Genomic DNA, 72,089 nt, shown 5'->3' with positions numbered 1-72,089 from the left:
ATTGTCTTAATATTAAAACTTTCAAATCACAGGAAGTTAATTTGAACATAACAAACATAATAAATTTAAACAACAAATTCAAGCAACACAATACTTCTTCAAACTTTCGGACCAAAACGTTAACCATTTACATTGTCTAGATCTTAAAAGTTAAAAGTTAAGATAAGTTAATGTACATCGAACAACCAAAAAACATCAACAAAACACATAAACATGTACTTTCATATTAAACCACCATCAACTTCTTTAAACATCCTACCAAAACAAACTCATTTTGCTTCACCACCTGAAAATATAATAAAACATTAGCATCAATATTAAATATATTTAATAATGAGTAACATTTGAACATTAATAAAGTTGTTTTTATTAAAACAAAATAAAATACAACAACAAACAAAGTAAAACGACAACATAAAACATCTTTCTAACTTAAACCATTAAATCACAAGGATATATAAATAAAAATCTTTGTTGGCTGTAATTTATACATAACAAATTTGATACTCATTTAAAACAACCGTTTTTAAATATTTTCAAAATAGTTACAAAATATAAAAAAATTGGAATTAGTCAACTTCAAAAAATTATGAATTTTTTTTTGAGTTTTGACCAATTTTGCAACAACCTTTTAAATCAATGACATTAATATTTTGTTAAACTTGCAAAACACAAAACAATTTACAAGACATTAATATTTTGTTAAACTTGCAAAACATAAAAACGATTTACAATAAATGAATTTTCAAATAACTTTGGAAAGATTAAAAAAATTTATGTTGACTTTGAAAATATTTAAAGGTGAAAAGATATGATATAAAAATATATATACCATATATACATGTATTTTAATAAAAAATACATTAAAAACGTGGAAATTAATTGTTATATTTAAATGAGAATATTATTAAAGACATTACTAACGAACGTATATGAATATCCCGTAGAAACAGAAAATGTAATAAACACGTATTTAAGATATTGACATTTTATGTTGAGTATATATTAGGAAAATGAATTAAATTAGAATATATTAAATGGTCGGTCAACAATATTAAAGAAAGTTATTAACTTTAAAAATTTCAGAAAACACCGACCCACGTTATAGTCAATTCCAAAAATAAATAAATAAATTATACTCAACTTATTTATTTGAATTTCGAAGTATTAATTTGAATACACATAAAAAGTAATAATTATAAATAATGACTTTAAACTTTATTATATGATTTGATTAAATTAGAATATAATAAATTGTTATTTAAGTTATAAATCTGTTTACCAAAATTGTTAAACGAAATTTGTTATAGTCAAAGATCCTAAATACAAAAAATATTACAAAAATCATGGCATAATGTAATCTTGAAATTATTACTTTTTTAGTCGATCCACAATTAATATTATTTTATTACAGTCAAAGAAATATGCATTCAATTTTGTTAAAAGCCCATTATCATTAATTGTGATATTTATGTCTAACTATAAATTGTTCAAACATATAAGATAGGAAAATTGTGGAGATTGAAAACTAATAAACAATAAATATTGACAATGAAAAAAAAATCCATAACCAACTGTAATATATTTTTTTAGAATTCAAATTCAAATAATATTTCGAATTTTTATAGTGCATTAATTGTTACAGTTTTCATAACCAAATGATGACACCCATTAGCATTAATTGTGACATTTATGCCTCACATACACTGGTCAAACAAAAAAGATGGAAATGTGTAAATATTAGAAAATATAATGTATCTTACAATATAATAAAATAATAATGTTTTAAGTCAAATATGTTAAAATATAAAAATGGTAAGGAGTAAAATGTTATTATTTCTGTCAAAATAAGATTAACAACTAATTAGAAAAGGTAATAAATTAATAATAAAAAAATTACTAAAATTATAATAATTATTATAAATTATAGAGATTATAATTAATAAATAGATAAATATAATATACAAAAATATTTTTTTAATACATCAGTTGTTATTAAAATATATTAAATGGCCAAAACCAACAACTATATATGATTGATTATATAAAAATCAAATAAATTACATGAGTTATGAAAAAAATACATAAATACAAGAATAATAACAAAAATATACATCAATATTAAACAAAAAATAAGATATCTTATCAACAAATCTTCAACCCATGAAATTAACTATGTAAAGTTGGGAACATAACCTGAAATGAGAAAATTAAATATTTATATTCGTTTTACAAATAATAAATTTTAATTGTGGTAATTTTACATGTTATGAAATATTTACCCAGTAATTCTTAAAATTCAACTTTAATTTAAATTTGGAAATTTATAAATTTTAAATTATATCATTTTAGAAATAATAAATTTTATTGATGTTACTTTTAGACATTATGAATGTGTGTTTAATCAGCCATTTAAAAAGTTCAACTTAAAGTTAAATTGAACTTTAATGTTTGACCAGACAATTTAAAAATGTTCGACCAACTTAAACGTTTGACCAACAATTAAATAAAAAATCAACTTTAATTTAAATTTGAAAATTTAAACTTCTTAATCAAATCGTTTAACTTACCAACTTAAACGTTTGACCAACAGTTAAATAAAAAAATCAACTTTAATTTAAATTTGGAAATTTAAACTTTTTAAATCAAATCGTTTGAAAATTTAAACTTTTTAAATCAAATCGTTTAACTTACCAACTTAAACGTTTGACCAGCAATTAAATAAAAAAATCTACTTTAATTTAAATTTGGAAATTTAAACTTTTTAAATCAAATCGTTTTAGAAAATAATAAATTGTAATGATGGTAAGTTTAGACGTTTTGGAATATTGACTTACCATTTACAAATTTCAAATTTAACTTAAATTTGGAATTTAAAATTCGAAATTGTATTCGTTTTAGAAATAAAAAAAAAGTAATCGCGGTAATGCTACATGTTATGGAATGCTAAACCACTGATTTACAATTTATTATTGACCTTACCGGAAAAAGAATAATGATAATGTCCATGGATGAAACATTTTATTTAAAACCTAGAAGAACAACATGTAAAACAAAAATACATGAAAAATATAAAACTTCAAATAAATATAAAACAACCATTGTTATAGGTATAACACATGAACCGAAAAACTTACCGGAAAACGTAAAAACGCAGAAATATTAGGTTAATCGTCATTTTTGATTTAGAACCTAAACTGATTTAAAAAAATCAGTTAACAAAGAAAATAAAGATAAAAAGGTTAGATCTACAATAACCGGAAGTAAATATGATGTTGCCGGAAAAAGATATAACCTTGCCGGAAAATTATATAAAATTGTTGGGAATTAAAGTATAATATATAACCTTACCGGAAAACGATTAATCTCGATCTACATTACCGGAATATAGAAGACGGTGGATGGTGGAGTTAGAGAGAGGGAGGGAGAGAGAGAGAGATTAAAAACAAACAAAAACGGAAAACAAAAATCTTACCGGAAAACCGTAATAACTTAAAAATATCAATTCAATCTTGGATTTTGATATACAACCTAAAGAGATTATTACAAAATCATATAACAATTAAAATAAATATAAAACCATATCGGAAAACCTTACCGGAAAAAGATATTACCTTGCCGGAAAATCAAATAACATTGTTGGTCATTACCGGAAAACGATTAATCTCGATCTACATTACCGGAATAAAGAAGATGGTGGAGTTAGTAATTAAGCTAAGGGAGAGAGAGAGAGAGAGGGGGGGGGGAGAAATTAAAATGATGATGAAAAATTCTAAGGTTTAAATTGTGACATCTGCCCCGATCCGACCCGACCCAGGTACCCGTTTCTCTGACCCGATCTCTTTCTTTTATGATTTAATATCTATTTATACTTATATTTTACCTTTAATAATAATATATATTTTCCTTCCCGCCTCTTTCTCTCTCTTTCTTTCCGCCGTCCCGTCCCTCCCTCTTCTCTCTTTCCGCCTTCTTTTCCCTCTTGTCGCCGTCCCGCCCTTACGCCTTGTTTCCCTCTTTTTCTTCTAACTCTTTGCTTGTCATTTGTTCCTTCCCGCCTAAGGTTGTCTGCGCAGCTCCACGCGCCAGATCCCTTACAAGGAATCCTGCGTGAAGACCACCTGTTTCAGCGATACGCGAGATGAACTCTTCTCGCAGCGCGCTAAGAATTTTAATTCTTCTCGCAGCGCGCGAAGGACGGTAGTTCTTCCCGCGACGCGCTAAGGATTTGTAGTTCTTCTCGCAGCACGCTAAGAATCGTAGTTCATCCCTCGACGCGCGAAGAATTATAGTTCTTCCCGCGGCGCGCTAGGAATTTTAGTTCCTACCGCAGCGCGCTAAGAAATGTAATTCTTCCCGCGGCGCGCTTAGAAATGAAGTTCTTTCCGCGACGCGTTAAGGTTGTTTCTGACTGCCTTCGCGCTCGCGCTCTCTTGACCTTTTGTGTCAGCCTTCTCGCGCTAAACCCTTTGAGTTTTCTTCTGTTGAATCTAGCCATTTGCTTTTGTGTTGTCTTATCTTTTGAGCTGTTGACCTAATCTGCTTTATGTCTGAAAAGTTACTTTCGGCGCAGCATGCGCGCCAACCCCATTGGTTGGCAGATAAAGTGACTGACATTATCTTTGGAGATCTGCTTTTTCCATGCTTGACCAGTACCTTTATCTGACCCGCCCATGCTTTTACTGTTCCCTGACAGCTTTATCTTGCCCCCTGCAGCTGCCATATCTTTCCATATCTTTTGCTTTTGGATTCTTATGCTTTTTGATATCTTTTGCTTGATCCTGTTAAAGATCTTTTCCCCTTTTTCTGGATTTATGTCTCCTAGGGTTTTCTCTATAAATAATAACATTATTTTCCTAACACTACACACACAAAACACTTAATCTCTCCTGTTCTCTTGCTCCTTGCTCTCTCTGCCGCCTTCCTCTCTGCCTCCGTCTTCCTTTCTATTCTGCCCTGCTTTTCCGGTAATATATATAATAATTTAATTATGCTAACTTATAATCAAGACTTAAAACCAATCATTAAAACAATAATCTTGTTTATAGGTTAACTAGTGCTTGTTTAAAGTTGGTTCTTGCTTTATCTTACACCGCATCGTTTATCAAGTGAGTAATCTCGTACCTAATCCCTTTTTGCTTTTAATGTTTTGGGATGTTCATGTGTTCATACAAACTTAGAGTCTTAAACTTGTTTATGAACTTTAGTCGCGCAGTATCCCATGTGTTGAGGACGTAGACTTGGCTGTTTATTTGTATGTGTGGATCATTAACCGTCTTGTCGGTCTATTCCGCAGTTTTCATGGTACCATTAGATGAACACGGGAGAACTATCGTTTATGATTTTCTCTTTTGTTTACACATGCACAGTTTGTTTTGTTTGTGAGCTCAATTGTGAGCACTGGCAGTCTTATGAATCTTAGAGTTGGTCCCGATCAGATTACACCCTTGTTGAAAACCAGACATACACATGTTGCGCGCAGATTTATTGTTATCTATGTATTGTATTAAACTTGATTTCTCACCAACACGCAAGTGTTTGACGTTTTATTTTAACACATGTTCAGGTTTGCAGTAGCTGTTTTGGAGCTTGTGGACACGTAGGAAGTTTTCTTTATTTTTGACCTAGATTAAAATGTATCAAGACAAGTTATTGCTGTTCGAATATTATGATTTATAATATATTGATTTATGATGATTTATGTTATCTTATTTTTGCTTTGCGCGTGCGCGAATGAATGTATTTATTAAATAATGACACCCAATAGTGTCACGAGTAATGAAACAATATGTGGCGCCCCGATGTATAATCCGCCTTTGGTCGGGGTGTTACAGATTGGTATCAGAGCTCGTTGACTTTAGGATAGGTGGTTAGACGTAACGGCCTAGAATACCTAAGAGTCCCTTCTCGCGCATGAGAGAAATCTCATGTTTGCGCGCTTATTGTTAATTACTCGTTATTTATGAATATGCTCGCGCTTGCGCAGTATATGATTTTATGTTTTATTTCACGATATTTCGACTTTTGCTGAATTTCGATTTTTTTTGATTTTTCTTGCATATTCGTTTGTTGGGATTTGAAAATCCGAAAAGTCATGGTGATGCATGAATAGTTGATTTTCAATTTCCATTTACGATTATGTTCTGAGGTTAGAGACTTGAAAAGTCATGGTGATACATGAATTGTCAACTCCCAATACTCATTTTCTTGTGTATTTTATATTGAAGATTGAAAAGTCATGGTGATACATGAATCGTCAATCTCCAATACTCGTTTGCTCGTATATTTTAAATTGGGAATTCGGAAAGTCATGGTGATACATGAATTGTCGATTCTTGATTCGAATTTGTTACCTTTATTAAGTCTGCATTTAGGGTCATTTATTTTACTTTAACTTTTGACAGTAACTGACTCCGCGAAACCAAGCTCTATAAAGTTATACTTTGCGCTAAAACCAAGATATTAACTAAAATTAAAATTTTTATAGAATGCCTCCGCTATCTCGCCGATTTCAGAGAAGAGAAGCCTCGCGCATGCGTAGACAGCAACGTTCCCAGGAAATGGCCGCCGCGATAGCCCAAGCCTTGAGCCAAAACAATACCTCCAGTTACAACATTAAATCCTTTAACGCGGGTAACCCTCCAAAGTTCACAGGTCTTGAAGGAGCCACCGTGATGCTCCAATGGCTCGAAAAGATTGAAAACACTTTCCTCCATACCCAATGCCCCTCAGACAAACGAACCCTGTATGCTTCCAGTGTCCTGGAATCTAGAGCGCTTACATGGTGGAATGGAGTAGCTCATGCGCGTGGCGCAGAGGCTGCTTCTAGCATGACATGGGAGGAATTCAAGGAAATTCTGACGCGAGAATTCTGCCCTCCCAACGAAATTAAGCGCCTAGAGGAGGAATTTTGGAATCTTAAGCAGTACAGTGGCGAAGCGCGCGAGTACGCGACGCGCTTCCACGAGCTAAGCTTACTGGTCCCTCACCTTGTTACCCCTTCCCGCCGAGCCATAGAGAAATTCCTTGGGGGTCTCCCCATGGAAATTCAAGATTCTGTATGGGCCAGAAACCCAGTAACCCTCTCTGACGCCATTGAGTTGGCCGCTGTGCTCAGCGACAACCATGTCAGAGCAGGAACCCTGTTCCTGCGGGGAGCTGAGAAGAACAAACCCACCAAGACTGCCCTTGAACCAACAGAAACCAAACCAGAACCCTCAAACCGTAACAACCTCAAGCGCAGGCGCAAAGCTTACGCGCTTACCAACCCGCCCATTGTCCAGCAACCCGCATACCAACCTCCAGTTTACACGCCTAACCCACTATCAGCCTACCCAACTCCCCCTATAGTCCACAACTATGCCTTAACCAATCCAGCACTCCCTGCCCCGCCAACTAAGAAACCTTACACAGGAAACCATCCCTTTTGCCCAACCTGTAGATTTCACCACCCAACCCAAACCCCGTGTCGACTTTGTACCCGATGTGGCCGCGCTGGTCACCTTGCAGAAAACTGTAGAGTCCTTCCCGCCAATCCAATTGTGCCAACACCACCAGTCTACCCGCAGAACCCACAACCAACCTACCAAAACCCACGACCCAGATCGTGCTTTAACTGCGGTGATCCCAGTCATTTCCGGAACGCGTGCCCGAGACTACAAGTGCAGATCACACAAGCGAATCCGGTGAACCAGATTTCGAACCAAGTGACGCGTGGACGAGCTTTTAACATAACCGCGCACCAAGCGCAAGCGAATAATGACGTAGTTAATGGTACATTTTTGCTTAACGGATTTTATGCTTCTGTACTTTTTGATACTGGCGCCGATCGAAGTTTTATCTCTCGCGCCTTCGAGCAGAAGCTTGCGCGACCGCGCAACGATTTAAAAGAAGATTTTTCAGTTGAATTGGCTAACGGTGAAACTGTTTTAATTAACTCGGTGATTAAGGATTGTACGCTTAACCTTAACGAAAACGATTTTCTAATCGACCTCATCCCCATGCCTCTTGGGAGCTTTGATGTTATTATTGGTATGGACTGGCTTACGCATAATCGCGCCGAAGTTATTTGCGCCAAGAAGATGATTCGCATACCTCGAGAAAATGGTGATCTTCATATTTACGGCGAAAAACCCTCCAGTGGTCTTAAGCTTATGTCTTGCGCCGAAGCCCGAAGGCTCATGCGGAAAAGGTGTATTGCATTCTTAGCTCATGTGGTTAAACCTGCTGAAGAGAAGAAGCTTCGCGATATCCCTGTTGTGCGTGATTTCCCTGAAGTTTTTCCTGATGATCTTCCTGGTATCCCTCCCGCTCGTGAAGTCGAGTTTCGTATTGATCTTGTCCCTGGTGCTTCCCCCGTGGCTAAATCTCCTTATCGTCTTGCACCCGCTGAGATGCAAGAATTGGCAAGCCAACTTCAAGAGTTGACTACTAAAGGATTCATTCGCCCTAGCTCTTCGCCCTGGGGTGCTCCGGTGTTGTTCGTTAAAAAGAAAGATGGATCGTTTCGCATGTGTATTGATTACCGCGAGTTGAACAAACTCACCATTAAGAACCGGTATCCCTTACCGCGTATTGACGACCTCTTTGATCAACTCCAAGGTGCCTCTTGTTTCTAGAAGATCGATCTCCGCTCTGGCTATCACCAGTTGCGCATCCGCGATGAAGATGTTCCGAAGACTGCTTTTCGAACTCGTTATGGCCATTTTGAATTCTTGGTCATGTCCTTCGGTTTAACCAACGCACCCGCCGTTTTCATGGATCTAATGAATCGGGTGTGTAGGCCTTTCTTGGATAAATTCGTGATCGTGTTTATCGATGATGTTCTGGTGTATTCTAAGACCAAGGCCGAGCATTAGCAACATCTCCGATTGGTATTGCAAAAGCTTAAAGCTGAGCAACTCTATGCTAAGCTTTCCAAGTGCGAATTCTGGTCTGATGAAGTACAGTTTCTTGGTCATGTTGTGAACAAGATGGGTATTCATGTCGACCCATCCAAAATTGAAGCAATCAAGAACTGGATTACGCCATCCTCTCCTTCCGAGATCCGTTCCTTTCTGGGCTTAGCTGGTTATTACCGGCGCTTCATTTCGAACTTCTCAAAGATCGCTTTGCCTTTAACAGCTCTAACTCACAAAGGTAAACCGTATATTTGGGGCTCGAAGCAAGAAGAAGCCTTCCTATCGCTCAAGCGATTGTTGTGTGAAGCTCCTGTTCTTGCGCTACCTGAGGGTAATGATGATTTTGTCGTGTACTGCGATGCCTCCAACCAAGGTCTCGGTTGTGTTCTTATGCAACGAGGCAAGGTTATCTCTTACGCATCAAGGCAACTCAAGGTTCATGAAAAGAATTATACAACTCACGACCTCGAATTTGGTGCAGTTGTTTTTGCCTTGAAGATCTGGAGACACTACCTTTATGGTACTAAGTGTATCCTCTACACTGACCATAAAAGCCTTCAGCATATCTTTGATCAAAAGGAACTTAACATGAGGCAACGCCGATGGAACGAACTCATCAGCAATTACGATTGTGAGATCCGGTATCATCCTGGTAAGGCTAATGTGGTAGCCGATGCGCTCAGCCGAAAACCCTGCCAGCTTAACTGTATCTTGCCGCGCACCCAGCTTCACTTTGCGCCGATTCAAAGCAACCTTGAATCGCGTATTCGTGACGCGCAGCGCGCATCCATCAGTAATGGTAACCTTCGCGCCGAGTTAGCGTGTGGCGCGGAAGCGCATTTTGTGCCCAATCTAAGTGGAATTCTCTGTTATCTTAATCGCATCTGGATTCCCTTTGATGAGAATCTTCGCGCTGATATCCTGTGTGAAGCACACAAATCTCGATATTCCGTTCATCCCGGCGCTGATAAGATGTACAAGGATTTGCGCATTACTTATTGGTGGCCCGGTATGAAAAAGGATATTGCTGTGTTCGTAGCTAGATGCCTGACTTGTTCTAAAGTAAAAGCTGAACACCAACGCCCATCTGGTTTGCTCGAACAACCAGAAATTCCTACGTGGAAATGGGAATGTGTAGCAATGGACTTTATTACCAAGTTACCTTTGACAGCAAGCAAACATGATAGCATTTGGGTAATAGTGGATCGTTTGACTAAGTCTGCTCACTTCCTGCCCATTCGTGAAAACTACCGTGTTGAGCAGCTCGCGCAGCTTTATGTCAAGGAAATTGTCTGCCGCCATGGTACTCCTTTGAGCATCATATCCGATCGCGATGGCCGTTTTATATCTCGCTTTTGGAAATCTCTCCAATCTGCGCTAGGAACTCGCTTGGACATGAGTACGGCATATCATCCTCAGACTGACGGTCAGTCTGAGCGAACTATTCAAACTCTTGAGGATATGCTCCGATCTTGTGTTCTTGATTTTGGAGGTAATTGGGATTCACACCTGCCTTTGATTGAGTTCTCTTATAATAACAGCTATCATTCCAGTATCGGTATGGCCCCATTTGAAGCACTTTACGGTCGTAAGTGCCGCTCCCCGATTTGTTGGAGCGAAGTGGGTGAAGCTCAAATCACAGGACCCGAACTTGTTCAAGAGACAACCGATAAAATCGCCAAGATCCGTGATCATCTGCTGACTGCCAGAAGCCGACAGAAGAGTTACGCAGATCGTAGACGGAAGCCTCTCGAATTTCAAGTTGGTGATCTTGTTCTCCTCAAAGTGTCGCCTTGGAAAGGTGTTGTCCGCTTTGGGAAGAAGGGTAAGCTTGCTCCTCGTTATGTTGGTCCATTCAAGATTCTCGCGCGTGTAGGAAAAGTTGCCTATAGACTTGACCTGCCGCCCGCGCTCAGTAATGTGCATCCAACGTTCCATGTATCCAATCTCAAGAAGTGTTTAGCTGACGAGAACCTTCACATTCCACTTGATGAAGTTCAAGTTGATGAAACTATGCATTTCGTTGAGAAGCCTGTTGAGATTATGGATCGCGAGGTAAAGCAAACCAAGCGCAGTCGTATCCCTATCGTGAAAGTTCGCTGGGAGTCCAAGCGCGGAGCCGAGTTTACATGGGAAAGGGAAGATCAAATGAAGATCAAGTACCCGCACCTGTTCTCTGCGCAACCTACTTCGAGATAAATTTCGGGACGAAATTTCTTAAAGTAGGGGAGACTGTGACATCTGCCCCGATCCGACCCGACCCAGGTACCCGTTTCTCTGACCCGATCTCTTTCTTTTATGATTTAATATCTATTTATACTTATATTTTACCTTTAATAATAATATATATTTTCCTTCCCGCCTCTTTCTCTCTCTTTCTTTCCGCCGTCCCGTCCCTCCCTCTTCTCTCTTTCCGCCTTCTTTTCCCTCTTGTCGCCGTCCCGCCCTTACGCCTTGTTTCCCTCTTTTTCTTCTAACTCTTTGCTTGTCCTTTGTTCCTTCCCGCCTAAGGTTGTCTGCGCAGCTCCACGCGCCAGATCCCTTACAAGGAATCCTGCGTGAAGACCACCTGTTTCAGCGATACGCGAGATGAACTCTTCTCGCAGCGCGCTAAGAATTTTAATTCTTCTCGCAGCGCGCGAAGGACGGTAGTTTTTCCCGCGACGCGCTAAGGATTTGTAGTTCTTCTCGCAGCACGCTAAGAATCGTAGTTCATCCCTCGACGCGCGAAGAATTATAGTTCTTCCCGCGGCGCGCTAGGAATTTTAGTTCCTACCGCGGCGCGCTAAGAAATGTAATTCTTCCCGCGGCGCGCTTAGAAATGAAGTTCTTTCCGCGACCCATTAAGGTTGTTTCTGACTGCCTTCGCGCTCTCGCTCTCTTGACCTTTTGTGTCAGCCTTCTCGCGCTAAACCCTTTGAGTTTTCTTCTGTTGAATCTAGCCATTTGCTTTTGTGTTGTCTTATCTTTTGAGCTGTTGACCTAATCTGCTTTATGTCTGAAAAGTTACTTTCGTCGCAGCTTGCGCGCCAACCCCATTGGTTGGCAGATAAAGTGACTGACATTATCTTTGGAGATCTGCTTTTTCCATGCTTGACCAGTACCTTTATCTGACCCGCCCATGCTTTTACTGTTCCCTGACAGCTTTATCTTGCCCCCTGCAGCTGCCATATCTTTCCATATCTTTTGCTTTTGGATTCTTATGCTTTTTGATATCTTTTGCTTGATCCTGTTAAAGATCTTTTCCCCTTTTTCTGGATTTATGTCTCCTAGGGTTTTCTCTATAAATAATAACATTATTTTCCTAACACTACACACACAAAACACTTAATCTCTCCTGTTCTCTTGCTCCTTGCTCTCTCTGCCGCCTTCCTCTCTGCCTCCGTCTTCCTTTCTATTCTGCCCTGCTTTTCCGGTAATATATATAATAATTTAATTATGCTAACTTATAATCAAGACTTAAAACCAATCATTAAAACAATAATCTTGTTTATAGGTTAACTAGTGCTTGTTTAAAGTTGGTTCTTGCTTTATCTTACACCGCATCGTTTATCAAGTGAGTAATCTCGTACCTAATCCCTTTTTGCTTTTAATGTTTTGGGATGTTCATGTGTTCATACAAACTTAGAGTCTTAAACTTGTTTATGAACTTTAGTCGCGCAGTATCCCATGTGTTGAGGACGTAGACTTGGCTGTTTATTTGTATGTGTGGATCATTAACCGTCTTGTCGGTCTATTCCGCAGTTTTCATGGTACCATTAGATGAACACGGGAGAACTATCGTTTATGATTTTCTCTTTTGTTTACACATGCACAGTTTGTTTTGTTTGTGAGCTCAATTGTGAGCACTGGCAGTCTTATGAATCTTAGAGTTGGTCCCGATCAGATTACACCCTTGTTGAAAACCAGACATACACATGTTGCGCGCAGATTTATTGTTATCTATGTATTGTATTAAACTTGATTTCTCACCAACACGCAAGTGTTTGACGTTTTATTTTAACACATGTTCAGGTTTGCAGTAGCTGTTTTGGAGCTTGTGGACACGTAGGAAGTTTTCTTTATTTTTGACCTAGATTAAAATGTATCAAGACAAGTTATTGCTGTTCGAATATTATGATTTATAATATATTGATTTATGATGATTTATGTTATCTTATTTTTGCTTTGCGCGTGCGCGAATGAATGTATTTATTAAATATTGACACCCAATAGTGTCACGAGTAATGAAACAATATGTGGCGCCCCGATGTATAATCCGCCTTTGGTCGGGGTGTTACATAAATAGTGTGTGAGATGACACATGGCAGCATATTAGAGAGTCTTATAATGGAAATGAGATGTAAGGCCCCGTTACCGGTAGCCCTACTTTCGTGTTGGATTTAATCATAAACGCAGTTCTAAATATCAGAGTTAATTAAAAACATTCGCGGAATATAAAAACTTTAATAAAACATTTCATAACAATTCAAAACTTGTCTTAAACAACCAACTTCTCTTTCGAAAACTAAGTAATTAAAACATCACACGCCCTGAGCCTTCCGATGCCAGTCTCTTATTCAACGCCACGTGTCCCCTCAAGCGAGCTGCCTCATCCTACTCACCTGCGTGCATACTAAAAGTCAGCTACGCTGAGTGAGTTCTAGTTAATCATACATTATACAATACACATAAACTTATATTCTTTCAATCATACTTTCATACTTTCTTTTGTACTAACTTGCTTTCATATATTACGTTATAAAGAGCATTACGCCCTACATTCCTCGAGTATTATTATGGCTCGGTACCCTCCTTCCTCGAGTATTATTAGGGCTCGGTACCCTCCTTCCTCGAGTATTATTAGGGCTCGGTACCCTCTTTCCTCGAATATTAGTAGGGTTCGGTTCCCTAGTTCTCGAATATTAGTAGGGTTCGATTCCCTCTTCGTTACCATACAACCATACATCATACCTCGAGTATTATTAGGGGTCGGTACCCTTTTCGTAACCATACAACCATACATCATACATTTCCTTCTTTTATTAACTTTATCACGTTCATACACATAAGCATACATATCATACTTACCTTATACATAGCGTTACAACCTGATGGTACGTGCAATATCCGAAGATCGTTCACGTACCATCAAGCCATCATTCATACATATCATATTATTCACATAAGACATACACTTATCTCTTAGGATAAGCGTATTAATAAACATATTGAGTATGCACACAGCCCCGAAAACATAACACATAAATGGGGCTAGAAACTCACCTGGATCCTGTTACGCTCTCCGTTAATCGTTATTCCCTTCTTGAGCTGTGCACGGCTAACTGTATAATATTTACATGTATCAATTAACTATCACTACTCATATCATCTTTCTAGTCTTAGCTACTACCCACAACGAACGGGGGTCCGGGGGTAGCGCCCCTGGCAGCGGGGTCTAGGGGCGGCAGCCCCTAGCAGGGTCCAAGGGGCAGAGCCCCTGGCAGGGGTCGAGCTGCCAGGTCAGCTTGGAAAAAATTTATTTCCATTAACTGTCTTAACACATTTTCCATTAGCATTTTGGATCATTGAATAATATGTTACTTAAAAGTTCAAGGGCTTATTTGTAATTAAATCATTCTTTTATAAGTCCAGGGACCATTCTGTCATTATGTTAAACTTCTAATTCGTCCCAGTCCTTTAACGAATGGGGTTCATAACGAATGAACCCATTCGTTACCTTATAACGAATCAGGCCTTATTCGTTTGATCTGGTTAGCGAATTGAACCCTATGACGAATTGAACTCTTAGCGAATCAGTCCACATAACGAATTAGTCCATATAACGAATTAGTCCATCTAATTCGTTCTCTCTTCTAACGAACTGGCTATAACGAATCATGTAACACCCCGACCAAAGGCGGATTACACATCGGGGCGCCACATATTGTTTCATTACTCGTGACACTATTGGGTGTCAATATTTAATAAATACATTCATTCGCGCACGCGCAAAGTAGACACAAGATAACATAAATCATCATAAATCAATATATTATAAATCATAATATTCGAACAGCAATAACTTGTCTTGATACATTTTAATCTAGGTCCAAAAGTAAAAACGTCCTACGTGTCCACAAGCTTCAAAACAGCTACAGCAAACCTGAACATGTGTTAAAATAAACGTCAAACACTTGCGTGTCGGTGAGAAATCAAGTTTAATACAATACATAGATAACCATAAATCTGCGCGCAACATGTGTATGTCTGGTTTTCAACATGTGTGTAATCTGATCGGGACCAACTCTAAGATTCATAGACTGCCAGTGCTCACAATTGAGCTCACAAACAAGACAAACTGTGCATGTGTAAACAAAAGAGAAAATCATAAACGATAGTTCTCCCGTGTTCATCTAATGGTACCATGAGAACTGCGGAATAGACCGACAAGACGGTTAATGATCCACACATACAAATAAACAGCCAAGTCTACGTCCTCAACACATGGGATACTGCGCGACTAAAGTTCATAAACAGTTTAAGACTCTAAGTTTGTACGAACACATGAACATCCCAAAACATTAAAATAAAAAGGGATTAGGTACGAGATTACTCACTTGATAAATGATGCGGTGTAAGATAAAGCAAGAACCAACTTTAAACAAGCACAAGTTAACCTATAAATAAGATTATTGTTTTAATGATTTGTTTTAAGTCTTGATATAAGTTAGCATAATTAATAAGTAAGTTATTATATATAATATATATATATTACCGGAAAAGCAGGGCAGAACAGGGAGGAAGACGGAGGCAGAGAGGAAGACGGCAGAGAGAGCAAGGAGCAAGAGAGAACAGGAGAGATTAAGTGTTTTGTGTGTGTAGTGTTAGGAAAATAACATTATTATTTATAGGGAAATCCTAGGAGACATGAATCCAGAAAAAGGGGAAAAGGTTCCAAGACAAATAGAACAAGACAAAACAAAAGATAACAAAAGATATCAAAAGCAAGTTCAGAAAGTAAAAGATATCAAAAGATATGGCAGCAGGGAAAAAGAGAAAAAGGCTGACAGGGAACAGTAAAAAGGCATGGGCGGTTCAGATAAAGGTACTGGTCAAGCATGGAAAAAGCAGATCTCAAAAGATAATGTCAGTTACTTTTTCTGCCAACCAATGGGGTTGGTGCGCATGCTGCGCCGAAAGTAACTTTTCAGACATAAAGCAGATTAGGTCAACGGCTCAAAAGATAAGACATCACAAAAACAAACGGCTAGATTAAACAGAAGAAATGACTCAAGTTCCTCGCGCGCCGCGGGAAGAACTATAATTCTTCGCGCGTCGAGGGATGAACTACGATTCTTAGCGTGCTGCGAGAACTACAAATCCTTAGCGCGTCGCGGGAAGAACTACCGTTCTTCGCGCGCTGCGAGAAGAATTCCAATTCTTAGCGCGCTGCGAGAAGAGTTTGTCTCGCGTATCGCTGGAACAGATGGTCTTCACGTAGGATTCCTTGTAAGGAGTCATGCGCGTGGAGCTGCGCAGACAACCTTAGGCGGGAAGGAACAAAGGACAAGCAAAGAGTTAGAAGAAAGAGGGAAACAAGGCTAAAGGGCGGGACGGCGACAAGAGGGAAAAGAAGGCGGAAAGAGAGAGAAAGACGGGAAGGAAAATATATTATTATTATTAAAAGAAAAATATAAGTATAAATAAATTTTAAATCATAAAAGAAAAGATCGGGTCAGAGAAACGGGTACCTGGGTCGGGTCGGATCAGGGCAGATGTTACAGTCTCCCCTACTTTAAGAAATTTCGTCCCGAAATTTATCTCGAAGTAGGTTGCGCAGAGAACAGGTGCGGGTACTTGATCTTCATTTGATCTTCCCTTTCCCATGTAAACTCGGCTCCGCGCTTGGACTCCCAGCGAACTTTCACGATAGGGATGCGACTGCGCTTGGTTTGCTTAACCTCGCGATCCATAATCTCAACAGGCTTCTCAACGAAATGCATGGATTCATCAACTTGAACTTCATCAAGTGGAATGTGAAGGTTCTCGTCGGCTAAACACTTCTTGAGATTGGATACATGGAACGTTGGATGCACATTACTGAGCGCGGGCGGCAGGTCAAGTCTGTAGGCAACTTTCCCTACACGCGCGAGAATCTTAAATGGTCCAACATATCGAGGAGCAAGCTTACCTTTCTTCCCAAAGCGGACAACACCCTTCCAGGGCGACACTTTGAGGAGAACAAGATCACCAACTTGAAATTCGAGAGGCTTCCGCCTACGATCTGCGTAACTCTTCTGTCGGCTTCTGGCAGTCAGCAGATGATCACGGATCTTGGCGATTTTATCGGTTGTCTCTTGAACAAGTTCGGGTCCTGTGATTTGAGTTTCACCCACTTCGCTCCAACAGATCGGGGAGCGGCACTTACGACCGTAAAGTGCTTCAAATGGGGCCATACCGATACTGGAATGATAGCTGTTATTATAAGAAAACTCAATCAAAGGCAGGTGTGAATCCCAATTACCTCCAAAATCAAGAACACAAGATCGGAGCATATCCTCAAGAGTTTGAATAGTTCGCTCAGACTGACCGTCAGTCTGAGGATGATATGCCGTACTCATGTCCAAGCGAGTTCCTAGCGCAGATTGGAGAGATTTCCAAAAGCGGGATATAAAACGGCCATCGCGATCGGATATGATGCTCAAAGGAGTACCATGGCGGCAGACAATTTCCTTGACATAAAGCTGCGCGAGTTGCTCAACACGGTAGTTTTCACGAATGGGCAGAAAGTGAGCAGACTTAGTCAATCGATCCACTATTACCCAAATGCTATCATGTTTGCTTGTTGTCAAAGGTAACTTGGTAATAAAGTCCATCGCTATACCTTCCCATTTCCATGTAGGAATTTCTGGTTGTTCGAGCAAACCAGATGGGCGTTGATGTTCAGCTTTTACCTTAGAACAAGTCAGGCATTTAGCTACGAACACAGCAATATCCTTCTTCATACCGGGCCACCAATAAGTTATGCGCAAATCCTTGTACATCTTATCAGTGCCAGGATGAATAGAATACCGAGATTTATGCGCTTCACTCAGGATATCAGCGCGAAGATTCTCATCAAAGGGAATCCAGATGCGATTAAGATAACAGAGAATTCCACTTAGATTGGGCACAAAATGTGCTTCCGCGCCACACGCTAACTCGGCGCGAAGGTTACCATTACTGATGAATGCGCGCTGCGCGTCACGAATACGCGATTCAAGGTTGCTTTGGATCGGCGCAAAGTGAAGCTGCATGCGCGGCAAAATACAGTTAAGCTGGCAGGGTTTTCGGCTGAGCACATCGGCTACCACATTAGCCTTACCAGGATGATACCGGATCTCACAATCGTAATCGCTGATGAGTTCGTTCCATCGGCGTTGCCTCATGTTAAGTTCCTTTTGATCAAAGATATGCTGAAGGCTTTTATGGTCAGTGTAGAGGATACACTTAGTACCATAAAGGTAGTGTCTCCAGATCTTCAAGGCAAAAACAACTGCACCAAGTTCGAGATCGTGAGTTGTATAATTCTTTTCATGAACCTTAAGTTGCCTTGATGCGTAAGCGATAACCTTGCCTCGTTGCATAAGAACACAACCGAGACCTTGGTTGGAGGCATCGCAGTACACGACAAAATCATCATTACCCTCAGGTAGCGCAAGGACAGGAGCTTCACACAACAAACGCTTGAGCGTTAGAAAGGCTTCTTCTTGCTTCGAGCCCCAAATATACGGTTTACCTTTGTGCGTTAGAGCTGTTAAAGGCAAAGCGATCTTCGAGAAGTTCGAAATGAAGCGCCGGTAATAACCAGCTAAGCCCAGAAAGGAACGGATCTCAGGAGGAGTGGTCGGCGTAATCCAGTTCTTGATTGCCTCAATTTTGGATGGGTCGACATGAATACCCATCTTGTTCACAACATGGCCAAGAAACTGTACTTCATCCGACCAAAATTCACACTTGGAAAGCTTAGCATAAAGCTGCTCGGTTCGAAGCTTTTGCAACACCAACCGAAGATGTTGCTCATGCTCGGCCTTGGTCTTAGAATAAATCAGAACGTCATCGATAAACACAATCACGAATTTATCCAAGAAAGGCCTACACACCCGATTCATTAGTGTCACACCCGGCCCTGAGCGGCGGAATCAGCCGGGCGCGCGCGAGTGGGGATTGATAATTAAGCACGGGCCATTGCAAACATTCAAAGATTTTCATTGCGCATGAAATGTTTAATACAAATACATTACATTGTTTAAAAAATTACATAAAAACATCCAAGTACAAAAACTGTTGAAGATTTCCACGCCATATCCCCTTGCGCGGTGGGAACAACCACGCGCATCGAAGGGATAGAACTAAAATCTTCCAAAAAGCTAGTTTTAGATGTTCAGCGTGAGGTGCTCTAAGTGTGACTCCATGCGCTATCTAGTTATCTCCTGAAAGACACGTAAAAACATTTAAATCAGTATAAACTGAGTGAGTTCACAAGTTTTAGTAACTTGATAAATCGCATTGCATCATAGTCTTGATAAAATCATATTGAAACACATTTATGATTTCATGTCTAAACATATACTTGATAATCCGTATGAAAACATAGATCTGACACATATTTCTGATAAAAGTCGTTCCGCGGGTTACGCGCGATCATTACTGGAAGTGTGCTCGTCCATGCAAAGTGGCGCTGCCACTACGAGCTAAATAATATAATGCCGTCCCGCGGTTTACGCGTGGACATTTCTGAAAAACCGTGCTCGTCTATGCAAAGAGGCGCTGCCCCTACGAGCTAATCAATAATTCCGTCCCGCGGGTTACGCGCGGACGTTGTGCCGGAAAACAAGGCGCTCGTCCATGCAAAGAGGCGCGACCCCTACGAGCGGGCTCAAACCCATAGTACTGCCCCATGACCATACTAGGCACTCGTCTATGCAAAGAGGCGCGACCCCTACGAGTGGGTGGATCAAACCAGCAGTCCCTACCCTTAGAGTTCCAATGGTAAAGTGATCACTTACTCGAGTTCTAGCGCACATACATCGAAAACCTTAGATAACCGTTCGCATTGCTCATCATGAAATATAATTTAAACACATAATCGCTTGCATAGCTTGTAAGTATACCATGATAAAACATTATTTAAGTACGTGTCCCTCGCCCCGAAAGCAGTTTAAAAATAGTGAAAACAGCGAGAATAGGGGCTGTGAGACTCACCTGTGGTTCTTGTTAAGGGATTAAATCGAGATTCGGGTTTTCTTGGTGTTGGCCTCGGAATTGAAGGTCTAGAATACGATTAAATAACAAGAAGTATATATATTAAGATCAAGAAATAGGAGAATATAAGGGTTGGAAGGTAGATCTCAAGGTTATATTCTCGGCTTACCTAGTAACAGGATCGGAGCTGAAAACAACGGATGCTTGGGAGAGGATTAGTGCAAGTTTGTAGTTCTTTGAAGTGTGTTTTGGGTGATAACTTAGGTTACATATTTATAGGCAAACTCGAGGGAACACAATCCCTTGCTTTAGGGGATTGTAATCTTTTCATATCTAGGGGTAATGATGATAAAGTATGGAAATTATTATTATTTATTTAGAAGTGGAGTAGTGGATAAAAGATTTTGATTTGATTTGGTCAGGGCATGCAGGTCTGGGGTTGGTGAGAATAGGGTGGCTGATAGTTGACTTTTCGTGTTACAGTGCTTTTTCAGGTACTTTTGTTAGTGTACAGTAAAAAGTGGAAAATCTCTGAAACACGCTACTGTTTCCTTTTGGGCGGGAGTAATCTCCTTACGCCTGGAGAATAGACTAAGTGTTCTGTGCGTATTACTTTGTGCGCATAGCTTTCTGCGTGAAGGACATTTCTTTGCTGCGGGTAGGTGCGTAACCTTCTCGCAGTTAGGGACATTGAGTTTCATTTGTAGATTCTCCAGGTGGTCTTGGTATTTCAACATAGTGATCAGTTATGTTGAAGTCAATTCCATCTTAGAGCTTCAGACAAACTAGCTCTCAATGTTCCCGCCATGCGGGGAGGTTAGTTCCCTTCCGCACGCGCATAAACGATTTAGGATGCACCCGCCTTAGCATCATGCGGGATGGTCAACCCATTAGACAACATAACGTTAAGGTACATGAAAACATAAAGCCAAAACATTCGCGCATGGCGCATATAACATATGCCCACGCTGGTTCTTATCATGGCGCGCTCGCGCAGGGCGCACATAACAAATGCACGCGCTGACTATCATGGCGCGCTCGCGCAGGGCGCACATAACAAATGCACGCGCTGACTATCATGGCGCGCTCGCGCAAGGCGCATATAACATAATTACCTAATATTTAGGTTGATTACTTGGTTTAAGGGATTGGGAATTTACCGGGTGTCACAATTAGATCCATGAAAACGGCGGGTGCGTTGGTTAAACCGAAGGACATGACCAAGAATTCAAAATGGCCATAACGAGTTCGAAAAGCAGTCTTCGGAACATCTTCATCGCGGATGCGCAACTGGTGATAGCCAGAGCGGAGATCAATCTTGGAAAAACAAGAGGCACCTTGGAGTTGATCAAAGAGGTCGTCAATACGCGGTAAGGGATACCGGTTCTTAATGGTGAGTTTGTTCAACTCGCGGTAATCAATACACATGCGAAACGAACCATCTTTCTTTTTAACGAACAACACCGGAGCACCCCAGGGCGAAGAGCTAGGGCGAATGAATCCTTTAGCAGTCAACTCTTGAAGTTGGCTTGCCAATTCTTGCATCTCAGCGGGCGCAAGACGGTAAGGAGATTTAGCTACGGGGGAAGCACCAGGGACAAGATCAATACGGAACTCGATTTCACGAGCGGGAGGGATACCGGGAAGATCATCAGGAAAAACTTCAGGGAAATCACGCACAACAGGGATATCGCGAAGCTTCTTCTTTTCTTCAGCAGGTTTAACCACATGGGCTAAGAATGCAATACACCTTTTCCGCATGAGCCTTCGGGCTTCGGCGCAAGACATAAGTTTAAGACCGCGGGAGGGTTTCTCGCCGTAGATATGAAGATCACCATTTTCTCGAGGTATGCGAATCATCTTCTTGGCGCAAATAACTTCGGCGCGATTCTTCGAAAGCCAGTCCATACCAATAATAACATCAAAGCTTCCAAGAGGCATGGGGATGAGGTCAATCAGAAAATCGTTTTCGTTAAGGTTAAGCGTGCAATCTTTAATCACCGAGTTAATTAAAACAGTTTCGCCATTAGCCAATTCAACTGAAAAATCTTCTTTTAAGTTATCGCGCGGTCGCGCAAGCTTCTGCTCGAAGGCGCGAGAGATAAAACTTCGATCGGCGCCAGTATCAAAAAGTATAGAAGCATAAAATCCGTTAAGCAAAAATGTACCATTAACTACGTCATTATTCGCTTGCGCTTGGTGCGCGGTTATGTTAAAAGCTCGTCCGCGTGTCACTTGGTTTGAAATCTGGTTCACCGGATTCGCTTGCGTAATCTGAACTTGTAGCCTTGGGCACGCGTTCCGGAAATGACTGGGATCACCGCAGTTAAAGCACGATCTGGGTCGTGGGTTTTGGTAGGTTGGTTGTGGGTTCTGCGGGTAGACTGGTGGTGTTGGCGCAATTGGGTTGGCGGGAGGGACTCTACAGTTTTCTGTAAGTTGACCAGCGCGGCCACATCGGTTACAAAGTCGACATGGGACTTGAGGTGGGTGGTGAAGTCTACAGGTTGGGCAGAAGGGGTGGTTTCCTGTGTAAGGTTTCTTAGTTGGCGGGGCAGGGAGTGCTGGATTGGTTAAGGCATAGTTGTGGACTATAGGGGGAGTTGGGTAGGCTGACAGTGGGTTAGGCGCGTAAACTGGGTGTTGGTAGGTGGGTTGCTGGACAATGGGCGGGTTGGTAAGCGCGTAGACTTGTCTGCGCCTACGTTTCGGGTTGTTATGGTGTGAGGGTTCAGGTTTGGTTTCTGTTGGTTCAGGGACAGTCTTGGTGAGTTTGGTCTTTTCAGTTCCCCGCAGGAACATGGTTCCTGCTCTGACATGGTTGTCGCTGAGCACAGCGGCCAACTCAATTGTAACATCCGGCCCCTCGCACCACCAATATTGTCCGCTCTGCCCACGAAGAACTCACGGATTTGTTTTTGGTTTCCCAAAACGCGTTGGTGATGTTAAGAGGCAGGACATTACTTATGAACCAGTGATCTCTCTTGTCCACGGTCGATGTGGGATAGCCTAAGAGTGGGACGATGTTGTGTTTGCCAAGGGTGTTACAGACAACCCCCCTTTGGACTCATCGTCCTCGATGAGGCGTGTCCCAACATCCCGAACGGCACAAGAGTGGCTTTGATACCAACTGTAACATCCGGCCCCTCGCACCACCAATATTGTCCGCTCTGCCCACGAAGAACTCACGGATTTGTTTTTGGTTTCCCAAAACGCGTTGGTGATGTTAAGAGGCAGGACATTACTTATGAACCAGTGATCTCTCTTGTCCACGGTCGATGTGGGATAGCCTAAGAGTGGGACGATGTTGTGTTTGCCAAGGGTGTTACAGACAACCTGTAACACCCCGGCCTCTCGTACCACCAATATTGTCCGCTCTGCCCACGAAGAGCTCACGGATTTGTTTTTGGTTGCCCAAAACGCGTTGGTGATGTTAAGAGGCAGGACATTACTTATGAACCAAGGATCTCTCTTGTCCACGTCCGATGTGGGATAGCCTAAGAGTGGGACGATGTTGTGTTTGCTAAGGGTGTTACAAACAACCCCCCTTTGGACTCATCGTCCTCGATGAGGCATGTCCCATCATCCCAAATGGCGCAAGAGTGGCTCTGATACCACCTGTAATGTCCTGCCTCTTAGTTCCCCGCAGGAACAGGGTTCCTGCTCTGACATGGTTGTCGCTGAGCACAGCGGCCAACTCAATTGTAACATCCGGCCCCTCGCACCACCAATATTGTCCGCTCTGCCCACGAAGAACTCACGGATTTGTTTTTGGTTTCCCAAAACGCGTTGGTGATGTTAAGAGGCAGGACATTACTTATGAACCAGTGATCTCTCTTGTCCACGGTCGATGTGGGATAGCCTAAGAGTGGGACGATGTTGTGTTTGCCAAGGGTGTTACAGACAACCCCCCTTTGGACTCATCGTCCTCGATGAGGCGTGTCCCAACATCCCGAACGGCACAAGAGTGGCTTTGATACCAACTGTAACATCCGGCCCCTCGCACCACCAATATTGTCCGCTCTGCCCACGAAGAACTCACGGATTTGTTTTTGGTTTCCCAAAACGCGTTGGTGATGTTAAGAGGCAGGACATTACTTATGAACCAGTGATCTCTCTTGTCCACGGTCGATGTGGGATAGCCTAAGAGTGGGACGATGTTGTGTTTGCCAAGGGTGTTACAGACAACCTGTAACACCCCGGCCTCTCGTACCACCAATATTGTCCGCTCTGCCCACGAAGAGCTCACGGATTTGTTTTTGGTTGCCCAAAACGCGTTGGTGATGTTAAGAGGCAGGACATTACTTATGAACCAATGATCTCTCTTGTCCACGTCCGATGTGGGATAGCCTAAGAGTGGGACGATGTTGTGTTTGCTAAGGGTGTTACAAACAACCCCCCTTTGGACTCATCGTCCTCGATGAGGCATGTCCCATCATCCCAAATGGCGCAAGAGTGGCTCTGATACCACCTGTAATGTCCTGCCTCTTAACATCACCAACGCGTTTTGGGCAACCAAAAACAAATCCGTGAGCTCTTCGTGGGCAGAGCGGACAATATTGTCTGCCGCCATGGCACTCCTTTGAGCATCATATCCGATCGCGATGGCCGTTTTATATCTCGCTTTTGGAAATCTCTCCAATCTGCGCTAAGAACTCGCTTGGACATGAGTACGGCATATCATCCCCAGACTGACGGTCAGTCTGAGCGAACTATTCAAACTCTTGAGGATATGCTCCGATCTTGTGTTCTTGATTTTGGAGGTAATTGGGATTCGCACCTGCCTTTGATCGAGTTCTCTTATAATAACAGCTATCATTCCAGTATCGGTATGGCCCCATTTGAAGCACTTTACGGTCGTAAGTGCCGCTCCCCGATTTGTTGGAGCGAAGTGGGTGAAACTCAAATCACAGGACCCGAACTTGTTCAAGAGACAACCGATAAAATCGCCAAGATCCGTGATCATCTGCTGACTGCCAGAAGCCGACAGAAGAGTTACGCAGATCGTAGGTGGAAGCCTCTCGAATTTCAAGTTGGTGATCTTGTTCTCCTCAAGGTGTCGCCCTGGAAGGGTGTTGTCCGCTTTGGGAAGAAAGGTAAGCTTGCTCCTCGATATGTTGGACCATTTAAGATTCTCGCGCGTGTAGGAAAAGTTGCCTACAGACTTGACCTGCCGCCCGCGCTCAGTAATGTGCATCCAACGTTCCATGTATCCAATCTCAAGAAGTGTTTAGCTGACGAGAACCTTCACATTCCACTTGATGAAGTTCAAGTTGATGAAACTATGCATTTCGTTGAGAAGCCTGTTGAGATTTTGGATCGCGAGGTTAAGCAAACCAAGCGCAGTCGCATCCCTATCGTGAAAGTTCGCTGGGAGTCCAGGCGCGGAGCCGAGTTTACATGGGAAAGGGAAGATCAAATGAAGATCAAGTACCCGCACCTGTTCTCTGCGCCACCTACTTCGAGATAAATTTCGGGACGAAATTTCTTAAAGTAGGGGATACTGTAACATCTGCCCCGATCCGACCCGACCCAGGTACCCGTTTCTCTGACCCGATCTCTTTCTTTTATGATTTAATATTTATACTTATATTTTACTTTTAATAATAATATATATTTTCCTTCCCGCCTCTTTCTCTCTCTTTCTTTCCGCCGTCCCGTCCCTCTCCTTCTCTCTTTCCGCCCTCTTTTCCCTCTTGTCGCCGTCCCGCCCTTACGCCTTGTTTCCCTCTTTTCTTCTAACTCTTTGCTTGTCCTTTGTTCCTTCCAGCCTAAGGTTGTCTGCGCAGCTCCACGCGCCAGACCCCTTACAAGGAATCCTGCGTGAAGACCACCTGTTTCAGCGATACGCGAGACGAACTCTTCTCGCAGCGCGCTAAGAATTGTAATTCTTCTCGCAGCGCGCTAAGAACGGTAGTTCTTCCCGCGACGCGCTAAGGATTTGTAGTTCTTCTCGCAGCACGCTAAGAATCGTAGTTCATCCCTCGACGCGCGAAGAATTATAGTTCTTCCCGCGGCGCGCTAGGAATTTTAGTTCCTCCCGCGGCGCGCTAAGAAATGTGATTCTTCCCGCGGCGCGCTTAGAAATGTATTTCTTTCCGCGACGCGTTAAGGTTGGTTCTGTCTGCCTTCGCGCTCGCGCTCTCTTGACCTCCTGTGTCTGCCTTCGCGCTCGAGCCTTCTCGCGCTAAACCCTTTGAGTTTTCTTCTGTTTAAATCTAGCCGTTTGCTTTCGTGTTGTCTTATCTTTTGTGCTGTTGACCTAATCTGCTTTATGTCTGAAAAGTTACTTTCGGCGCAGCATGCGCACCAACCCCATTGGTTGGCAGAAAAAGTGACTGACATTATCTTTTGAGATCTGCTTTTTCCATGCCTGACCTGTACCTTTATCTGAACCGCCCATGCTTCTTACTGTTCCCTGTCAGCTTTATCTTGCCCCCTGAAGCTGCCATATCTTTTGATATCTTTTGCTTTTGGAATCTTTTGCTTTTTGAGATCTTTTCCCCTTTTTCTAGGGATTGTGTTCCCTAGGGTTTCTCTATAAATAATAATAGTATTATTTTTCCTAACACTACACACACAAAACACTTAATCCCTCCTGTTCTCTCTCTTCCTTTGCTCTCTGCCGATTGTCCTTCTGCCGCCTCCTCTCTTGCCTCCGTTCTCTCCCCTTTTCTGCCCAGATTTTCGGTAATATATATATTATATATAATAATTTACTTATGCAAACTTATAATCAAGACTTAAAACAATAATCTTATTTATAGGTTAACTTGTGCTTGTTTAAAGCTGGTTCTTGCTTTATCTTACACCGCATCGTTTATCAAGTGAGTAATCTCGTACCTAATCCCTTTTTGCTTTTAATGTTTTGGGATGTTCATGTGTTCATACAAACTTAGAGTCTTAAACTGTTTATGAACTTTAGTCGCGCAGTATCCCATGTGTTGAGGACGTAGACTTGGCTGTTTATTTGTATGTGTGGATCATTAACCGTCTTGTCGGTCTATTCCGCAGTTCTCATGGTACCATTAGATGAACACGGGAGAACTATCGTTTATGATTTTCTCTTTTGTTTGCACATGCACAGTTTGTCTTGTTTGTGAGCTCAATTGTGAGCACTGGCAGTCTATGAATCTTAGAGTTGGTCCCGATCAGATTACACCCTTGTTGAAAACCAGACATACACATGTTGCGCGCAGATTTATTGTTATCTATGTATTGTATTAAACTTGATTTCTCACCAACACGCAAGTGTTTGACGTTTATTTTAACACATGTTCAGGTTTGCAGTAGCTGTTTTGGAGCTTGTGGACACGTAGGACGTTTTTACTTTTGGACCTAGATTAAAATGTATCAAGACAAGTTATTGTTGTTCGAATATTATGATTTATAATATATTGATTTTTAATGATCTATGTTATCTTGTGTTTACCCTGCGCGTGCGCGAATGAATGTATTTATTAAATATTGACACCCAATAGTGTCACGAGTAATGAAACAATATGTGGCGCCCCGATGTATAATCCGCCTTTGGTCGGGGTGTTACATCAATGGCGTCAGAGAGGGTTACTGGGTTTCTGGCCCATACAGAATCTTGAATTTCCATGGGGAGACCCCCAAGGAATTTCTCTATGGCTCGGCGGGAAGGGGTAACAAGGTGAGGGACAAGCAGGCTTAGTTTATGGAAGCGCGTCGCGTACTCGCGCGCTTCACCGCTGTATTGCTTCAAGTTCCAAAATTCTTCCTCCAGGCGCTTAACTTCGTTGGGAGGGCAGAATTCTCGCGTCAGAATTTCCTTAAATTCCTCCCATATCATGCTAGAAGCAGCTTCTGCGCCACGCGCATGAGCTACTCCATTCCACCAAGTAAGCGCTCTAGATTCCAGGACGCTGGAAGCATATAGGGTTCGTCGGTCTGGAGGGCATTGGGTATGGAGGAAAGTGTTTTCTATTTTCTCAAGCCACTGGAGCATCACGGTGGCTCCTTCAAGACCTGTGAACTTTGGAGGGTTACCCGCGTTGAAGGATTTAATGTTGTAACCAGAGGTGTTGGTACTGTTTTGGCTCAAAGCTTGGGCTATTGCGGTGGCCATTTCCTGGGAACGTTGCAGCGAACGTCTGCGCGCGGCTTCTTTCTTCTTGAGATGGCGAGCTGATAGCGGAGGCATTCTATAAAAGTTTTAATTTTAATTAATATCTTAGTTTTAGCGCAAAGTATAACTTTGAAAAGCTCGGTTTCGCGGAGTCAGTTACTGTCAAAAGTTAAAGTAAAATAAATGACCCTAAATGCAGACTTAATAAAGGTAACAAATTCGAATCAAGAATCGACAATTCATGTATCACCATGACTTTCCGAATTCCCAATTTAAAATATACGAGCAAACGAGTATTGGAGATTGACGATTCATGTATCACCATGACTTTTCAATCCTCAATATAAAATATACAAGAAAATGAGTATTGGAGGTTGACAATTCATGTATCACCATGACTTTTCAAGTATCCAACCTCAGAACATAATCGTAAATGGAAATTGAAAATCAACTATTCATGTATCACCATGACTTTTCGGACTTTCAAATCCAACAAACGAATATGTAAGAAAAATCAATAAAAATCGAAATTCAATCAAAAAATCGAAATATCGCGGAATAAAACATTAAATCATATACTGCGCAAGCGCGAGCATATTCATAAATAACGAGTAATTAACAATAAGCGTGCGAACATGAGATTTCTCTCATGCGCGAGAAGGGACTCTTAGGTATTCTAGGCCGTTACGTCTAACCACCTATCCTAAAGTCAACGAGCTCTGATACCAATCTGTAACACCCCGACCAAAGGCGGATTACACATCGGGGCGCCACATATTGTTTCATTACTCGTGACACTATTGGGTGTCAATATTTAATAAATACATTCATTCGCGCACGCGCAAAGTAGACACAAGATAACATAAATCATCATAAATCAATATATTATAAATCATAATATTCGAACAGCAATAACTTGTCTTGATACATTTTAATCTAGGTCCAAAAGTAAAAACGTCCTACGTGTCCACAAGCTTCAAAACAGCTACAGCAAACCTGAACATGTGTTAAAATAAACGTCAAACACTTGCGTGTCGGTGAGAAATCAAGTTTAATACAATACATAGATAACCATAAATCTGCGCGCAACATGTGTATGTCTGGTTTTCAACAAGGGTGTAATCTGATCGGGACCAACTCTAAGATTCATAGACTGCCAGTGCTCACAATTGAGCTCACAAACAAGACAAACTGTGCATGTGTAAACAAAAGAGAAAATCATAAACGATAGTTCTCCCGTGTTCATCTAATGGTACCATGAGAACTGCGGAATAGACCGACAAGACGGTTAATGATCCACACATACAAATAAACAGCCAAGTCTACGTCCTCAACACATGGGATACTGCGCGACTAAAGTTCATAAACAGTTTAAGACTCTAAGTTTGTACGAACACATGAACATCCCAAAACATTAAAATAAAAAGGGATTAGGTACGAGATTACTCACTTGATAAATGATGCGGTGTAAGATAAAGCAAGAACCAACTTTAAACAAGCACAAGTTAACCTATAAATAAGATTATTGTTTTAATGATTTGTTTTAAGTCTTGATATAAGTTAGCATAATTAATAAGTAAGTTATTATATATAATATATATATATTACCGGAAAAGCAGGGCAGAACAGGGAGGAAGACGGAGGCAGAGAGGAAGACGGCAGAGAGAGCAAGGAGCAAGAGAGAACAGGAGAGATTAAGTGTTTTGTGTGTGTAGTGTTAGGAAAATAACATTATTATTTATAGGGAAATCCTAGGAGACATGAATCCAGAAAAAGGGGAAAAGGTTCCAAGACAAATAGAACAAGACAAAACAAAAGATAACAAAAGATATCAAAAGCAAGTTCAGAAAGTAAAAGATATCAAAAGATATGGCAGCAGGGAAAAAGAGAAAAAGGCTGACAGGGAACAGTAAAAAGGCATGGGCGGTTCAGATAAAGGTACTGGTCAAGCATGGAAAAAGCAGATCTCAAAAGATAATGTCAGTTACTTTTTCTGCCAACCAATGGGGTTGGTGCGCATGCTGCGCCGAAAGTAACTTTTCAGACATAAAGCAGATTAGGTCAACGGCTCAAAAGATAAGACATCACAAAAACAAACGGCTAGATTAAACAGAAGAAATGACTCAAGACGTAGCGCGAGAAGGCTAAGGCGCGCCGCGGGAAGAATCACATTTCTTAGCGCGCCGCGGGAGGAACTATAATTCCTAGCGCGCCGCGGGAAGAACTATAATTCTTCGCGCGTCGAGGGATGAACTACGATTCTTAGCGTGCTGCGAGAACTACAAATCCTTAGCGCGTCGCGGGAAGAACTACCGTTCTTCGCGCGCTGCGAGAAGAATTCCAATTCTTAGCGCGCTGCGAGAAGAGTTTGTCTCGCGTATCGCTGAAACAGATGGTCTTCACGCAGGATTCCTTGTAAGGAGTCATGCGCGTGGAGCTGCGCAGACAACCTTAGGCGGGAAGGAACAAAGGACAAGCAAAGAGTTAGAAGAAAGAGGGAAACAAGGCTAAAGGGCGGGACGGCGACAAGAGGGAAAAGAAGGCGGAAAGAGAGAGAAAGGCGGGAAGGAAAATATATTATTATTATTAAAAGAAAAATATAAGTATAAATAAATTTTAAATCATAAAAGAAAAGATCGGGTCAGAGAAACGGGTACCTGGGTCGGGTCGGATCAGGGCAGACGTTACAAATCAAGGGTGATTCGTCATCCCTTTCCCTTAACGAATTGAACACGAACTGTAATCGGTTCACTATGTTCCCATGGACGAACTAGCTAGCGAATCACCTTTAATTCGCTATATTCCTGTAGCGAACTAGGGTTAGGTCAGGAATGTCAGAACATTCCCTGACATTCCCCCCTTAACCTCGTACCACTTTCCGGCGCCGCCTTTCCGGCGCCGTCATTGCCTGAAAGCCGCTGGAAAAACGCGACTTCGCCGGAAAAACGGGTTTTAGCTCGTTTTTCACCGTTTTTCGTCCCGTTCGATCCAGATCTGAGCTAGGGTGACCCCTAAGCTCATCATAGGTTCGGTTTATACCCGATTCCATCAGGATCTCGTGACTTAAACGGTTTAACGGTGTCGGCTCATCGTTTCGTGACCATATCTAACGGGTTTTAGCTATTAAAACATCATACTAGTATTATCTCGGGTCGGTGCTTGGTTTCCTTCTTGGTTTCGGTGTAGATAAGGAAGAACCAGAGAGAAATCTTAAGTGTGTGTTTTGGGTGGTGTATGGAATGTGTGAGAATGAATTAAATGAGGGATTAATGGTTTATATAATTATGGATCATGGGCTTAAGCCCATGGTCCTTTCCTCTTTCTTTCATAATCCAAGTCCATAATCCGTATCCATTTAACCCAACACTAGCCCAACTCGTATTCTATTTCTCTAAACCGATAACGACCCACTATAAAACAGACGATATTTATTCTATTAATAAAACCGAAATTAGGATGTTACATGAGATGACATGGAGGCCTAGGTGGACACCCTAGTAAAATGATATGTGGCAAAATTGTATTGATTTAATAGATTATTAATATATGAAACCGAACGAGCTTTGGGTAAAGCATGGATCTTTTTTATCTTCTCATTCTCATGCGTAAGCTTAATCATTGATCATGATCCCTTGCTCTGGTTTCCTATATGAAAATTTTATATACAATATATTTATTTTAAATTGGTTTACAAAGCAACGTTTCAAATACAATTTGTTTTTTTGTAATATATTGATATACCTCGTTGCAATTAGGGAGCAATTTCTGACCCAAAATATGACATGGAAATAGTTAGTTTTGGGTTGTTATATCTAATCGTTTAACAACAGCTCTGACATGTTTAATCGACAATGGCACGACCATCGTTGTGACTCATGATAGTCCTCTCCCGGATTATGAAGCATTGTGATGGAATGCTTTGAATTTGAACCTTACACTTAAACTCTAACTGTGTTTAAAATGTTTGAACTTGAAAGTCGTCACCAGCGTTATTAGAGTGGCCGAACTTTATTAATCGTTCAAAAAAATACTGTGATCATCTAAGACCACCCTATAGTAGGTGTTCCCCATCCTTAACCCCCTCGTGGGAATTTTGGGCTTCAAAAACTCCCCAACGTTTTGTAAACAAAGCTTGATGTAGAGGAATGTGAGACCAAGTTTGTTTCCAACCAATGAAGAAAGAATGTGAGTTTTCCCCTCCATGACCAATTTCAGGAGAGAAAGCTTAAAAATGCCCCACACTTTTGCTTAATTCCATAAATAGCTTATCCAAACCTAGCTCATCCAAACCCAATCGTAGCGATGAGATTTATGAAGTCAACGATTAGTTTTAACAACCAATAAAAAATTGACAAACAGGCATCCAAAACTGATCGTAACAACCGGTTTTGGACCTCAAACTCATATTTGATGATGAGTTTAGACGCCACATGTCATCCTGTCACTGTTTCATAAATCTCATCGTCAAGGTTGAATTTGAAGGTGCAATTTCTAAATTTAATCAGAATTTTTCTTTTATATAAAATATATTCAAATTGTGTGCTATTATTTTCAATGTTGTTTATGTTTTCTAGTTTGGATGAAGTATACATACCTTCCTTGACAGGTAATTCTTTCTTATCCTCCCCGTCGCTATTTGTCAGAACCCCAACCAACCGATTAATTCAACTTTCCAGAAGGTCATTACCGTCATTTCATCCCTTATAAACAAACTCTCTCCCACCTTTAAAACTTAATAATAATCCCATCTCTCTCTCTCTCATCCCAAAAATCAATCAATGGCTCAGAAGAGAGAGAAAGAAGAAACCGAGCTCAAGGTTCCCGAAACCCTAACCTTATGCTCACCTTCAATCTCCCTCACTGACCGTATATCCGATCTCAAATCCGGCGTTACCGTTGACTTTCGATCTAACTCCGCCGCCGTGCCGGAAACCGAAACTGAAACCTCAGATCCGTCCAGAAAACGACGGTTTGAGGCGGTTGAGGACGCGGAGACGCGGCGGCGCGTGGTGAATCGGTGTTTAAGTTGCAAACGGAAGGTCGGATTGATCGGATTCCGGTGCCGTTGCGGCGACATGTTCTGCTCCGAGCACCGTTACTCCGACCGCCACGACTGCAGCTACGACTACAAAGCCGCTGGACGTGAGGCGATTGCGCGGGAGAATCCGGTGGTTAGAGCGGCGAAGATTCTCAAGGTGTAAATCAACGATCGGATATTAACGACGGCATCGTCCGATTAATCGGTTGTTAAAATATGGCGCCAAAAGTTGAACAGAGGCGGTTACGGTGTGGTGACGTCACGGTTTACCGTACGGTGGATTGAGAGTTTGCCGTGGAGGAGATGAGGGGGTAGATGTGAAATTTGATTGAAAGTTGAGGGTAGTTTTGTCAATTGATTAATTGTGTTAGTGTAATGCTGTAACCTTTTATGACGTGCTAAATTTATTATTATTATTATTATTATTATTATTATTATTTCGCTCTCAAGTTTGGGTTGGCAAAATTGAAAATGAATAAATAAAAGAAAAAAAAAGTCAAAAAGGAAAACGTATAGCATATGGTGGATGGACCAACTTTCCAGCAAAGTATTATTAATTTATTATTATAAAATAGTGTGATGGATCGCTATCTGGGCCACAATTTCGAGCATATCGAAAGCCGTTTCTATATTGATCTAGAATCCGGTTTGAGAGCGACTAGTTATAAACCAACGGTTTTGTTACCGGTTTCTAAGACCATGTGTAGTCGTAAAGCTTCACATCCAGGGGTTATGCGTCACGTGGCGCCCAGTCAGAGTTATGGTTTTGTACAAAAACAGGCTGTAGTCATAACTCTTCACATCCAGGGGTTATGCGTCACGTGGCGCCCAGTCATTATAATTTTATTTGTTTTTTTTAAATAATAATTCATTTAAATAAATTAACATAAAATTAAAAATTACATTAAACTTCCAAATAAAAATTACATTAAACTAAATTAAAAAAAAATACATCAAATTAAAATAAAAAAACATAAATAATACTAATAAAACTAAAACTCATTTATATTTTTCTAAAATTTTCGCTCGTCGATTGGCTTTTAGAGATTGGACTATCGGGTCGCCTTCGGATAGCTCGTTTGATAAAATCTCGATGTCTTTGTCCATCTCATTCCTTCGAAGTAGGTCGACGACGTCCAAATTTACTTGAAGTCGTTGGGTTCCAAGTTTGTGTAAATCTTGGAGTCGAGAGTTCATTAATTGGAATTGGCTTTCCAATTCGGGATTCGAACCCGTTGCCGACAACGAACCGGCCCCTTTCCCCTTTCCTTTGCCTTTGGTTCTTCTACCCCCCGGCCGAGGCATGTCGATAGTATTCACGGGGTCATTATCGCTTAAGTTGAAGTTTCGAGCGTCGGAACGGGGCGTGTCTGGATCAACCGAAGATGATGTTTTAGACTTTTTTTTACGCGGACCACCTTCGCCTTCGGCTTCGGCATCCAACACCAAGCCCCATTTTGGGTGAAACCTCAAGAGGTCTTTCCAAACGCGGGGGGGGGGGGGGGGGCGGTGTACCCCCTGCGTTTTCACCCAAAACGCTAGCCACAACGCACCATTACACATGGTCTAAAGTGGTCCGGTTTTTATTGGGAGATTAAAGTTGTAATTTCAAAGTTTGAGTCTGTTTTGTTTTAGTTTTAGAGGGGCTGTTACGTCATTTTGTAATATTGTATGTGTATAGGTGGACCGATATGTGTGTTGTAAGTTGTAACAGTTCAGTTCGTTATCTTTCCGTTAATCAATAATACAAGCATTAATTTCCTGTTTGATAATCTTGATTCTTGTTCGTTTAATTCTTGGTACCTGAGTTCAGCTTTGACTAGCTTTGATTAAATCCGACTCCATTCCCAAAAACCAACTTTGATTAGATCCGATTCGATTCCCGAAAAACCAACTTTGATTAGATCCGATTCGATTTCCAAAACCAAACATGCGTTCTATATACTCACATATATAGTATTTTGGTGATTTCCGACCACTCATGCAAATTGTCATAACAATTTCAAAACAAGACCACCCATGCATATCAATCCCCAATCAAATACTTGATGATCAATTAAACGAGATGTTATGCTTATACAGAAGGATTCAATATCAAGTTTTTCCGGTCCAATACGAATTAAGTGTATGAATAGTTATAGACCACAAATGACAAAGGTCATCAATCTACATGCTAGCTTTTTTCTATTAAAATGTGAGGGCCATATATAAGTCGGGTCCTAACTCCCTTGCTTTATTGCGCTACCCCTTGAAACTCGACTTCAAAAAATAAGATCTCTTGTAATAATCCGTTACTCAATCCGTTCTATAAACCATCTTTCACAACCCTCTTGTTCATACTTGAAATTGGATCTTAAGAAAAGTTGACCTCGCATAGATCTCGCCTCTTCTCATATGTTGATCGCCTTTGACCTTGCTCGATACTTTGGTAACTCCATCTAACCATCTCCCCGCCTCTGAATTTTTAAAGATAGACAGATTTACCTTTTCTTTATCCTAACCGGTTTCACTCAATCCGAGTCCCAAACTAATCAAAACCAGTTCCTAACAACTCAGATTATTTCATTAAAACCCGATCTCAAACCGATCTGATCTAGCCAACATCCAATTTTAACTTCCATTAACCTAATCCAAACCGATTCTAAAACTGATCCGGTTTATCTCAAAACCCGACCTCTAATTTAACTAATTTTGACGTTCATTTATTCAGCCCATATACGTTGAGACATTTGAGTTGCATTTCCAACCAAGGCCCAAAATATTTTTGGCCCAATCAATGATCATCATCGTTAACACGTGGAACACGGATAATATCACGTCCACCGAAACCATCATAGACCACCGCCTTACTGTAACAATCCCCCAACTATATAAGTAAACAATTTCCTTTATCCGTTTTTATTTTTATTTTTATTAAAATATTATTACTTTCGTTCTGAGGCGGCTTTGGATTTACAAATTACAAATACCAGGTGCTCTGATCTTAACTCTACGTGATTGTTAATTAATCATTAATCGTAAATCTGTTGCTGATTAATCTATATATTTTACGGTTTCTGTTTATTGATTTCATTATCAATTTGATGATAATCTGATGTTTTATTTGTTTAATAATAATTTAGCGGTGGATGAGTATTAGCTTCTGCAGTAGTCTATCGCATTAGGTTTTGTAACGTAAATAATGATTTATTATTGGAATGGTTAATTTAGGGCTTTTTAATAATAATATTGCGGTATTTGTGTACTCGCTTTTGGTTATGTGAATTTGGAAGGATAATTGGTGATATGAGTACTGGAATGTTTAGGTTATACGGACTTAATCTAAAGATATATGTTAGGATAACTATTTTTCGATGCGGATTAATGCGCTAAGCGGTTAGTGTAGTGTGGAGCTACATTTGATTTTGAGAAAATCGCTGTAAGGAAAAGAAATACGAAAAGTTAACGTACAAATTAAAAAGCGTGCTAACTGTGCGAATCAATAGTGTAATTATATATACAGCTAGTGTAATTATGTAATTACATCTTACTGTAATTACACTATGCTGTATATATAATTACATTACTTGATTCGCACAGGTCGCTTGTTAATTTCATTTGTATTTGATCCAAACCCTAGATTTTTATTGCAGTTGTTCTAGAATGTGTATAGAAATCAGTAGATATTAGATTGCAGATGATACATGTGGTAATTGAATAGAATGTGTGTAGAAATCAGTGGATATTGGATTGCAGATGATACGTGTGGTAATTGAATGGTGTTACGTGTTTTTGTCGTAGTGAGTAGCGAAAGAGGGAAATGTGAACCGGCAAAAATATACGTTCCATATGGAGTGAATAGCTTTTTAATATTAAATCGGATGAAACGGTTGGTTTTTGAATCAGTTTCTGAGTAGTCAGTCTCATTAAGTTTTGCAACATATTTTGGTGCTGAATAATGATTTATTGATGGAAAAGTTAATTTAGGGGTCTTATAACAATATTCTCACACTTCACTTGTACTCGCATTCTGTTATGATGCGAATTTGGAAGGAGAGCTTGTCATATGTAACTTAGGGTAACTGTGGTTGCTTGTGATTTGTGATGTATCCTTGTTTCACATGGATAGATGTTAGAATTAACTTTTTTGATGTTTATTAATGCGTTAAGCTGCTAGTGTGATTTTAAGAAAATTAGGTGTGTTTAAGTTTTAAGGAAGAGAAACAAGAATAATGTGTCTAGGACAATTGGATTTTTATTTGCACTTGTTCTAGAATGTGTCTGAGAGAAATCAGTAGATAGAATGCACATGATACATCTGGTAATTGAATATTGTTACGTGTTTTCGTCATAGTGATTAGCGAAAGAGGGAAACGTGAACCGACAAAGTATGCATTCCATTTGGTACTTGAATCGGGTTATGTGTTTTCGTCATAGTCATTAGAAAAAGAGGGAAATGTGAGCCGACAAACTATGCATCTTAATTAGAGGAAATCAGGAAAAGGTTTGTGAATCATGAAGATATGAACTTATTTATGCATCTCAACTTGGTGTGAACTTGGAAGATAAATGAGCATATAAAGTTTAATAATATTAACAGCGTTAGTGCATTTATGTTTTGTATCATGGGGTTTGGAAGATTCCATATTTTGCTTTCAATCAATTGTGTGAAGATCCCATTCTTATGCTCAATATTCTTGTTGTATAAAAGACGACTCCTTGTTGGGCTACAAGAAAACTTATCTAAGTCGCTTGATGATATGTGTGCTGGACAACAGCGTTATCTAAGAGAGTTAATGTAGTGAATATATGTAGAAACTTTATGAACCTTCATAGAGTGATAGAACTAAGAACAAATCTGAAGTTATTTGTAAGCGAAGCAAATCCCCAGTTGTCTTTGCTATGCTTGATTATTTTCAACAATTAGGGGTTTCTTATGTGGTTGCTGATGACTTGATGTTGACCATACTCATAGTAGTCAAAACTCAAAAGTGGCAAGGCGCATAGGGCTTGTCGGTTGCGTAAATGACGGGCAAAAAAGTGCACTTTAGACAAGAAAGCGCAATAACAGGAAAAATTAAAAATATATAATGTTATAAGTTAAAACAGAATGAAAATTTTAAATTTAATACCATTCCACATATATAATATAGTATCTGATAGAATTAGCATTTAGAATCGTCCAGCTAATACGAAAAGTTCAAAACTAGTAACAAATCCACTAAAGATCAGAACATTCATTGTTCATCATCATTTGTCCAAAGGTTAGGCCTGAAAATGAAACAAATTCTGGATCTTGCTGTGTTTAAACCTAATAGTAAATCTAAACTTATTTAGAATTAAGCTAATCGAATCCGGATAGAGAAGGTAAATAGAAAAAAATAGGTATACAGTGCAATGAATTTATAAATTTCTGTTTACTGCATTGCTTCTAGTTAGGTTTTTTGTACTAGTTTATACAAGAAAAGCATAACTGACTAACTAACTTTCAATCAAACATAAAAGTTAAATAAAGTCAGCTATATACAACAAGCTTGATTCAGATGTTTATAGTAGATCAGCTAAGTTATATAGATAATAATTTCTTATTAATGTATGATGAAGTGATCAATAAAATTTTAAGCTATTTTTCTTACTAAGTTATATGAATATCAGTCTGTTACGAAATTATATGGATAATAAAGTCTTATAAGTTAACTAAAGTCAGTTATATTTTTTATGTTTCATAACATCATGTAGGTGAAAACAAGCCATCAAATCTGCAAAATGGTTAAAGCATACTCACAAGAGCACACATACAAGCATCCATGGGAACGAGTCACATCTGCATCATGGCGTAAGTTTGCTGACCCGGAGAACAAACGCACCTTATCACACATCCTACAAGTTGACACCTTGAACCACAAGCTCGAATCTGATTCGGGTAAGCTCTACACCACTCGTGCCATCACCATCCACGCTCCTGGCCCATGGTTCCTTCGCAAGATTGTTGGTCAAGATATATGCCATTGTGTTGAGTCAACTGTCGTTGATGCCAAAGCCCGGTCAATGCAGCTTGCTACCAAGAATATTAGTCTGCAGAAATACGTGGAGGTTGAAGAAAAGATTAGGTATGATTAGATTTGGTAAAACATGTGGGTCGGTCAAGTTGGGTAACCGAAATTCGAAAACGGAAAGTTTTATGTGCAGGTCAATTTGGGCTGTAGAGCTGTTTAAGTAAATGAACTGAACGGGGATGAATGTGGCTTGTTTGTTTAACTTTAACCGAAGAAACGAACGGACATGATTTTCTTGTTTGTGTTCGTTTGTTAAGAAAAAGAATGTGTTCATATTCTAATTGAACGGTTCACTAACATAAACGAGAACAGAATTGAGAACCAAAACGAACACGAGTTGATAGTAAAGTGAATATCAAAGTCTAAATTACCTTCATCGTTACATGACTACATCAAACATTTCAAAATTAAATAGATATATTTAAACTGATGATTTTAAAATATGAAAACCAAATTGACTTCAAATTAATATTAGCAATAAATAAGTTTGAATGCATAATTAAATGAACATAAACGGATGAACAGGCATACTTATACATAAATGAACGCACGTTTCCGAATGTGGCATTTGTTCATGTTCGTTTATTTAATTAAACGAACATAAAGTTGTGTTCATGTTTAATAAACTTTCTCTCAGCCTGTTCACTGAACGTTCGGTTCCTCTACAGGCCTACGTGTAACATTTTAGACGACTTTTGACCACGTTAGTAGCTACTCTTTTTTTTTGGTAATATTACTCATTTGACTTATTATTGAGCATATAAAAACACGTTGAAATTGTTAGGTACGAGCCACACCCTGACAATCCAACCGGGTGGACAATTTGCCGACAAGAAACAAGCATAAGGATAAAGCCGTTGTCAAAGCTAGCATCAATGGCAGAGAAGATAGAGCAAAAATGTGTTGAGAAGTTTCAGCAAAACAGTGCCAAGGGTAGGGAGGTGATGGAGAGGATGTGCAAGTACTTGGAAGCTGAATCATCTTCCAGGGGTATTTCTGTCTAATTGTTGTAGGTTATGTCTTCTATTATATTAAGACTGTTTTTAAGGTCTTAAATAAGGAAATAGTAGAAAATCATAAATGAATTCTAGAATGTGATCAAGGGTTGAGACTTGAGACGTTGAGTTGGCTTTTTTTTTTTTAATAAATACAGTAGAAATAGTTGCATGTCAAATCATATATGAACCCCACTTGGAAGCTTATAAATGTAGCTTTTAAAGTTGCAGGGTCTGAGTTCTTGACCTAAACCTGAACGAGTTGTGTTGTAATATTAACTTCTTTTTCCGATGACTTTTCTTTTGTCCTGAGAATGTGGTCTATTGGTAAGACTAAGCGTAGTGGGGTGACAATTTTGAGGAACACCGCCCTCCGGCGATAATTTTGGGGGGGGGGGGGCAATGAGTATTTGTCGGCGGAAGTGTTTTGAAGAGTACTATTATTATACTGTGTTGTGTGTGGTATATATATACATGTGTATATATATATTGGGTTACACCACCACTACACTTCTAAAACAAAGATCCATTTTTTGCTGAATGGGCGTCAGATGACACAAATCATCTTATTTTGTAGCCCCTTACTACACATAGCCTAAAAGGCATGTCCTCCCTATGTGGAGACGAATGCTCGATTCTCACTTAGGCCGATTCGAGGACATCTGGGTGAAGGGTCGAATCGGAGCTTTAATCCCAGGTTCGATCCTGATGCCCCACAGGGCATCAGGGGTACAGTCTTATAGCGGACGAGGGACATGACCCTGAAAGAGTGGTTTATACCGTCTTACGGCAGACGAGGAGTCGATCTTGGACATGACCCTGAATGTGTAGGTTTACACGTGAGATTCTCTATCGTTCAAAAATAAATCTATAATCATATAAAAATGCTTACAAAACACATTATTACAATTTTTTTTTAAAATAGCTAATTGCTTTAAGTTATATATTTTGACATAAAAATATACCCGTTTACGTTGTAACATTAAATACCTATTACATTCCAAGAAGTACATACAGATTAACTCTACGTTATAACATTAAATACCTCTTACATCTTTATCTGAAAAATATAAAATGATTAACTCGTGTACTTGTCACATTGATCTTGGACCAGTCTGTTAAGCTATACATGCTTATGTTATTTAATTTGTTAATCTCGTGTTAGATCTAATCAACTGATCTAGTACTTGGGGCTTGTTTGGTATGTGATAATGGAATGGACGATGGAATGGAATGAATGAGAAAATAGAATGGACAAGAGAATGAAATGCATCATTACCATTTCATTGCCTTTTTTGTTAACCAATGAGAATGAAATGAATCTTTATTTTGTGTTATTTAGGAAAAGACGAATGAATAAAACAGATATTACATAAACACGAATAAAATGGTGGTGGTTGTGGCAGTTATGGTGGCCGTAGTGGCTTTACACTACTTATCATTTATATCGCCATGTGTTAGTGGGTTGTTTACGCTACACAAATTCACATTAGGTAATAACAAGTCATTTTGGGCCCTTTACACACGTGTACAGAATTGTATACGCTATTGGGTCTTGACGGGTCTTTTAATGTTTTAGGGGTTCGTTTAAGATACATAAAGTCACGTAAGTATTAAGTTACAACAACTTACATTATATTTTTACATTACAAATAAATTAGATTACATTTCTTGATATGACACATGAACTACGAGCTACATCTTACGCGCTCACGTGATCTAAGGGCTACACAACACATTAAAAGATAAACTACTCTTATGCGTATGCAGATGATACCATAACAGCGTTATGCGTATGGGTGTTATTCTAGCAGTACTTTTGGGTTTCAGAATTCTTAGGTCAGGTTCCTTAGGTTTTAGAATTTTAAATGTGGAACCGAAACCCGACCATATTTGAAATACAAGTTTCCATCTTTAGGTTTGAAAGACCCAACTCTTACCATCAATCTTAGTATCTTACACACACACATATGTGTGTGTGTGTGTTATTGATGGATAATCCATCGGTAAAGGATCCCATTCTCGATCCAGAGGGTATAGGAAAGATGATGCAAGTGACCCGGGATTGCATTCGCGGTCTAAATTACTGGATTCAAACCCTCCTCACCGAACAACAAGAGCTTACCCTAAGCGGGAATCCTTTCCAAGATCCTATCCTATATATACAAAGAATAATTCGTTAGGCGTGGACCCAACACCCGAAAACGTCTGAAAATCCAATGCCTGAATCCTTTATTAAAAAAACTTATCTTCAAATATTATGAGCGAATACCGGCACATAGTCAGTCTATATTTTGTTCTCCCCAAAAACGATGAAAGGGCGCATATTTACTCCGAGCATGGATTCCGTTTGTATTTACCAACGAATTACCGCCGTTTTACTTAGTTTACCTATCTTTTTATTTTGATTTTTGGAGTTTTGTTGGGATACGTTGAGTTTCATCAATACTTAGCAATAGTAGCATTCCATGATAATTCTTTGTTTGGTAGTGTCTATACATACAAATTATATACAATTAGTATAAGACATGTTTGCTTATTTTTGTCATATAAGCTAGATACGAAGAGTAAATGCATCATTTATTGTTAAAAATCTAAATGGCCATAATTCGTAACCATATAAGTAACCATTCCATGTGAAAAAAAGGTAACATTGAATTTGATGTTTATTAAGCATCATTATCATTGATGATTGATATGAATATTATTTTTAGTTTTGTTTGGTTGCATTTAATAGACAATAACAACCGCTTTTATTCGGATTGCGTAAGTGAAGCAATGATATAACCCTACATTTGTGGTCCTTATATATGATATGCTTATAAATTTTATTATTAAGGGTTAAAATAATTAAATAAAAAACATATTAAATGTCTTGATTAGTTGTAACTTGTAAGAACACCATTACTTCAAATGTTAAATGGATATATATTTTTTTCTGAAAATCATTTTGAAGGTGACATATGTTGTTTTATGGACATACAATTTTTGTGAGAGTGCACCGAAGCATATATACAATTAGAGAAAGTTAACGTACAAATTAAGTTAACCTACTAATTGTGAGAAACTAATAATCACGTAGAGTAATTATATATACATGTAAAGTAATTATGTAATTACATCATAGAATAATTAATTTCATTTGTATTTGATATAAACCTTATACACTTATATATAAATCGATCAACGTACGATCTAAGAGAAAAATATCAAAATAACCAGCATGGTCTCACACCTATTTACCAAAATAAACATGAAAAGTGTCTCAAGATTCGACACGTCACGAAAATCAAGGACCTTAAAACTTAACACTTGGATGAATCGTCTAAAAAATATACGAGGAGTCTAAAAAACGTATGTGCATCTAAAAAACGCACAAGGACGTCTAATTAACAATGGAGCTAGTGTCTGAGTCGTCTAAGCCTAGGGAAGCGTCCAACGCTCAGACCTTTCCTCTAATCCTAGATGCTTCAAGTGCATTTTCTAGATGTTTCAGAGAAATCATCTAGGTTTTAAACGTTTCCCCTTTGAAGACGTCTGTGTACATACTACACGTCTCGCAAAATAAGTGTGTCCAACTTTCAGATAAAGCCCCTAAAGTCTAGACATTGTCCTCAATTTTCGTGAAGTGTCTAGATTTTAGACGCTCTCCATGTTTATTTTGATAATTTTCCGTTAATATAAGCATAATTATGGTAGAAGGGTGTAGAAGAGAGTGAGCAGAAGTTGTAGTTGGGGTATATAAATGAGGTTGTGGGTCCAGAAGCTGTAGACACAAGCAATGTGTATTTGAACTGAACAGTAACTACTACATCTGACCTGAATGAGTTGGTACGTACTATGTACACAATGACATGATAGTGCACTGCAATTTGAAAAACATCCTCTGTGTTTACGACCAACCCATGCATCCACCTTAATTTCCTTATAAACCTAGGCAGGTGCAGGTTTCCGACCACTTAATGCAAGCACTTCACACAACTACAAACTTAAATTTAAATATATGCATGCAACTAAATATGCATCAGTACTACTATATATGTGCATCAAAGGTTTATACAAAACTTGTTCAGTTTATGGTAAACTTTGTACAAAATAATTAATGAAATATGTCAGCAGTTATTTACTTAAATTTAATTTTTATTTCTTTTAAGTGCATATGAATAGTTATTTGAGATTAAAACATTGTTAGAATTAAAATTGAAAGCAAATAATTTAATGTTAGCAGAAAAAGTAGTTCATATTTTGGCCATCTATCATATATAGATGTTATTTTCTTTAAAGTAAGTTTATGTATATGTATATAAAAAATTCAAATAGTTTAGAATTGTAATTATTTAGTTGAGTGGAGAATACAAGGACAATATGAAAAAAAAATTGTATATATGTTAATTGTTACATCAAATCCATCATCAGACCAAGGAAGGGTCTCTCACTCTCTCCCAACTTTAGGCAAAGTCATATTTAAAAGCTGAACACAACCACCCCAAGAGGGTCCTAAGAAACATAAAAAATAAACCATGTGTGTTATATTTTTGTAATATTTAATAGTTATTACAAAATTTATTTTAGACGATTGACATTACGTCTCAGACAAACTCACCCATGTATTAGAATGGTTTCAAACGTGGGTAAGAAAAATAGTTATAGCGACACATTTTTCGTAGTCACTTGTTAACTCACATGTTGCATTTATGCATTATTTTTATTAAATTTAAAGATTCGAAAAATCATTTCTAGTCATGAGTGAATATTGTAACCCCATTTTAGTTACTTGTTCACTAGTAACCCATTTTATTATATGAAATTCATTTGGTTTATCCTATTCAAATCAAATCACTTTATTACATGTATATGTGACTAAAACATGTCGTATATGCCATAAATAATAAGTTGCAAAACTAGCTAACAAATTAATTTTGTCGATACTTTACAACCAGTTAATTTATGTCAGTATATATATGTAGCGATTTGTGAAACCCTTTTATAATCAAATATCAAGTATATTATTAACTTTTTTACAATAAATAAAATTAAAATCCAAAAAAATATATAAATATTAAAAACGGAAAATGTAAAACAACTCCGTAATATAAGGGGTAAAAGCTAGTGTATAAATATAGTTATAATCATCAAGACATGATTAGTCAAACGTACTCAATCTTGGCTAGGGACCATTTATAATTGCTTATTAACACTTGATCATGATAATATCAAACACAGTAAACATAGTAAAAAACAATCAATCCTGGCCAAACATAATCAAAATATGTCAATCATGGCTGTAATATTTGACCCAAAAAACTTTTTCTTTGCAAACTCATTTGTCATCACAATCCACAATATAGCCTCAAAGCAGATTAGTGATCACAAAGACTTTACGACCAAGTTTCTCGGTCGCACATGGCCCTTTGCCACAAATTCACAAAGCTTTCGGTGTTGCAAATTATCACGTATGTAGTGGTACTATACTTAGTGGTAACTGATTCTTCCAATGCAAAAATTTACACTACTGTGAAAAAAACGTGAGTGGCCGAAGCCACCCAGGGCAACAATAAAAGCTAATTCGCCCTTGGCTAAAATGATATTTATAATCAAATTAAATGCAAAATGTAGAACAAATTAACCATACATAAAGAGAGCTAACTGACAGTATAAAAGAAATGAATAAGTAGTGAAGTAAAAGTAGAACTATCAAAACTCTACAAATTTGAATACTTTGAACATGTATGGTTCTGTAGTATTATGACATTTATTTTTCAGTTGAAAGCCTTAGCATGAAAGGTATATACATACATTAAATCTCATAAAAAATCATGCTTGGAAATTAGAAAAGGAATTAGAACTTGAAAGAGTATTCACAAAGTCATGATTCAAATTGAAGTCCCATAAAATTATAAAGAAAAACATCTAAACAACAACAGTTAAATCAAACAAAAGTTTCACACCAAAAAAAAGAAAAGAAAAGAAAAAAGTGAACACACAAGAAAATCAAAAAGGGTCCATAAAAAGTGATTCTGATATGATCTCTAGAAACAATAGCTAGCTAGCTAGATAGATAGATCATGAATTAGTTATCACAACGAGATGATTCATTGTCTTGTTCAATCTCAGAAGCAGCTTCTTCTTCTAATTCAAAGCAAATATCATCAATCCCATAAGCTGCATGCCCATTCCCAAATGCTTTAATATGATCTTTCAAAGACCTCTTGTGTTTAAAATCCGATCCGCAACTGCAATACCAAAGTTTCCCACAATTCTTCTCGTGTGTTCGCTAATCTCCCCTCACCGCAAACGCCTTCCCACATTTACGGCACATGAACGGCTTGATCCCATGCTTCCTTTTGTAATGTGTCTGAAGGGTTCTGAAATCTTTGAGCGGTTTGGCGCGTGGTGGTCAATGTTGTTTCGACACCCTGGTGCGCAGCAGTAGCACGGTAGCCTTAACATGGCCGTTGGTTGTGTTCCCCTAAGGGATTCTGGACCTCTCCTGTATTGAGATCCATGCCCCCACATATGCATCTACATCCCAAAATAATAAAGTGTATATGAAGAGGGTTAGGTTAGTATTATTAGATTTATTATAAACTAAACCATTTTGTATTATTATTATTATTAGGACTATTGGTTTTTATTGGTCCCAAGTATTTCATTTTTGCCGGCGCTGGTCCCAACTAACACTTTAACTGCCAACGGTCCCAACTTTCACACATGTGTCTGCCACCAGTCCACGACTAACCGAGTACTAACTCCGTTATGTTTTAGCTGACGTGTCCATCCTACGTGTTAAAAAACCTTGACATGGCGATTTTGTAACCTAATTATGAAACTCTTTAGAAGTTTAAGGGCTCGTTTTTAATTTTCCTTATAGTTCTGTAACTTGTACGCCGGAATCCATCCATCCATCCACACACACTCCCAAATTAGGGTTACCCATTTCCACCGCTGTAAACCGCCATGACGTCACCTTTCAGAAACCTATTCTTCAAATCCGTTTCCGGCAACGCCATCCTCCGTCACGAAACCAAACGATCCAAATCCGACTACACCAAAATCCAAATAATGATAAAATCCTTCGATCCAAACAGCAAAAGTCTTCACCCTGAGCTTCCACCTACCACGCGTACAATCGGATTACCTTCACGACGGTCCTTATTCACCGTGGAAGTCGCCTCACGTGCATAAGAAAGCACGAGAGCAGTTTCATATGAAGATTAATAAGCAGATGCTGGTGATGGAAGCCAAGAGGAATAAGCTGCGTAATAAGTTCTTTTGGTTGAAACGGCAGAGGATATTTGGGTCTCAGTTTGAAGTGTTGTTTAGTTTCAAGACACGCTTGGAGAAAGATAAGCTGCAGAAGGTTCTTCAGAGTGGTTCGAATGGTGTTTGTTAAATGTTGAGATGATGATTCAAATGCCCCACAACAGATTTTGTAACCTGTTCGATCGATTCAATGATTGAATTAGGGTTTTAATTTGGGGTTGTTCTTGATCGTCGATCGATTGGAGATATTGATTTGGGTTTAGGGTTTTTTGTTATTAATATACAGGAGGAGAAGGGTTTTTTGTTATTAATATACACGCAGGCAGCCACGTCAAGGTTTTTTAACACGTAGGATGGACACGTCAGCTAAAACATAACGGAGTTAGTACTCGGTTAGTCGTGGACTGGTGGCAGACACATGTGTGAAAGTTGGGACCGTTGACAGTTAAAGTGATAGTTGGGACCAGCGCCGGCAAAAATGAAATACTTTGGACCAATAAAAACCAATAGTCCTTATTATTATATATTATTCTATGTATTAGTGTATTACAATAGAAAGGGGTCAAAAGTGTAAAGTCTTAAGCGACACACCAACATCATGTCGTTCCAAGATGTATATATAGGGCAAACATAATCAAAGGAGAAGCGTCGATTACGATTACTCTATATTCATATCTCATTACAATATAATAATAGGGGTCACAAGTGTAAACTTTTAAGCGACACATCAACATCATGTCGTTCCAAGATGTATATATAGGGCAAACATAATCAAAGAACAAGTGTCGATTACGATTACTCTATATTCATATCTCATTACAATATAATAATAGGGGTCAAAAGTGTAAAGTCTTAAGCGACACATCAACATCATATCGTTCTAAGATGTATATGTAGGACATACATAATCAAAGAACAAGTGTCGATTACTCTGTATTCATATCTCATTACGATTACAATAAATAATAAAGTACCTACGGTCTTCCAAAGATTCTTGACGATTTAATCGATTCCATATATAAGATATGTCTCAATTTAAACAGTTTGCAAATAGGATTGGATTATTTTATAAAAATATCATCATTTGAGGCTATGAAAATTGAAAACATGAGGTCAAATGCATCTTTAGATGATGACAAACTAGGGTCCATTAATAACTGATAGTTTTATGATGCTCTCTGCTCATTTTGGGTCTGTTAGGTTTTGAAAGTAAAAACCACTTTATTTGTAGTTAAAAGCACAGTATGTCTGCTGCTACCTTAATAAATGAAAGTAAAGAAAGAAAATTTAGTATCAGAAGATTTTTGAAAATGGATAGTTATGAAAACATCACAGGACCACAACTGTCACCTGAATTTTCACTAAGTTAATTCTAACACATTAGATTTTGTGAAATTAATTTTTGGCTTGTGAAGTTAAAACCTATTTTCTAACATGCCTAAACTTCTTTTCTTTTCAAACTTTGTCAAAGTTGTTTTCTGGCCTTAGAAGTTAAAATCTCATTTTCTAACATATGCTGTTTTCTGGCATTAATTAGAAGTTAAAATCTCATTTTCTAACATATGCATAAACTCTCATAAATTTTGTGAAATTAATTTTTGTCCGAGAAATTAAAACCCATTTTCGAACATACCTAAACCTTTTTTAAAATTTTTTTGTTAATTTTTTTTTTGGGTTAGGAAGTTAGATCCCATTTTCTAAACATACAACTTACTTTTAAATTTTGTGAAATTGTTTCTTGGCTTGAGAAGTTAAATTCCTTTTTCTAAATTTTATGAAATTATTTTTTGGCTTAAGAAGTTAAATACAAATTTATAAATTTTAACACACCTACACTTCTTTTTATATTTTGTGAAAGTGCATTTTGGCTTAAGAAGTTACATTCCGTTTTCTACCACACCTAAATTTCTTTCTAAATTTTATGAAATTATTTTTTAGGGTTGAGAAGTTAGTACCTATTTCTAACACACCTAAACTTCTTTCCAAATTTTGTGAAATTATTAAGAAGTAAAACCCCATGTTCTAACATACCTAAACTTCTTTTTAAACTTTATGAAATTAATTTCGGGCTTGAAAATTTGAAATGTTAAATCCCATTTCCCAACATGCCAAAACTTCTATTCAAATTTTGTGAAATTATTTTTTGGCTTGAGAAGTTGAATCCCATTTTCTAACATATATACCTAAACTTCTTTTTAAATTTTGTGCTTTTTTATTTTATTTTCAATACTATTGTATATGAAAACTATTTTTTAGTAAATTAAGTTCCTTATTTTAAATTTCATTAAATGTCATTTAACAATGTTTTAAAAACCGGTATTTTATTTGTATCGGATTGGACTAAAAAATGGTAAAACCGGTTGAACCGGGTTATACCTGGAGGTTCAACCGGTTAAATATTATACCTTATAATTGTCTATAGATGTAACTTTAATCCCAAAATAACCTAAAACTAACTGATTTCTATAACAAAAAATAATCCAAAAGTTAATTCATATTAAAAAATAATACAAAAGTACTCAATTTTTTTAAAAATAGTCCTAAAGTTTACACGTTTGAATGTTAATTGTTGGGTTAAAAGTAATTTTGAAAAAATATAGGTCACAAATATCAAAAATTTCTCGGACTTAAAACCGGTTTGCCGTTAAAAACCGGTATTTTAAAAAAAAATAGTCCTAAAGTTTACAATGTTCTAGCAAACCGGTCTAAAATACCGGACTCAAAATACCGGCCTACTATGTGAATCCGGTCTAACCGGTTCAACCGGCCGGTTTGAACCGGTTTTTAAAACACTGCCATTTAACTAACATACCCAGGCAAAATAAATAATAACAAAATGTTTTTTTCTGAAAGTAGGAGGTGAGCATATGTGATTTTTTTTCCTTTACAAGATCAGTGCAAAAAGGACTTAACTAAAGGCTATATACATATACATAATCTGTTATCTTTAATAAGGCAAGAAAGCAAAGATGGTGTTTTTAATATGTGTTTACAACTTAGAATCTCCCAACCACAAAAGCAAGTTATGTGGGGCTTAATTTATGGGTGGGAATTTACATCTGGATTAAATCTAAGGCTGAGGTGTGCGGAGCGCGAGAAAGGGCGCAAGTGGCGAGGCGGTCGCGCCCCGGGGCGCGAGCACCACACCACCGAGGCGCGAGAGGGGCGCGAGAGGGGTGCGAGCGCGGAAAAAGAGGCAGGCGCGGGTGGGCTAGCGGCTGAGAATGGCGTGAAGGTTTCTTGGTTTGCGTGAATATAGCCGTTTGGGCTCGTTTTTTATTAAAAAAAAAAATTTTTTTTCATACAAATATCTCTATATATTCACCTATATCCAACACAAACCCACAACAATATAACATACAATCTTTTCTCTCTATTAACCTATATCAAACCCAAACCAACACCAATATCACATACCAATATCACATACCACACCCAAAACCCAAAATCACCCCATCTTCCAAACCTTTTTTTAAAAACATGGCTGGAAATTGGTACCCAAACCTAGAATCAGATTACAGTTACGACGATTTATGGTCGGCACCGGACCAAGCGATGTTTTATTCGGGGTCGCAACAACCATCCGGCTTTCAACCATCCAACATACAACCGTCTCATAACTTTGTAGTTCCGGAGACACAAGAACCAGAAGGTGAAGCTGCGGGACAAAGAAGACGCGTCCACCGGAAAAAACAAATTGCAACGGACGGGTCGGGTTCGGCTTCGACCGGAAGGACGAAACGGAAAATCACTCCGTGGTCATCGGATGAGAAGGAAGCCCTGTGTCGGGCTTGGATAGTCACTTCTGAGGATCGGCGTTGCGGTAATTGTTTTAACGTTTTTAAAAATGATTTTTAATAAAAAAGTTAAATAAAAAAGTTAAATGACTTACAAATTTATTTATGCATTTTGCAGCGGACTACCAAAAGAGCAAGGTCTTTTGGACAAAGGTTAGGGAGACGTTCTATTCGCTCGTTGGGAGTACAGAGCGGACCGCCGATATGATTTCGGGTCGGTGGACCGAAATCAGAAAATTTGTCGGCTTGTTTACTAATCTGTTCAACAGGAACGCCGGTCGTATGAGACCAAGTGGCAGTGACGATTTGGCGGTTTATAATTTCACTGTCGAAGAGTGGAGGCAGGAGTGCCTGCGGAGGTATGGGACGGTGAAGACGTGGGACGATGTAAAGGTGTGGGAGAGGTTGAGAAGGTGTTCTAAGTGGGTTGAGCTGGTGGCGCCGGACGTTGATGCGGAAGTAGGGCCGAAACGGACTAAAACTAGTTCGTCTGGAGCGTACAGCACTTCCGCCGGGTCGGATTGCCGGGTTGGATTCGACCTAAACGTTGCGGGGGAGGAAACGTCTTCACCGCCGAGGAGGCGGCCATTGGGAAGGGACGCCAGGGGGAAAAAACCGGCTGAGGGGGAAGCCGTAAACATCAACGATCTTGTTGAATCCCTCAATAAATTCAACAAAACCATGGAGGTGGTCTCTATTGACAAAAAGGATAAAAAAGAATGAGAGATTTGGACTTCCTTGCAAGAGACTTCAGCCACCTAAATCCGGTCGACCAAATGCTGATGGAAAAACAAAAGGAACGTATCCGGAAGAGGTTGATCGAAGAAGACGAAGCCGAATAATAAGAATAATGTTTTTCTTTAGTACTTTAATTTTTTTTTATATATTAATGTGTTTTTTTAATTAATGTGTGTTTTTTTAAATAATTTCTTGTTTTTTTAATAATACGTTTTTTTAATACATTTATAAAAAAATAAAAAAATAAACCGCTCGCGCCCCCTCTCGCGCCCCTCCACACCATGGCCCGGGGCGCTATCACCACTACCAACACCCATCTTATCAAGTTTCTCTCTCTGCCACACGTCACAATATTATTGGCTGGCGCCCCCACTCACGCCCCCTCTCGCGCCCCCCCACACCCCTCAGCCTAAGTGGTCAGAAATATGAAGATAGATATAGATTGATGAAAAGAAGGTTTCTTTTTCTTTTTTACTTGTTCAAATTTATATGATCATCATCACAAAGATCATATGTGTATCTTAGGTGGAGCATATATAGAGATTCATATGATGATTATAAGTTATACTAACAATTTGAGTTTTGACACAACTGCCAATGAGATGAAGAAAGGTGAAAAAGAAGAATACAAACTCCAAGGAACATAAAGCATAATCCTTGTCTTGTTCAATCACAGAAAAAGAAGAAACTGTTTTTGCAGCACTATTTCTGACTCACCTTTGATCAGTTGGACCAAAGTCTTGATTTGTTCAAAATCCCAAAAAACACACACACAAATCATGCAGAGATGAATGAATGAATGAAAAGTTTTATGGGACTGAGGATTAATTAATGGTTTAATTAATGCTATATATATAGATAAAGTAAATATTTCTTCTTTTTTTTTTCTAAACTGAAACTGAAGAACAAAATACATGAACTAATGCTAAATTGCTAACTCTAAAACTCAATATTATGCATACATACATTTATACTTTCTTTAAAAACCTAATGTGAAAAATGTAAACAAAAAAAGAGTTGAAAATTAGCAAGAAAAGGAGTGTACAAGGAAAGAAGACTAATACAGGTTTATCTTTTTCTTTTTACTAAAGAGAGATTCAAAGGTCAAAAACAAATATGTTGAATAATAATAATAATAATAATAATAATAATAATAATAATAATAATAATATACCTGCATGTTATTGTATCTGTTGAAGGTCTTGAAGCAAAGAGGACAAGAAAACTGAGTTGGTCCAATTAGAATTTGAGCTGGAGTTGGGATCCAATACTGACCCTTGTTGAGTGCACTTGTGAGATACCCATGGCTATTTGCACCTTCTTCTTCTTCTTCCTCCACTTGTTTATAATGATCATCATCAGCAGCTTCTGTAACATTATTATTGTTTGAATTTGTGGCAGAAAAGCTAGGGTTTGGAAGGCCAAGATGAAGAGCTACAGTCACAGTCTCATGATCATCATCATCATCATTGTCATTAGTATCATCATCCATAGTAGTTGCAACAATTGTACTACTAGGGTAATTATTAATATTATTATCTTGATTTTGGTTTGATGGTGTTCTTGTTGGAGTTACACTTAAGAGAGGAAGAGCTTCTCTAAGGGGTGGAGATGGTGGTGAGGGTTGATAATAGTGAGTGAAATTATTAGTTGAATAAGAAAGATGAGGTGAAGAGAAGTAGTGGTAGTTAGGCAGGTTAGGATTAAGATTAAGATTGAACCAAGATCCATTGAAGTAAGTGGAGTATGGGTGATTGCTACTCATGTTTGCTAAAGGTGGAAAACAAAGATTAGATGAACAGATAAGCTAGGGTTGGTTATATGCATATGCATATGCATATGCATATGCATATGCACATACACACACACAAGGTGAGAGAGAGAGAGAAAGAGATGGACAAAAAGGTGAAAAGTTGAAGACTGAACAAAAACACCAAAGCTAAAAGAAGTGCAAGGAGATGTTTTAACAAGGCAAAACACAATTGATCATAAAGCATTTAAAGCTCCTCCCTTGATTAAAAAAATTAGATAGAACAAGATATAGCTCTCTTACATGTGACCAAACAATATAGATAGATACATGGTTGATGAGAGAGACAGAGAGAATTATAATTAATGTGGGGGAGAGAGAGGGGGGTGTGAAAGAGATAATGTTGGGACTTTAAAGAACAAAGGTGTGCCTTTGATAACACTTTCTTGTGTGCAAAGGAGAAGTTTGAAAATATGTAGAAAAGTATCAAAAGAAACCTTAAAACTACTCATATTCATCATTTTAGTCTCTAAACTTGAAAGAAAGCCCGGTCACATCATAATTTATCACTACCACGTAACATTAGCAACTAAAAAGTGCATGCATTCAGAATTTGATAGCACTTTTTAATTGCTAGTGTAATTACGTGATAGTGAAATTATATTTGCTTTTGAATTATATGTCATTCGTACTCTTTCTTTTTTTTTTCTTTCATTCCATGTAATCAATTTTAACACAGCAAAATATCAAAATAGTGTTATTATTCCTATGGTAATTTTAAAGGTTAAAACTTTAAATAGGACCAAAGCATGCATCTTTGGCCTTGTGGTAGTTTGCATTAAATTATATTTTATATGAGAATTGGCACTCTTAGGTATTTCTCATGTATCAATCAATCATGTACTATCACATCATTTCTACCCTTAATTACACACAAACTATAAAATTACTGACAACAACGCTTATCCACAAGTACTCTAAAACTTTATAAATTCATTTTAAATTTTTTAATGGTCAACAATGAATCAATTTTATGTGACAAACATTTGTTATGAAATGAAACCATACATCTTACCCACATGGGGTGGGGTGGTGTTGTCATGTGGTTTATAAGCCATACACCCTACCTATATGGATGTCCCGTGCTCTCTTACATTTTCAAACGATAAGCTAGGTTCATGATTGTAAAATGTAATATAATTAACGAGTAAATTTAGATAATGAATTAACGTTTTTTAAGAAGAAAAATATTGTTATATAGCAAAGGGCATATAGGAATTAAAAAAAGAAGGTTAAATTACCGGGTGGAACATATATAGGTTTGTCACAAATGTGTTTGTCTTCTATAAAAGTATAAGTATTAATTAGAGACAAATAATACTATCACTTTCTTGAATAAGTTTTTTATATATATTTTTTGTGTTTGATTCAATGAAAACCCGTTTATGTAAATAAAGCTTCCATGTAAAAAATATATGTTCTAAGAATCTAAGATAAATCATGATAATCATGCTAAAATTTACAAAATATTTTTATATATTTGTCGAGTTATATTTCTTAACGTACGTATATTCTAACAACTAATTATATCAATCAAATGATTGGTTCATTTTTAAGAAAATTATATTACATTAAATCATAGATAGTGGGTGATGTCATCCAAAATGGTGTCATGATGCTTCTCTTGCTGACACACTCTAAACACGTAACTTAAAAACTAACTAATTGTGTCTTTATCAGTTGATGACCCATTGATTAAGACAGAACTTATAAAACACCCAAGGATTAGGAGATCTTAGCTTCAATTCTCGCAAAGTACAGAAATTTATCGTAGGAATTAGGAAATGAGGAAAACGTCAAATATTATTCAACGCGTTTGAATCAAATCATTAGAACTGCAAGGCATTTGTTAGGACCAAAGCATGCATCTCCCAAGCTGCGAATCAAATAAGCGTAGGAAATGAGCGAGTTTTCTAGTACTGCATAACAAATCTTACGTTTTCCTCACACTACTAGAAAAAAAGCCTTCAATGACACGCATTGCATGTCATTAAAAAGTATATATGACACGCAAATGTGTGTCAAGGAAGCCACTGTCATAAAATGAATATGACATGCATTTGAGGTGTCATCTTTTACGACACGCATTTATGACACAAATACGACAAGCATTTACGACGCCCATTTATGACACGGATTTATGCGTGTCATAGTTTTAGGTGTTTTAAAAATTATTATTATTATTATTATTATTATTATTATTATTTAGTAATATTACTAATTCTCACATTAAATGATAATTAAATTTGATAATACAACATAAAAGACATATATAGCAAAACAATTCATTTCATAACATACACATATTAAGTCAAATATATTAACAAATATGATAAAAGTAACAAAAATAATGTTTGTTGATATAAAATTATTACCGAAAAATAAAAGTTGCCCCAAAAATCAACTATGATCAACCATAACTAATAAACCAGTCAACAACTCGGGCCGTTTTTCATCCGGTCTTTCTTGGTTATTTTGTTCCTTCCACGGCTTACAAATGCAATTTCAAGCGGTCTATAAGTTGCCTGCATAGCAAACAATTATATTAGTTAACTACTCATTTAAAATCAACCATTTATTTGCCTTTTGATTAAACAATTAACATCATTCTGAGAAAATTCAATTAATGACCATGGCCAGTTGGCCACCATTAATAGTAGCAATGAGTGTTAATGTGCAACCTAACAATTGACCATCAAAAAGTCAAAACTTTGTGGATAATTATAAACTTAATTTGACAAAGTATTTTTGGAGTAGGTATGTGTAATTATAAGCTAAAGGTTAAATGTATAGATAATGCCAAATTACCTTGAAATTTAGACACCTTCATAGACGTGACTGAAAATAGTTGTTGGATGTGGCATGTGTGAACAGTGTTGTTGTCGAAGTGGACTGCAAGCTCCTCCCATATAGCAGCCCCGATAAATTTCGAATGAAAATGCTACTACAAACAACAACAAAAATAAAACACTTCAGTTTGGACAACAAACCTTTTACGAAAATTAAGATTGACCAAATTAGGCATATGAAATATAACTAAATACACATTAGTAATATAACTAAATACACATTAGTTAAGTCCAAAAGGACCGGGTCAACAAAACTTCATAATCAATCTAAGTATAAAAATTAAACTCCTAACAATATAACACTATTTCAAGTGATAACACGATATAGGCCCGCGCGTTGTGGCAGGTTCTGACTGATAATTGTAAATTTTCTTTAGAGGAGGCATACTCATTATTATTTATATAGTCATTGTAGCTTTTTTCACCATAGTTGTTCAGTACAAAGAAAATCTACGCTAAAAGAAGTGGTACATCTATGCAAAAAGAAGTTTGATACGCGCATAATATTATAACCTTAAACTAGCATTATAACACCAAGTGTAATTAGTCAGGTTCATGCAAAGCATACAAATGTAAAAGGACACATAAATAGCAAATCTTACCTTTATAAAATTAAATTCAATAACAATTGATGATACAACTCAGCTGCAATAGAGAGGAAAGACAACAATCTACCTGTACATAAGTCATCATAAATTTTTTTAAACAAATGATCTCAATTTACCACCACTTTAAAGACTAAAATGTCAACTTGGTTCTTTTGTAAATTGGCCAATATACTACAACAATACTTTTCTAGTTAAATTGGTCAATTTACTAAAGACTGGTTACTACAATATAAAACTGGTCAATTGTCTACAACGCCAATTCAAAACATAAATCCACATCTAAAATTACAATCATTGACTAAATAAGACAAAAGAAAATAGAAAAAAATAAAACAAAAAACCTAGCCATAGGCTACAAAATTGAACAACATATAACAGTATAACACAACACTCGTTTTCATTATTTATATTACAACAAAACAAAAGTAAATCAAGTATATTGCTTGTTAAAGGTTTGATTTTAGTTTCGATATTGGCTCCAGAATAGAGATAAGCTCAGGATGGTACCGGTACCGACCGATACCGATAATTGAAAATATTTGGTACTGAAATGTTCGGTTCGGGTAATATAGGTACCGAAAACTCAAAACTTGGTACCGTACCGAATTCGGTATTAGTTCGGTACCGGTACGAAAACGCTTAACACTACTCCAGAAATAAGATATAATTGATTTCAAGTTATGTGATTTTTAAGTAGCGATGAGCGTTTTCGGTACGGGTATCGATTGATACCAATACCAGTACCGAATTCGCTACCAAGTTTTTAGTTATTTGGTACCGCTATGGCACCGGCATTTCCCGATTTTTGTATTAAATACCGGTACCGGACCAAAATTTTGGTACCTGTACCAAAGTTTTTACGATTTTTAGTACCGGTACCGTACCGATCTCATCAAATGAAAGGATTTAACTGACCTATCAACATAAATTCAAACCCAAAGCGGCTATTTAGAAGCTTCCAATTTAGAAACTTCATAATCTAAAATATTTAGTACCTGAAACTTATGTACTTAATTGTTTTGTTATTAAGCACCCATAGTACAAATATTTTTGTGATTAAGGCGGTAATTTGTGATTCTAATTATTCATAAGCCAAGTATTTTTAGTGAACTAATTATATGATACTAATCAAGAAATTTCCAACATTAGCCATCTCAGAATACATTTTTGGCCAGCTTAATTAATGAGCCAAATAAGGAGTATTACTTACATTACCTCCAAGTATCATGCTTCATCCTTAAACTAAGAGCCATCTTGTGACGATGCAACCTGTTCATGGGTTACCTACTGAGTTTGACACCGTAGCGGCTTAGCCTCCTATACCAATCAAATCCTACCGAGCAGGGAAACAACTTGTAGCAGTATATTGCAACTGGAGTCACACAATCAGTTGGCTCGTGACCACTAACAACCTGTTGTGGCTGCTGCTACTCGTCAGAGCCGTGGACCTCCAAACACATGGAACCCAGAAACACAGAACTTGGACTAAATTTAGCTACAAACTGAATCAAAATAATTAAGCTGTATCAATATAAATAACATAAAATATGAATGAACCCAAAACCATATCAAACCTAAAATAATAGGTGAATATGATTTCCTCAATTCAACTAACTATGATGTAAGAATATTAAAATTGTCAATGGTATTGACTCATTTCAAGTACATAGGTAACTACAAATCCCTAAAATTACATCCAAATCTAAAAAACAATTATGTCATCAAATATATGTTCTGCAAATAATAAAAAATACGAAGATGCTCTCATACCAAAACACATTGATGCGGTGAATCGGAGAGCTATTCTAAGTCAACGTCGGTGGAGAAATTGTAAACCACCACTGCCACACTCAAACCACAACAAAAGAAACCCCACTTGATAGGTACACAGCGGTGGTGAGAAACCACCACTGCCACGGTCAATCCTCCTCCGCCTAGGGTTAAAAAAAACCCAACAATAGCATACTACATCACCGGGCCTCCACATGACGGTGGTTACTGGAGAGAAACCGAAAATGAGGCGATTTGTGGCACTGGCGGGGGCGCATGTCAGTGAATGGTAAATCAGAAATCACACACCAAAAGACTTAATTGATCAAAGGAAGAACGAAGATTGGAGCCCTAGAATTTGTAATATGTAAATGCCAGATTAAATGAGGACTGGTGGTTACAATTTGGGGGAATTGAGAGAAGAAGAAAAGAAACCCCTAGTTTGTTCAAAAGGTCTCACCAGAAAGTTGCTAAAAACTATTGGTTGGGGTTCAAATATTTATTTGGAATAAGAGATGACATGCATATATGACACACAAGATTATTGTTTTGATTTATGACATCGGTTCAATGACACACAAAATATGTGTCATAAATCTTCTAAATATGATGTTATGACATGCGTATTTGCGCGTCATAAATCACTCATTATGCGCATGTCATTAAAAGCATTTTTCTAGTAGTGTCATTTGATGTATTATGAGCTACCATATGCAACACCTAAGTGGAAAGTTGAAAAGAAAAGGTGTGTCGTGTAGGCAGAGTGGTTTCCTGACTCACACTCACTATATATATGGTACCCAAGTGAGCAGGGAGCATTTCATTAAATTAGTTTTTAAAACGTCTTATAATTGTATTTATTTATTTATTTTAATTTTAACCAATTTTAGAATATCATAAAAGAATCCAATTACAATAGAGAGACATGTAAGCGGACAACAATTGACGCAACCACCCTTTTGAATTAAAATACGATATTTTAATTATTAAGAAAAACATTAATATATATATATATATATATATATATATTAGATATTGTTTTTTCTCTATAGTTTGTTGTTTCATCTTGACGAATTCATGATATTGCCCCTACAAATAATCGATGTCAGCTCAAAGTAGTTTCATACACCCGCTATCGTTTCCTTGTTTCTCCCAATTAATCTCGATCTTTAGTTCGAAGTTCATTAAACGTTTACATCTTCTCCGATATATTATCCAACTTTGATTGTAATTGGGTTCGCTAGAGGATGGTCTTCTTTGTCGCTTCCCTTTACTGGGCAGGAAAATCAAAGGGTAACGAATAGCTTTTTTTACATTCAACAATAAAATGTTAAAAAGGAACAATATTAGTCTAGCAAACAATTTATTAACAAGGTTATGAAATTAGTGTTAGATGTTGTCTCCCATCACATCACTACTTACTACTATACTCCAAAATGCATCAAATTAGTATTATGTATAGTTATGTGTGTATGTATGATATCTTCACAGTTCCTTGGGAAGTAAATAAGGTCACCCTAGCTCCAGCAGTGAACTTTGGATGTAGTGATACGGTCGCCTTAGCTCCATACACACTTCAAACACGAATCAACTTACCACCTCCTCAGTTTAATTTCTATAATTCTAGCTACTGTCTTACAATCTCACCATAACACATATTTATAAATGGTTGTGCTGGATCATATACACCGAGCATGATTATTCATCAGTACGTAGAGCTGTAAACGAACCGAACGTCAGCCGAATTATACGTGAACTGTTCAGTGGGAAGTTCGTTTATGTTTGTTCGTTTAATAATTGAACAGTCATGAACAAGGAGTTTCGTTCAACTAACTAAATGAATGAATACGAACAAAGGTCATGCCCATTAATTGTGTCTGTGAACGTTCAAGAAGGTGTTCGTTATCGAGGGTGTACCATAAAGAAGGTGTTCATGATCAATGGTTGGGAAGGAGTTATGGGGAATTGGGGAACCCTAGCCGTTGATCATGTTCCCACATCTTATGATATATTATCAATCATCTACATCACATCATTTTTGTAAGACAAAAAAAAACCTCCATAAAAAAATAAAAAATTTATAAAACACAAAAAAGTAAAAAAAAATGTATATCTATCATCTCTTGTTTAAAAAAAATCTTAATTTAGCCTTCGTGTTTAGTTTTGTATTTAGTTTAGCTTTTGGGGTTAGGTTTTTGGGGGTTTAGGTATTTTTAGCCGGGGGTGGTGAGTCAGGGTGCGGGTTTAGGTTTTTTTAGCCGATGATGCAAGATTGAATTCCTTAGTTCACTGTTTTGAAGTTCCCTAATAAACTCACCCCTATGGCCCTATATATTAAGTAAGAATTAAGAGTAAAGTGCCATTTTTGTCCTTGTGGTTTAGCGAATAATGCGAATTAGTCCAAAAAGTTTATTTTTTGCATATGGAACCTCCACCTTTCCCAGTTCTTGCCAGTTACAACCAAATCACTAACTTCATTAAATTTAATCGTTTAGTCAGGGGTAGACATGTCTTTTCACTATTTCTTTATTATGATACTTATTTTAGTGAACTGCGGTTTTCGTCCTTCTAGTTTTTTTTTCCAAATATGCAGTTTTAGTCCAGTAGTTTCAAATTTTGCAATTTTCTTCCCTATGGTTTCATTTCACTTGCAATTAAACTCGAATTTCCTAATATCGTTAAGTTTGCTAGTTAAACCCATCAGTGTGCCCTTCACGTGAGGGGCAATTTTGTTCCTTGTTTTTTTCCTTTTTCCCCAAATACACCCCAGCCGCTCATGTGAGGGTGCTTGCGAATTAGGACTGAAGTTTATTTAGGGAGAGAAACGACAAAACTGGTTGTCACGTGAGGGGCACACAAATGGATTAACGGCCAAAACTAACGAGGTTAATAAATTCGGGTTTGATTGCAAGTGAAATGAAACTACAAGTACGAAAATTGCAAACTTGAAACTATTGGACTAAAACCGCAGATTTGGACAAGTCACAAGAACAAAAACCGCAGTTCACTAAAATAAGTATTATAATAAAGAAATAGTGAAAAGACATGTCTACTCCTGACTTAACGATTAAATTTAACGGGTTAGTGATTTGGATGTAATTGGCAATAACTGAGAAACGTGGAGGGTCCATATGCATAAATAAACCTTTTGGACTAAATTCGCATTATTTGTCAAACCATAAGGACAAAAATGACACTTTACTCAAGAATTAATAAACAAAATTTATCTATTCCATTTTATAATTTTTTAAAACTTACAAAACAATTCGTTAATTTATATGCGTGTCAGTGTGTGAAAACATAAACCCGACGTACTGTGTTACTGTGTTCAAATCATTCAATTCATGTCATCGATCGTTTACAGCAAAAAAGTGACATATACATAAAGTAATTGTACACATTCAACTAATTATTGCCCTTCTATGCATAGTAATATAAAAGAGGTTTGTGGTATGTACATGAATGTTCTGAACTTCATGTAATCTTTTGCAAAATAAACAAACAATTTTTACTAAAATACGTATGAAAGTTTACTTTTTTAATAATACTAGCCCACAAAGGGAAAAATCGTCGAAATAATCATGGACGATTGAAAAAATATATATATGGCAAGTCTATTAAACTTTATATTTTTCTTTCATGATAATTATACGGGAGTACTCTCTAAACTTTATCTTCATTTTCTCAAGTTCTAATACACTTTTTCTTGAAAAACAACATCACAAGCCCGGTTAGCCAAAAGCTAACTCAGGACAAAACAAAAGCGTTTACATGCTAACGAGAGGTTTATTTATCCACTCAGTCCATCCAACAAAAAATTTAACACTGCAACTAGAACACCGCAAATACGACAATTAAATAATGGAATCAAATAAGTTCTCTTTCTCAACTTCCCGTTGAAACCTTGGGAATACTATTTCGAACACATGGCCGTTGAAACCAAGTTCTAATATACTAATCGGTCTTGTGTAACCTTGGAAACGTTGGCTTCTCTGGCTATATATGTTGTTTCGGCTGTTGTACTTTGGGAGACAAGTGTGATGTCTAAGTGGAGGCGCATAATCTGTTTTAAGGGACTCGTGTTGAACACGAATCTTTAACCACAACCGTCAATGTTAGTTTGCTCTTTCTTGCAGCCAAAAAGACTACAAGAAGTCCTTGTTGAAGAAAAAAGTTGAAGACTCTGACTTTTGAAGATTTTGATATGAATCGATTCATATATATGCCACATTTATTTCAGTTTACATATTTGTTTTCATTTTATTTTTTTTTACTACTTATTTTGCCACGTTAATAATGAGAGTATTGTTAGTATTATTTTATTATTAAAGTTTAATAAGAAGTGACAAATTTCCTACATCTAAAAATCGTACGAAACATCTTAAGTTTTACATACTTCCCATGTTCATGCAGTGACTACAAGAAGTCCTTGTTGAAGAACAAAGTTGAAGACTCTGACTTTTAAAGATTTTGATTTGAATCGATTCATATATATGCAACATTAATTTCAGTTTACATATTTGTTTTTTTTTTTTTTTTTTTTTTTGTATTACGGTATTTTTTTTACTACTTATTTTGCACGTTAATGATGAGATTATTGTTATTATTTTATTATTAAAGTTTAATAAAAGGTGACACATTTCCTACATCTAAAAATCGTACGAAGCGTCCTGAGTTTCTCATACTTCCCATGTTCATTTGGTTTTTGATTAATTGTCCATGGTTATTTTGATGATTTTCCATAATAAAATTCCATCTCTAGAAACATGGCGGGCTTTGAAGGGGCGGAGAGGTCGACCGTCCCTCGACCGATCACTCCGGTAGGCCCGAATTATTTGAAGAAAATATGTATTTTTAATGTTTAAACTCAATTACTCAAATCATTTAAGCCCACTTCTATTAAAATAAATTACACAACCCAAATCAAAATCAAATAATCGTTAAAAATAAATAAAAAAAACTCTTTTTACTATCACTGTCTAGAAAGTACAACTATTTATATTGAAGAGGTAGGTCCCAGCAGAGCCCAGTTGGACCCGCAAGACTCACCTCAAAGAGGGACGTCTGCGCAGTTGAACCCGCAAGACTCACCTTCAACAAGGACGTCTGCGCAAAGGCTAAACTCGCAAGACTCACCTTGAAGAGACGCCTGCACAGAAACCAACTGGATCCGCAGGACCCACCATGCTCAGAGACGTGACGTCCTTACGCGCAGTACGCAAGCTGTTCCCGCAGGAAAAGCCTCCCAATGGTCGACGTACTCCGCCTGTTCCCGCAGCAACGGATACTAGCCATCAGGGAAGGCTACCCGCGCAGCAAGGCTACACGCACAAGGCACTTAACTCTTAAATAATTCAGTAGTGTCACCTGAAGAAGGAGTGAGCAAGCCGGGAACACTCCCGCACAAAGCCGGGAACACTCCCGCACAAATGAGCCAGTCCGTACGATACTGGAGGATCTTTTGTACTGTACCTGACGAGGTATGGACAAAAGATCTGACCAAAGATACGACAGCTCACTGACAACAGTATGACGAGCAGCACGCTCTTGTACTGTATGTCACTATCAGCCGCTGCCTACTCACAACCTGTTGGAGGACGTGCATAGGCTGCAGTTGGTGGAACAGGAATAGTACACAGCCGGCCTGGTCACTATCAGCCGCTGCCTACCCACCAACCACCAGCATGGCACGTGCGTAGCCCACAGTTGGCAGAACAGGAATACTATTCAGCCGGCTGTACCTGCTTGGAAACCTACCTTCGGCTATAAATACTCCAACACCTTGGAATGGTATGGACACATTACATTTCCTTATCACATCTTATCTTTTCTAGCAATCTCTTAATATACACTTATATTCAAGAGCAATCTAGTCTGATTCTCACGCCGGAGGGTGGTCACAAGGAGGTACCCCCCCTTCTAAGTGACGAGCTCACGGTGTCTGTTTTGCAGGTCACCAGAAGAACCATCTTTGCCGGACATAACCCCTCATGGGAAACATCTATTTAACCCCCAGATTATCCGTAATCTGCCCGGGATCAATTAGTGTTTCTTCATTGGCGCCATCCGTGCATAAAAGCTAGAACTAATTCATTCAGTTTTTTCAAACTTCTGGAAAGATAGTTAAGGTTACTCCGTTGCCAAAGCCAGCGGGTGACCAAGAAATCCCGGTAATCACAACCCCAGCTACTGGGAGGAACACCGGCGAGCACACAAATTTTACGAACACTACCCCGGTTACTCAAGCCGGGGCAAGTGCAGTAAATTTTATGAACACTACCCCGGTTACCCGAGCCGGGGCAAGTGCAGTAAACAATCATTCACTGGGATTCACCAATACCCAGTTGGAGAGACAACAGACGAGACTCCCCCGAACACTCGATCAAGTTAAAGTGTGGGCCGAAGCACGTCAGAAGGAATTTCAAGCTGAGTTGGATGAACGCTTGCGTTCACTCCAACAGGCTGACGAATTCGGAAGCACTCAACAGCTCAACATGAGCAATGAGTGCGAGTACTTGGACGATGATTCGGAGGAATCCGACACCGACGCAAACCCTCGCCATAGGGCGAAAGAGAAGCGTAAGGAAACGGACTTCCAACCGAGAAGGAATTTTGGAGAAACCTTCAAACCAAAAAACGCGGGTGGAAACCCACGTGACTTCTCTAAAACCTTCAGACCAACCGCTGCAAATGCGGGAACCTCCAAGTTTGCAATGGATATTGCGGAAGCAATCGCCCCAAGAAGTGCCAAACAGATGTCCAACATCGGCACTTATGATGGTATATCCGACCCAGACGATCATTTGAACAGATTCATAGCGGGGGCAACCGTCAGCAACTGGACGGAACCCACGTGGTGTTATATGTTCCGGATGACGCTGGTTGGAGCAGCCACAGCGTGGTTCGACCGTCTACCGGTCCACCACATCTACGATTGGGCGGACTTCCAACAGAAGTTTAGCCAACACTTCAGCCAACAAAGAAAGTATACCGAAGAGCAATGGACAATCCTCAATTGCATTCGAGAGGAAGATGAATCTTTGCTAGACTTCATCACTCGCTTCAACTCAAAGAAGCTAAGTCTGGGTAGTATTAGCGAATATTTTGTTCGCGCTGCTTTCATCCAGGGCACAAAAGACCCAGAGCTCATCCGCACCTTAACGGGTAAAGATGGCATGCCATCCACATGGGATGCCATCATGACAGCAGCTAACCGCTTCGCGGAAACGGAAAAGCAACTGGGTAAAAATCTTCCCCAGAGCACAAACCTCTACACCCAGAAAACAAGAGAAAACTGTAACACCCCGACCAAAGGCGGATTATACATCGGGGCGCCACATATTGTTTCATTACTCGTGACACTATTGGGTGTCAATATTTAATAAATATATTCATTCGCGCACGCGCAACGTAAACACAAAATAGCATAAATCAATATATTATAAGGCAAAATATTAGAACAACAAATAACTTGTCTTGATACATTTTAATCTAGGTCCAAAATAAAGAAAACTTCCTATGTGTCCACAAGCTCCAAAAACAGCTACAGCAAACCTGAACATGTGTTAAAATAAACGTCAAACACTTGCGTGTTGGTGAGAAATCAAGTTTAATACAATACATAGATAACCATAAATCTGCGCGCAACACGTGTATGTCTGGTGTTTAACAAGGGTGCAATCAGATTGTGATCAAGCCTAAATAGATCATAGCTCATAGTTCATAGTTCAATCCGTGCTCCCAATTGAGCACAAAAACAAGAAAACATCTGTGCAAGTGCAAACAAAGAAAACCGTAAACGATAGGTCTCCCGTGTTCATCTAATGGATCCATGAAAACTGCGGAATAGGCCGAACAAAGCGGTTAATGATACACACATACAAATAAACAGCCAAGTAAACGTCCTCAACACATGGGATACTGCGCGACTAAAGTTCATAAACAAGTTTAAGACTCAAGTTTGTACGAACACATGAACATCCCAAAACATTAAAAATAAAAAGGGATTAGGTACGAGATTACTCACTTGATAAAGATGCGGTGTAAGATAAAGCATGAACCAACTTTAAACAAGTACAAGTTAACCTATAAATAAGATTATTGTTTTAATGATTTGTTTTAAGTCTTGATTATAAGTTAGCATAATTAATAAGTAAATTATTATATATAATATATATTACCGGAAAAGCAGGGCAGAACAGGGAGGAAGACGGAGGCAGAGAGGAGGACGGCAGAGAGAGCAAGGAGGAGGTTAAATTAAGTGTTTGTGTGTGATGTGTTAGGAAAAATAAGGTTATTATTTATAGAGAAACCCTAGGGAACACAATCCCTAGAAAAGGGGAAAAGATCTCCAAAAAAGCAAAAGATTCCAAAAGCAAAAGATATCAAAAGATATGGCAGCTGCAGGAAACAAGGAAAAGCTGACAGGGAACAGTAAACAGGCATGGGCGGGTCAGATAAAGGTACTGGTCAAGCATGGAAAAAGCAGATCTCAAAAGATAATGTCAGTCACTTTTTCTACCAACCAATGGGGTTGGTGCGCATGCTGCGCCGAAAGTAACTTTTCAGACATAAGATAGATCAGGTTAACAACACAGGAGATAAGACATCACAAAAGCAAACGGCTAGATTAAACAGGAGAAAACTCAAGGGTTTAGCGCGAGAAAGCTCGAGCGCGAAGGCAGACACAGAAGGTCAAGAGTGCGCGAGCGCGAAGGCAGACAGAACCAACCTTAACGCGTCGCGGGAAGAACTACATTTCTAAGCGCGCCGCGGGAAGAACTTCAATTCTAAGCGCGTCGCGAGAAGAACTATATTCCTTAGCGCGTCGCGGGAAGAACGGTATCCATAGCGCGCCGCGGGAAGAACTAAAATCCTTAGCGCGCTGCGGGGACAGTTAGTCTCGCGTATCGCAGTAACAGGTGGTCTTCACGCAGGCTTCCTTGTAAGGAGTCTGGCGCGTGGAGCTGCGCAGACAACCTTAGGCGGGAAGGAACAAAGGACAAGCAAAGAGTTAGAAGAAAAAGAGGGAAACAAGGCTTAAGGGCGGGACGGCGACAAGAGGGAAAAGAAGGCGGAAAGAGAGAAGAAGAGGGACGGGACGGCGGAAAGAAAGAGTGAGAAAGAGGCGGGAAGGAAAATATATTATTATTATTAAAAGTAAAATATAAGTATAAATAAATATTAAATCATAAAAGAAGGAGATCGGGTCAGAAAAACGGGTACCTGGGTCGGGTCGGATCGGGGCAGATGTCACAGTCTCCCCTACTTTAAGAAATTTCGTCCCGAAATTTATCTCGAAGTAGGTTGCGCAGAGAACAGGTGCGGGTACTTGATCTTCATTTGATCTTCCCTTTCCCATGTAAACTCGGCTCCGCGCTTGGACTCCCAGCGAACTTTCACGATATGGATGCGACTGCGCTTGGTTTGCTTAACCTCGCGATCCATAATCTCAACAGGCTTCTCAACGAAATGCATGGATGCATCAACTTGAACTTCATCAAGTGGAATGTGAAGGTTCTCGTCAGCTAAACACTTCTTGAGATTGGATACATGGAACGTTGGATGCACATTACTGAGCGCGGGCGGCAGGTCAAGTCTGTAGGCAACTTTTCCTACACGCGCGAGAATCTTAAATGGTCCAACATATCGAGGAGCAAGCTTACCTTTCTTCCCAAAGCGGACAACACCCTTCCAGGGCGACACTTTGAGGAGAACAAGATCACCAACTTGAAATTCGAGAGGCTTTCGCCTGCGATCTGCGTAACTCTTCTGTCGGCTTCTGGCAGTCAGCAGATGATCACGGATCTTGGCGATTTTATCGGTTGTCTCTTGAACAAGTTCGGGTCCTGTGATTTGAGCTTCTCCCACTTCGCTCCAACAAATCGGGGAGCGGCACTTACGACCGTAAAGTGCTTCAAATGGGGCCATACCGATACTGGAATGATAGCTGTTATTATAAGAGAACTCGATCAAAGGCAGGTGCGAATCCCAATTACCTCCAAAATCAAGAACACAAGATCGGAGCATATCCTCAAGAGTTTGAATAGTTCGCTCAGACTGACCGTCAGTCTGAGGATGATATGCCGTACTCATGTCCAAGCGAGTTCCTAACGCAGATTGGAGAGATTTCCAAAAGCGAGATATAAAACGGCCATCGCGATCGGATATGATGCTCAAAGGAGTACCATGGCGGCAGACAATTTCCTTGACATAAAGCTGCGCGAGTTGCTCAACACGGTAGTTTTCACGAATGGGCAGAAAGTGAGCAGACTTAGTCAAACGATCCACTATTACCCAAATGCTATCATGTTTGCTTGCTGTCAAAGGTAACTTGGTAATGAAGTCCATCGCTATACCTTCCCATTTCCACGTAGGAATTTCTGGTTGTTCGAGCAAACCAGATGGGCGTTGGTGTAACACCCCGACCAAAGGCGGATTATACATCGGGGCGCCACATATTGTTTCATTACTCGTGACACTATTGGGTGTCAATATTTAATAAATACATTCATTCGCGCACACGCAAAGTAGACAGAAGATAACATAAATCAACATAAATCATTATATTATAAGGCAAAATATTCGAATAACATGTCTTGATACATTTTAATCTAGGTCCAAAAGTAAAAACGTCCTACGTGTCCACAAGCTCCAAATGTAGCTACAGCAAACCTGAACATGTGTTAAAATAAAACGTCAAACACTTGCGTGTTGGTGAGAAATCAAGTTTAATACAATACGTAGATAACAATAAATCTGCGCGCAACACGTGTATGTCTGGTGTTTAACAAGGGTGTAATCAGATTGTGATCAAGCCTAAATAGATCATAGCTTCAATCCGTGCTCCCAAATGAGCACAAAACGAGAAAAACATCTGTGCAAGTGTAAACAAAGAAAACCGTAAACGATAGGTCTCCCGTGTTCATCTAATGGATCCATGAAAACTTCGGAATAGGCCGAACAAAGCGGTTAATGATACACACATACAAATAAACAGCCAAGTAAACGTCCTCAACACATGCGCGACTAAAGTTCATAAACAAGTTTAAGACTCAAGTTTGTACGAACACATGAACATCCCAAAACATTAAAAATAAAAAGGGATTAGGTACGAGATTACTCACTTGATAAACGATGCGGTGTAAGATAAAGCAAGAACCAACTTTAAACAAGCACAAGTTAACCTATAAATAAGATTATTGTTTTAATGATTTGTTTTAAGTCTTGATTACAAGTTAGCATAATTAATAAGTAAGTTATTATATATAATATATATTACCGGAAAAGCAGGGCAGAACAGGGAGGAAGACGGAGGCAGAGAGGAGGACGGCAGAGAGAGCAAGGAGGAGGTTAAATTAAGTGTTTGTGTGTGATGTGTTAGGAAAAATAAGGTTATTATTTATAGAGAAACCCTAGGGAACACAATCCCTAGAAAAGGGGAAAAGATCTCCAAAAAGCAAAAGATTCCAAAAGCAAAAGATATCAAAAGATATGGCAGCTGCAGGGGGCAAGATAAAGCTGACAGGGAACAGTAAACAGGCATGGGCGGGTCAGATAAAGGTACTGGTCAGGCATGGAAAAAGCAGATCTCAAAAGATAATGTCAGTCACTTTTTCTGCCAACCAATGGGGTTGGTGCGCATGCTGCGCCGAAAGTAACTTTTCAGACATAAGATAGGTCAGGTCAACAACACAGGAGATAGGACATCACAAAAGCAAACGGCTAGATTAAACAGAAGAAAACTCAAAGGGTTTAGCGCGAGAAGGCTAAGGCGCGCCGCGGGAAGAATCACATTTCTTAGCGCGCCGCGGGAGGAACTTCAATTCCTAGCGCGCCGCGGGAAGAACTATAATTCTTCGCGCGTCGAGGGATGAACTACGATTCTTAGCGCGCTGCGAGAAGAACTACAAATCCTTAGCGCGTCGCGGGAAGAACTACCGTTCTTAGCGCGCTGCGAGAAGAATTACAATTCTTAGCGCGCTGCGAGAAGAGTTCGTCTCGCGTATCGCTGGAACAGATGGTCTTCACGCAGGCTTCCTTGTAAGGAGTCTGGCGCGTGGAGCTGCGCAGACAACCTTAGGCGGGAAGAAACAAAGGACAAGGAGAGGAGAAAAAGAAGGAAACAAGGCTTAAGGGCGGGACGGCGACAAGAGGGAAAAGAAGGCGGAAAGAGAGAAGAGGGACGGGACGGCGGAAAGAAAGAGAGAGAGAGGCGGGAAGTAAAATATATATTATTATTATTAAAAGTAAAATATAAGTATAAATAAATATTAAATCATAACAGAAAGAGATCGGATCGGAAAACGGGTACCTGGGTCGGGTCGGATCGGGGCAGATGTCACAGTCTCCCCTACTTTAAGAAATTTCGTCCCGAAATTTATCTCGAAGTAGGTTGCGCAGAGAACAGGTGCGGGTACTTGATCTTCATTTGATCTTCCCTTTCCCATGTAAACTCGGCTCCGCGCTTGGACTCCCAGCGAACTTTCACGATAGGGATGCGACTGCGCTTGGTTTGCTTAACCTCGCGATCCATAATCTCAACAGGCTTCTCAACGAAATGCATAGTTTCATCAACTTGAACTTCATCAAGTGGAATGTGAAGGTTCTCGTCAGCTAAACACTTCTTGAGATTGGATACATGGAACGTTGGATGCACATTACTGAGCGCGGGCGGCAGGTCAAGTCTGTAGGCAACTTTTCCTACACGCGCGAGAATCTTAAATGGTCCAACATATCGAGGAGCAAGCTTACCTTTCTTCCCAAAGCGGACAACACCTTTCCAGGGCGACACTTTGAGGAGAACAAGATCACCAACTTGAAATTCGAGAGGCTTCCGCCTACGATCTGCGTAACTATTCTGTCGGCTTCTGGCAGTCAGCAGATGATCACGGATCTTGGCGATTTTATCGGTTGTCTCTTGAACAAGTTCGGGTCCTGTGATTTGAGTTTCACCCACTTCGCTCCAA

The 72,089-nt window shown here is 38.8% G+C and overlaps 1 protein-coding gene and 2 pseudogenes across 2 annotated transcripts; 2 read left to right on the top strand and 1 right to left on the bottom strand.

The window, feature by feature from the left end:
- The first annotated feature begins 32,996 nt into the window (after nt 1-32,996).
- LOC143581007 (zinc finger A20 and AN1 domain-containing stress-associated protein 5 pseudogene) lies at nt 32,997-33,419 on the top strand (annotated as a pseudogene).
- Nucleotides 33,420-36,035: 2,616 nt separating this feature from the next.
- LOC143581009 (uncharacterized) lies at nt 36,036-40,301 on the top strand. Its single transcript, XM_077063894.1, has 3 exons — nt 36,036-36,228; nt 38,975-39,345; nt 40,076-40,301. The coding sequence occupies exons 2-3, from the start codon at nt 39,002-39,004 to the stop codon at nt 40,293-40,295; spliced, it is 564 nt and encodes a 187-aa protein (XP_076920009.1). The 5' UTR covers nt 36,036-36,228; nt 38,975-39,001; the 3' UTR covers nt 40,296-40,301.
- A 5,962-nt stretch (nt 40,302-46,263) lies between these two features.
- On the bottom strand, nt 46,264-53,907 carry LOC143581008 (zinc finger protein WIP2-like; annotated as a pseudogene). Its single transcript, XR_013143756.1, has 2 exons — nt 53,259-53,907; nt 46,264-46,808 (listed from the first exon to the last, which is right to left on the bottom strand). The product of XR_013143756.1 is annotated as a zinc finger protein WIP2-like (transcript).
- Nucleotides 53,908-72,089: the final 18,182 nt, after the last annotated feature.

Source organism: Bidens hawaiensis, unplaced genomic scaffold (genome assembly GCF_021521415.1).
Source record: "Bidens hawaiensis isolate Kalapana, Puna unplaced genomic scaffold, B.hawaiensis_p1.1 tig00030786_1, whole genome shotgun sequence".
Lineage (NCBI taxonomy): Eukaryota > Viridiplantae > Streptophyta > Magnoliopsida > Asterales > Asteraceae > Bidens > Bidens hawaiensis.
The sequence above is the reverse complement of the archived record's forward strand: the minus strand, read 5'-3'. Positions and strand labels throughout refer to the sequence as shown.

Excerpts from the sequence above, each read along its gene's own strand:
- LOC143581009 (XM_077063894.1), top strand. The coding sequence starts at position 39,002 with ATGGTTAAAGCATACTCACAAGAGCACACATACAAGCATCCATGGGAA. Across the intron at positions 39,346-40,075 it reads GAGGTTGAAGAAAAGATTAG|GTACGAGCCACACCCTGACA; the intron begins GTATGATTAGAT and ends TGAAATTGTTAG.